This window comes from Astatotilapia calliptera, chromosome 5 (assembly GCF_964374335.1).
Source record: "Astatotilapia calliptera chromosome 5, fAstCal68.1, whole genome shotgun sequence".
Taxonomy (NCBI): Eukaryota; Metazoa; Chordata; class Actinopteri; order Cichliformes; family Cichlidae; genus Astatotilapia; species Astatotilapia calliptera.
The window spans coordinates 2271632-2343720 of record NC_137426.1 but is presented as its reverse complement, the minus strand read 5'-3'; the positions used below and the strand labels follow the sequence as shown (position 1 = coordinate 2343720).

General features: G+C 43.9%; 2 protein-coding genes and 1 long non-coding RNA gene across 5 annotated transcripts; all 3 read right to left on the bottom strand.

The window, feature by feature from the left end:
- Window positions 1-11973: 11973 nt before the first annotated feature.
- uqcc1 (ubiquinol-cytochrome c reductase complex assembly factor 1) lies at window positions 11974-29286 on the bottom strand. Its single transcript, XM_026166549.2, has 9 exons — window positions 28878-29286; window positions 26629-26733; window positions 25795-25902; window positions 24267-24339; window positions 22975-23032; window positions 22334-22442; window positions 13970-14047; window positions 13603-13716; window positions 11974-12744 (listed from the first exon to the last, which is right to left on the bottom strand). The coding sequence occupies exons 1-9, from the start codon at window positions 28956-28958 to the stop codon at window positions 12610-12612; spliced, it is 861 nt and encodes a 286-aa protein (XP_026022334.1). The 5' UTR covers window positions 28959-29286; the 3' UTR covers window positions 11974-12609.
- A 13096-nt stretch (window positions 29287-42382) lies between these two features.
- LOC145428780 (uncharacterized) lies at window positions 42383-44297 on the bottom strand. Its single transcript, XR_013909100.1, has 3 exons — window positions 44069-44297; window positions 42764-43014; window positions 42383-42604 (listed from the first exon to the last, which is right to left on the bottom strand). It is a non-coding gene; the product is annotated as an uncharacterized LOC145428780 (long non-coding RNA).
- An 11263-nt stretch (window positions 44298-55560) lies between these two features.
- Window positions 55561-62159, bottom strand: LOC113008241 (uncharacterized). 3 transcript variants are annotated; one of them, XM_026145528.2, is made up of 7 exons: window positions 61941-62159; window positions 60830-60948; window positions 60559-60747; window positions 59808-59960; window positions 57141-57299; window positions 56601-56696; window positions 55561-56522 (listed from the first exon to the last, which is right to left on the bottom strand). In XM_026145528.2, exons 4-7 carry the CDS (start codon window positions 59928-59930, stop codon window positions 56202-56204), a joined length of 699 nt encoding a protein of 232 aa, XP_026001313.1. In that variant the 5' UTR covers window positions 59931-59960; window positions 60559-60747; window positions 60830-60948; window positions 61941-62159; the 3' UTR covers window positions 55561-56201. The 3 variants fall into 3 exon arrangements, with proteins under 3 accessions (XP_026001313.1, XP_080157651.1, XP_080157652.1); XM_080301525.1 differs by having other exon boundaries at window positions 60830-62159; XM_080301526.1 differs by lacking the exons at window positions 60559-60747; window positions 60830-60948; window positions 61941-62159 and having other exon boundaries at window positions 59808-60464.
- Between the last annotated feature and the right edge of the window lie 9930 nt (window positions 62160-72089).

Below are 72089 nucleotides of genomic sequence, written 5' to 3'. Positions count from 1 at the left end.
TTAACGCCACAACACGGCAAATCTTCGTTAACGAGCTATCGCAGATCGCCCCGTGCATGGGGCTGGACGGCGTCAACACGTTAATGAGCTAACTGCGTTAACGCACTAGTTCCCACCCATGTAATTGAGCATTGCGTGGCACATCCAACATACTGTTTTACTTTAGTCCATGACGCGCTTACCTTCAGGGTCATACGTCACATGAACACCAAAATAGTTCCAAACGCCAGATCTGAATAAGGTGGGGGAGGTTCAATTTGCCATGTTGCAACGAGCTTAGCTTCTGTCTTGCTAGCTTGCGCTGTGCTCAGTGGATCTGCGCTCGACAGTGCAGCCTAGGCGGATAAGTCGAACGCAGATCCACTGAGCGCTCAACACAGACAGCATCGTCAGAAGAAAAGTTGATAAAATAAATTAAAAATTTTGTATTGTTCGATACATATGCGTACCGAACCGAAAGCACTGTATCGAACGGTTCAATATCGATACGAGTATCGTTGCACCCCTAACAACATTGTGATTGGTCACTTGCAATGTTGATCCTGGAACAACATTTAGTATGATGATCTGGGAACAACACCAACACGACAATATCAGATCGTGTTGGGTAGATAACAGACGTCTCCGAAAACATCAGAGCACTTTTGCAAATATGTGATGTCTTGATAAACCGAGCAGATATTTGAAGTTTACACAGCTACATTCTTGCCTGAAAATATCTTAAAAGTTTATTTTGTGACCCAGAAAGAGTAATAAGAGTAATATTCAAATTAAGTAGCTGCTTCCTAGGAATTCCACGCTATGAATTCTGGGATAGATTGGGCCACGAAGGACACACCCGACCCATCCTTCAAATTTGGGGAAATGAAGGACGCATTTGTCAGCTGCGTTTGGAGTAGCTTTTGAATTGGCTGTGACGTAATCGGTCTACAAATGCGGCCTTTGAAGGATGCAGCTGAGGTTTTAGGACACAGGTATAGACTCCCCTGTTAAAATGCATTAAAAGTTTAATGTAGGAGGATGAATTTTTTGATCCACATGGATACTGAAGTTAGGGGTGTGGCCACTTTCACCAACAGGTGTCTGTACACAGGAAGCAGGAAGTGATGTCAGCTGGGCTTCCCTCCAGGACTTCAGCTCATTAAACTCACCCTCTCTGCTGTGTTGGCACCGTTTGGAGCACGTTTAATGGAATCTTTACTAAAATGATGAGACTCTAGCATTTTATTTCATCAACAGGCTGTTAGCTGAAATGCTAATGTCGAGGCTTCAGTATGTCCCTCTTTATACCTGTGTATGTTTTAGTGGGACAAAGCTGCAAAAGTTTTTCAGGCTGCCTGCTGTATTTTCCATGTGAACCTGGGAAGACGAGGAACCCGAGAACACAGGAAGTACATCAGCACGTGAGCTCTTTCCCCAACATGTCAGCTCCGTCTATAATTACTAACTCTCGTTTCTGTGTGATCTTCGAGGGAATGTTCCCGGCAGAGCACCGTCAGTGTTTTACAGTGAGCGTCTCCTGCTCGAGCGCTGACAGACTTTCACAGTGTTCGTCCGCCCACAGCTCCGACACTCTGACAGAACAGCATTGATGAAAGCTCGCTGGCAGCGAAAGGTCCCAGCTCGTGCCGCAGAGTGTGAGACTCGAGCTTTGTCAAAAGACAATTTGTTCCTTGTAACAAAAGAAAAAGGCCAAAATTAAAGGTTGAAATTAAAATAAACTTCACAACAGATCCACTGTTGGGACTTCAAGTCTCAGAAGGATGGTGTGAGTAAAAGCCACAGTGACACAAGTGTCTGAAACCGAACTCATGAATAGTGCATGTTACAGTATTTCATGTAGTTATTATTCAGCTTCATAAACAAAGAAACCCAGAAACACACAATAAAAAGGAATGACAGCGACGCGACTGAAACAAAGCTGCTTTGTACACGACGCCACAAATCAAATCAAACATTTATTTTCCCAAACATTAACACCACTTTCTCTCTTACATATTATTTTACAGTTTACATTTCAAGAAAACGATATTCTTGAAATGTTTTTGTGTACTTTAGTCAGAGTCAGAGTAGTGGACAGCTCATCACCACAGTGTTGGAGACAAGTCACTGAAACCATCACCTGACTGTAAACAAGTGCTCGCTGACATGGCTGAAAAACACATCAAAATCTGCAGTTCCTCTAACGCCCAGCAGAGGCTTCAGCAGTGAGTCAGTCGCCATAGACTCCCGTTTTAAACTTGTGAAACTTTACAGCACAGAGAAACACGTTTACAGCCTGATACAAAGACTGTTTGTTTCCATACATGTGTGCATGTTAACCTCTTTATTGTAACATGTCTAGATTTTAATGTAAACAGTGTTAAAGGTGGACGTTGCAACTGTGACGTCACTCGCTGGTTGGGACGTTCTGAAATCTCGAGCTGAGCGTTCAGCGTCGATGTCTTGATGTTTTGAAACGAGCTGTTGAAGAGAAAGGAGTGGATTTAACTGTGAAAGTGGATTTTCATGAGCCAGCGAACAAACCGTGGATACAACGCCTTTCTGACCAGATGAGTCACTGAGCCTATAAACTCATCAGGAAGGTGGTCAGGGCAGACAGCTGCTTTTCCAGCTACAGATACCGCCCCCTGTGGCCATTTAAAAGATTGCAGGTGCAAGGACATAGAGAGTTTTATTGTCAATGTGCAGTTTCTTGCACAGTGAAATTGGGTAGCTGGACCAGAAAGGTGGAAAAGTAAAGAGGGGAAAATATATATATGTATACATATATGTGTGAGTGAACTATATACATGTTGTATGCATAGGAAACATTGAAACAGAAACATTGTGGGGCTGTATACAAGTTATATAATAAAGAAAATAAGGGTGGAGGGGCTATGGTCATTTAGGGTGGGGATGGTGATTCCAATGAGACCAAAATATTGCACAATGTACTTGGTGCTACCTTTACTTTCAGAAGCTGTGTCTAATTTTTTTTTCATTTTATTTATTTGAATTATGGAATATTTTACCAACTTTTGGGATAAATATATTTTATATCTTGTTTTATTTGGACTTAATAAAGTTTAAACTTAGGGGTGTGGCCTCTTTGATTGATAGGTGTGTGGTGACACAGGTGGCTGTAGCTGCTAGCTGCCTTCTAGGCTTCAACTCAGCTAACTGTCCCTGAACTGTGTTTGTGCTGTTGGAGCATTTTTAATGACGTCATGTGACCAATAATATGGCTGCTGTGAGGTTACTGTACCAACAGACCGTCCAACAGACCCGAACTCCAGTTTGATGAACTGAAGGATTTTAATTGGGTGATACTGAGCACTGATCAGAAGGTATCTCTGTCTCTGTAAGGCTCCCATACAGTATCGCTAACCAAGCTAGCTAACATTATTTCGTGGCTCGAAGAAAGTTGCATGGTGAAACGAAAAAACCAACCAGACTTCAAAATGAGGACTCCAGAGCAGGAGCATATATCCATCTTTCACATGGACAAAGCATCCTCTTTCAAAGCCACTGCCTTAGCTGGGAAATTTTAAAGAGCGCGCTCTGCAGTAAACCTGAATGAGTTCTTTCTTCTGCTTTGCTTCAGCTCTCTTTCACAAAAGTCAGCCTGCTTGTTCTGACAGACAGACGGACAGACACGTGATGAGGCTGATAATAAACCTCCAAAGAAGAGACAGAGCCGGAGAGGAAGAAGTGACCTTTACATCTCAGCAGAAAGAAGAAGAAAGAGCCAGCTGATGATCCTCGTATGAGTCAGCAAACGCACTTGTGAGGTATAATCTCCGTGAACGACGGCGGGACAGAAAAGAAAGGGAAGACAGAACCGGATAAACAAGCTGAGCTCTTCATGAATACCTGTGTGTTAAAAATGTCCAGGCAGTGTTAATGTGATCACAGTAATGAAGCACTTATTAAGCTGTAAGCAAACACCCCCGTCTGACAGCTGCCACGCCAAATAAAAGATGGCGCCACGAAAGACGTGATTATGTCACTTAGCAGACGGCTGGATGAGCGCAGCCTGCAGCCCTCACCTAAATATCCAGGTGCTGATCAGAGAGATTTAGAAATGCTTCATCCGTTTTCTGCAGCTGGTGTTTGATGAATAATTAATGTTTGTGTCCAAATGCTTGAAAATAACCCCCAAATGTTCTGAGCACTAGACGGAGAGACCTGAAAGCTTTGGTGCGTTATTGAAGACTGAATATTATATTTTAAATTAAATCAACATGAACTGATCTCCACTCAGATCGCCCAGAAGATCAGAACACAGACTTCATCTGTTCATCTGTTTGGCTGCAAAACTCCTGAGTTCTTCTTTCGGTTTGTACAAGGTCAGATGGCAGCTGCGTAAATATTTAACTAAAAGCTTCAAAAACCGGACTTCACTAAGCAGCGATGACATCACGTTAGCTACTTGTGTGAACAGATCCCAGTGAGACCTGAATCACCCAGAGAACCCAGGAAACCACTGAAGGACCACTAAAGACCACAGAACCAACCGCTTACCATCCACCATGTCGCCGGCAGCTCTCGCGCAGTTTAACTGTTGAGAGACTTTTATTGTTGATGTTCCAAATGACCAAAAATGTTATTTGAACAAAGGGGTGGACAATAACTGAACCCTCGGGCCTGGAGATCAGTTAGTGACCGATTAAATGTGAATTCCCGAACAGATTGGTTGCTGAAGGTTATTTGCTGTTTCCAGGTGAAACTGCTCGTGCTAAAAGCCCTCCTGCACTTTGGTTGGTAGCAGGTAGTCACAGTTGTCCGTAGCGTGTATGGAAGACGCCGACTTGTCTGCAAACACTCGCCAACTACTCGCTGAGCGGATGGGAAACGGTGCTATGCAAACACAGTGTTCACCTTCAAAGTAAAAGTTGTGTCTCTTGAAATGTGTTGGTTTCAGAATGAGGCCAGCTTTGACTTTGAAGGCAAATGTATTTTATTAAAATGTGGTCTCCTGCCATTGGTCCATTGTCAGACTGACGACTGGAATTGTATAAAACAGTCGCTGGTGGGAAGCTCTGCTGACGGGTGGTTTTCAGAAACATGACGATAAAAATAAACAAAAAGTGAAGCTTGCAGCAGGATGAAGGCACGTCACCCTGCAGACTAAATCAGGTTTAAGATACAGTAATGTGCTGTAGGTGTGATGGAGCTAGCAGGTGAGCACAAGAGAAGGTGATGCCCTGCAGGTAGGGTAGGTTAAGGCGGTGTTCTGCTGTGCACCAGCCGACCTACTTAGAAACGATAACTAACCTTTGATACACGACAAAAACATAAAAACTTCTCGGGCAGGTTCTGAATCGCTCTCTGGCCTGTTTGCTCTGTAATTATGTGGAAACGATGTAATAAGTTGGGTCAGGAATGAAAATGTTCATCAGCATGTGGCTAAAAGGGAGCAGATGTTGTAACTCTGCATGACTACAGCAGTGCAGGAATGCAAACGATTCACAACTTGTCTGAGCATCTTACGGTTTTTAGGATTTGTTTTCTCATGATAATGAAGACGGTCACTGAATTTTAGGCCGTGCAAGGTTTCCTTTCCAAACCTTTATTAAACCTGAAAGTGAAACTCTTCAGGTAAAGGATCTTTTCGCAGCTTAGCTGAGAGAACCAACCTGTTTTGAAGACGAGTGTTTATGATCTGCGGTACTTTTGCTTCGGTTCTCTAAACGTCAGAATGTTCCCACATCGGCACGCGATCTGAGGACCAACGGTTCATTTTGTTTCCCATCCTGCGACTCCTTCATGCATGCGCTGTTTGAACAAAGGGTGACGCGGAGCAGAAGCAATCCTTCGATTTCCAAAAGGCTGCGTCGCTCAGCCTGATGAAAAACGTGTTCCAGCTGCAAAAAGTGAGAAGTCTCACAAAGCGCCGGACTTGCTAACAGAAATGAAAAACGCTGGGACATCTTTTCCAAATCCGAACTCCAAAGTTTTTACTCTGTCCATTCATGTTCCATAGCTTTGAGTTGCTACATAAAAATCCATTACTTGAATTATTTGGTGTACATCGTTGTGGAGCTAAAATTATGTGTCCATTTTGCTCATCGTGCACTTTTCTGAAATAACTCACAGACTCACTGTCTGCACGGTTTTACCTGATGCAGTTGGTGAGCTCTCAGCTTCTGCGTGACACAGATGTGGGTAAGCGATTCTGTGACCCAGGATCCCAGTAATCAGACCAGTTCACGACCCAGTTCAGGTCGTCAGGTCCGGCTGGAATAAACACTTTTAGGTCTCCAAGCAAACTGGGCGACTTTTCTACTTCATACGACTCAAGTGCAGCAGAGGAAGAACAAAGTGTTGACTTGATCACAGTTTGTGATATTTAAAAGTAAGAACTGTTGACCGTCCCAGTGACAAACTGACAAAACCAGAGCCGTGGTTTCCGTTTTCACAAAGACAAGAACGTTTAAAAGAGGTTTAGGCTCAACGTTCAGCCGTGGATTCAGAGAGCAGCGTGGGTTACTCCCCGTCAATGAACCAGCTTTAGAACTCTTTATCTTTATTAGGAGCTGCAGGAGTCTGATCTTTCAGATCTTTCCAGAGGGGGAGCTGTGTCCATGTCCTCAGCACACTTTCAGAGATCAGGGTTTCCCCTCGTCTGTATATTCATGGCCGTATTCATGTAAAGAGCTCCTGTTGGTCAGTGCTCATATCACATTTCCAAAGTTTCAACTCAGGAGGTTCTGCAGCTAATCATTTTTTTCTACTCTTGGTCACAGTACAAAGTCACCGAGGGGAAATTTCCCCTATGCTGTCATGGAAACTCCGCCCTCCTGCTGTTAGTGAAGAGCAGCCAATCAGGAGAGGAGCTGGCTAAGATCCAGTATCATACAGAGCTTCTCTAATTATAACATGGAGCACAACAGTAATCCTCCTGTCTAGTCAGCTAGCACAAAGGTTACGTTAGAAACGTCATTTCTAGAGGACAGACTTTTATCTCAGCATTAAATTTTCTTCAGTGTTTTTGGAGGATTAACCTCGCTGTCCATTCATAAAGAACCAAAAAGGTCCCAGTTCTCCCAGCTTGTGTCTCAGCACAGATCAGGTTTAATCCCACCAGGACAAACACAGGAGCTCCTGCAGATCCACAGGCTCATGCGTCTCATAATGAAAATACAAATGAGCGCTCATTGAACGGAGGTGACACGAACATCTGAATGACAGCGTAGGTGGTGAAACTGAGTTTGTAGCTTCAGTTATTTGAATATTAATAATCAGGCAGAGCCCTCAGGTATTTCCACAGTGAGACACCCTGCATCAGCACGCAGGAAATTATCATCTTACATAATACACATGTGTGCAGAAACACCTTCCAGGCAGCTGCATACGTGATCAGGAAACAGCAACATGATGTCTTTGCTCCTGCTCTGTCGTCAAGTTTATTGAAAATGCAGAACACTAACAGCACACCCCGACCTGCAAAAGGACCACAGGCATAAAAACAGCACAAAGAGATGTTGAACTGCACAAAAAAAGATAGCAAGGGCTCACAAAGACATGCAGGAGTCCTCGAAAGAAAACTAAAAGGATCAGAAAGATGAAGAATTATCAGAAAATGATCAAAAAGACGCAAAAGTGCAACAAGCAGATCAAATCGGCCACGGGGAGGAATACAAGCAGTTCATTCTTGACTGAAATGACTCGTCCTCTTTCCTAAAGAGGACCACAAAGAAAAATAACACAAATAAAAAAGCAAAAAATAAAAAATAAACACTGCAAAACTTCCAAAACAACCCAAACAGGCATAAAACCACCAGGAGGAAATATGAAGCTGTCAGAGCGAGAATCAACACGTGAGCCACAAAACATGACAAAATGACCACAAAGAGGATAAAAACAACAAAGAGACAAATAAAACCGTTAAAGAGGAAAAACCCGCTTAGGGACCGTGTGGGGTCGGAGGTCGTGTGCAGGAAAGACAGGGCCGAGGCCTCGTTGCCTCTCAGACCATCAGACCTGTGTGTGTTTGCTGTTCTCGTCTCTTTCTGGTCACTTCAGTGTGAAAGTTTCACAGGTTGGACGATGAAAACGAGGCGAGGGGATAAAAGAGCGTGAAAGAGCCGAGACGTCAGCTCGTGTGTTACTCAAAGTGAAAACAAAGACGCTTCTCTGTGATGTCTCGCCTTCTGAGGAGATGACTAAGTGACCGCTTCCTGTTTGCTGTGCCTCGTGGAGCTTTTAACGTCCCGATGAAGGTCAGAGGCGTCGCGTGCAGGCTGTAAAATCACCGAGGTGGAGACCAGCAGAGAGGGAGGATGACGTGAACGCGGCGAAAGCCAAACGTTTTCTTTTTTTGGGTCATTTTCACGTGCTGAGCTCCACACGGACTCCATCAGGCACAAAGGACACAGTGTTACACAGTCTGCACAAACTCCAGTTTACAGAGTCTCCGAGGACAACGGTCCTCGCTCTCAGCGCTGCGGGGAAAGATGAACAAAGGAATAAAAGCCTTTTGTCATCCATGAATATTTCCCAGCAACACGTGTGACAACTGATGAGACCTTTTAAACACTTATTTGTTTGTCAGGGTCCGTGTGCAAAAAATACCAATAATGAAACACACTTCTTACACACTGTGTAAGCCATGCTGGCTGAGAGGCACCAGCACAGTCCAGACTCCAGTTAGTGAAAGTGAAGCTGAGCAGTGTTGGCACACCTGTAATCAAAGCAGCCACGCCCCTAACATCAAGCCTCATTAAAATCCAAATGCCTGCACGGGACGAGCGGTTTCAGAGAATCCAAACAGGTGAGTTATAAAAACATTCTCCCCCTGAGCAGCTGTTATGAAGCAGGATGAAGTTGCATATTTTAACATGGCAATCTTTGATGACTGACTCGCTGCTGGAGCCTCCGGCGGACATTAGAGGAACTGCAGGTTTGGGTACTTTTCACTCAGATTCCTTCCTGGTCTCACATCTGGACCTGAACACTGGAGCAGATCTCCTCCTTTGCAGGACTTTTGAAGGAATCGTGAGAGTTTGACCATCCAGGCCGAGTCTGCATGTGTTTTGTGGACTCTTATGATGGAGAGTGGTTTGTGGTCAAGTGTGGCCAGGATGAGAGCAACACCTCCAAGCCTGAGTCCTGGTTTCTCTGCTGGAAAATGGTGCAAGGATCTAAGTTTAGAGAGTTCAAGTTTCTTGGGATCTTCACATCTTATTCCCAGGTGACGAGGCGGTGGAGTGTGAGGTGCACCGGCAGGTTGCTGCGGTGTCAGCAGTAAATACTCCCCTGCTGATTCAGCTGCATTGGCTCCCTGTCAAGTTCAGGGTCCAATTTAAGAGCATAATCATGACTTATAGGGCCCTGCACGGTGTAGCTCCAACTTACTTAAGTGATCTTCTTCTTTCTTATCACCCCAGCAGGTCCCTGAGGTCTTGTAACCAGGGCTTGCTTGTTGTCCAGCATACAAGGTTAAAAACAAAAGGTGACAGAGCGTTTGTATCAGCGGCTCCCAGACTCTGGAACTCGCTCCCTTTGAGTTTGAGATCTGTGGACTCAGTCATGTCTTTTAAAAAGCAGTTAAAAACCTGTTTAAACTCACGTTTGGTTGATTTTGTTTTGTTTTAGATCTTAATGTCTGTTTTCTGCCTCTGTAAAGCACTTTGTGATTTTATCTTGAAAGGTGCTATATAAATAAAATTTTACTTACTTACTTACTTAATTCAGGAGGACTTTTGATTTATGCTCCACCCTCACCTCCGCTCATGGGATATGGGTGATGATCGAAAGAGTAAGGTCCCAAACACAAATGAGTTTCCTCTGTAGAGTGGTTGGGATCAGCCTTGGAGACAGGCTGAGGCGCTCGGGCATCTGGAGGGAGCTTGGAATATAGTTACTGCTCTTCTGTGTCTACAGAAACCAACTGAGGGATCTGTGAGGATCTCTCCTGGGAGGTTTTACGCCACGGGGTCGACCCAGAACCAACTGGAGAGATTTGGTATCTCTGGCCTGGGAACGCCTCGGGACCCTCCAGGAGTAACAGGGAGAGGGTCTGCCTAACCTGCTGACACTGTGATGAGATCACAGGATGTTCTCTGCACTGAGATCATTTACTGGGTATAACGGTTTCATCGATCGCTGTATGTAAACGACTTTACTTCTTTATAAAGTTTCAAATGTTTTACGCTTCTTAGTGTTTTGGCCCAACATAAATAAATAAAGAATAAATAAATAAACATAAATGTGCTTCCAGGTCCAGCTGTGTTATTGTCTGTTTGATGTGCATGGAGAACACTCAGTCGCTGCAGTGACGGAACAAAGACGGGAATGTGATTCAGGGTCAGCCGTTGGCTTCTGCACGATAAAACGTGGAGTGTGGCGCCCTCTGCAGGATGAATGAGAATCTGTGCAGAGAAAACTGGTTTTATATTAATGCAACAATTCAGAAACAAACTCTCAGACCCTGAAAACAGCGTCAGCGTTCATTTGAGCAGGTTTACGTCGATTTGACCCTTTCAACGCTGGCCGTTCAACACTATTACCCAAAGTGCAGTGATTCCAGGGTTTAAAGAAAAAAGACTCACATTTCAGCCAATTAGTTTGAAGAGAGCTTTGACACTGTAAACCTGTGCAGTGGTGGAAAAGCAGCAACGTCACTGAGGATATAAACAGTCATTTGTTTTGTTGCTCTCGTGGGCATCTCCTCTTAATTTTTAATGATCATCTCTGTCCTCACAGTATAATTCAATTCAATTTTATTTATATAGCGCAAAATCACAACAACAGTCATCTCAAGGCGCTTTATATTGTGCATTAGATCCTACCATAATACATACAGAGAAAATCCCAACAATCATATGACCCCCTATGGGCAGCACTTTGGCGACAGTGGGAAGGAAAAACTCCCTTTGAACAGGAAGAAACCTCCAGCAGAACCAGACTCAGGGAGGGGCGGGGCCATCTGCTGTGATTGGTTGGGAGAGAGAAGGAAGACAGGATAAAGACATGCTGTGGAAGAGAGCCAAGGCACAACCATCCCCAACTACAGGCATCACTGGGTACAGCCCGTCAGTAGGTATGTGGAAGTTGGCCAATGACAGGTTGTGTTTTGGGTGAAGGCATCCTTAAAGGAGCCAAACATATTGAAACCTTGACCAGAACAAGACACCACTCATCCAGCATCCCACAGTCCAACTCAGCAGCGCACACAATCCTTTTACTCTGATGGATTTGGTATTTCCTGTGCGGCAGCGCCTCGTGATTTCTCTTGAGCTGAGCTCTGACGGTGAAGGTCAATCTTCTGTTTTTTTCTCTCTTCCTTATAAACACGTTCAAGTTTCAAAAGACAGACATCAGGAAAGAAAGAACACAAAGTATGAAGGGCACTCTCACTCTGTACAAGCACAGACACGCCCACGTGTGCCTTAGATTAGCTCATGATGTTATGCAGACCTGAACATGCGCAGGACGACAATCTGACATCATCATTGAGCTCGAGCCTCGACCAGAGGGCGCTTATTGGTCCGTCACAGCTGAGTGACGTCTGTGTGAAGGAAGGAGACAAAACTTTTTAACATTTTTACTGGATTATTTCTGACCTCCAACCATTTAACTATGAGTATTGATTATGATTATTAATCTCTGGCTCTCTTCCACAGCACATGTCGTGCCAGATGGCCCCGCCCCTCCCCAAACCTGGTTCTGCTGGATCTTTCTTCCTGTTAAGTTTTTCCTTCCCACTGTTGCCAAAAATCTTGGTCATAGGGGGTCATTTTATTGAGGCAGCTGTTATTGTAATCCATATAAATGATGCCATACAAATAAAAGAAAATTCAAGTTTTTTTTATATTTATAAGGTCAAAGATCTTTTTTCACCCTCCTTTAATTAAAATTCTTCTTCCTCTGCTGCAGCCATTTGTTACCACGTTCACCTGGTATTAGCAGTAGATAAATAAACCACAAGTCAAGTTTGCATTTAACCTGAGAAAACTGAGCACAGAAAAGGAGTCAGGAGCAGACGCCGTTCAGAGAAAACTTTATTTATTCACTTTTTAAAAACAAGAATGACGTCGTGTCTTTGAGGGTTCAGCTTCCTGTTGCGGTGTGAGAGCATTATGGACACCTCACTGACAATCTACAAGGATCGTTTTAACCTCACAGAGCAAAACTTTATTTAAACACAGTGAAGGAGCAGTAACAGAAGTCTCAGACGACACCTCTGCAGGAGAAGAGCAAGCTCGAAGGTACAAAATACTTTATAAATACAGCGTGGCGGTACTTATAAAACTGAGAAAATATAAATATGTGTGTTTTCACAGACAGGAAGCAGCAGACACTCTCAAACCCAACAGGACAAAGATGGAGGACGACGGCTGTACGTGCGACGCGGCCCACAATCCTCATCCCTGACCGTCTAATCTACATATATACACCGACCCTCCAGAATCAGACCTCTGGTGGACACATCATTGGGAGAATAAGTGCTCTGAACACAAGAGGAAAAAAGAAGAAGAAAAAAAAAAAGCTACAACAACAGACCTGATGTCAAATTAAAATCTCATAACAGAGGAGAGGAGGAGTTATGAGGAAAAGAAGGGGAGGAGAAAACATAACCCAGGAAAGGATGAAAGGAAACTGAAGTGCAACAAGTGTCTGTCACAGTCCGGCATCGTTGTACGTGGGTTTGACCACCTTCAGGATGCTCTGTGCGTTCTCCTCCACCAGGGGGCGCCACTTCACCTCTCCTGTGAGCAGCAGGTCGTCCCCGTCCAGCGCGTCGATGTACTGCATCTGCACACAGCAGCACGTCCACATTTACCCTCACAGCTGATGGATCAACATCGACTGTTTTCCTTTCTGCAAACGTTACTGCGTCATAAACTCTGTGAATAAATCTCACGGATTTCTAAGGAAACACATCAGGTACAATTTCCAGGTTCCATCAACATTTTGAACTACTCGCACGTCCATCAATCCTCTGCTGCTTCCCTGGAGTTGAGTCTTAGGGCTGCAGCCTAAGCAGAGAGGCCCAGACCTCCCTCACCCTTCCCCCCCTCCTCCAGTTCATCCGGGGAACACCGAGCTGTTCCCAGACCAGCTGAGAGAGTCTCATTTCTACCCCGGGAGCCTCCAGGTAGGACATCTTCACCCAGGAAGAGACATCCCGAGTCCTTCCTGAATGATGAGACTCCTCACCCGCTGTATAACGCTGAGCCTCACCACCTTTCCAAGAAAACTCAGTTTAACCGCTTATTACCGCGAACTCGTGTTTTGGGTCATTACCCAGAGCTCACGCCCATCGCTCAGGGTAATGACGTAGATGGACGGTAAATAATCAGCTTTGCTTCTTTAGCGCTGCTGAAGAACTATCCTAATAAGCCCCGAGCTCTCAGTGCAGACATGGAAAACCAACTAATTCTGTCGGACCGCGAGCAGCTCACTGTGGGAGAGCTCTCTGCATGGAGACGTGCACATAAACCAGTGTTAAACCCAATTTGCTCATCAGCAGAAGACTCTGGATTCCTGTGGTTAAGAAAACAGATGGAGTCAAGCCCGGAGAACGTGGGCCCGAAGCATGTGCCGAGGTCTTATCAGGACATCACAATTCAAACGCAACAAAGTGCACGTGTTAGAAAGACTAAAGCTCACCTGTTTGCGGACGTACTCCACCATGAGCTCGAGCTGTCCGGGGTCTTCACACTGACGGTTGAACAGGTTTCTCCACAGAGCCGCCGCCAGCACACAGTCATCGGACAGGATTCCCTGCAGGTACCAACACACGTGTTCACATGCATGAAGTTTCTTCTAACCTGATATCTGCAGTTGTTGTTTGCTGACATGTCCCAGCTGTGTGATCCAATCAGGATCCAGACTTTGGACCGGAGTTAAAATTGAGTGAGTCTGCAGTGCATCTAAGATGAACTCTCAAAGGTCATTCGAAACAGATTTCCAGTCGCCTTTGAGCAGAGTTTGAATGTCGGCCGTAAAACAGCAAGTTTAAAATTCTTTGTCTTACCTCGTCGTATCCAAATATCGCTGCATAGAAGGTTTCGGTCATCGCTTTCATCGCTTCCTTTCTGTGGATGGCATCAATCTGCATCATTAAACAGAGGAAGACAAATCAGAGTGAAGCACAGCAGAGATCGAGAATACAAGATTTGTACATTCGTGCCAGGCAGAAACGTCTGGGCTGGAAAAGTGAAGCCAAGGCTGAAGTGCAGAAACCTGCAGTTCCTCTAACGTCCAGCAGAGGCTCCAGCAGGGAGTCAGTGCCATGGACTCCCATGTTAAAACTTTACAGCAGAAATAAACATGTTTAGAGTCTGACACACAAACTGTTTGGTCTCTGTGGAGAATTCTTCCTTCATAGCTGCAGAGGGGGTTAAATTGCAATAAAGCTTAAAAGTTTGAATATTAGGGGGCGTGGCCTCTTTTTGACTGACAGGTGGATGGCGACACAGGCGGCTGTAGCTGCTAGCTGTCTGCTCTGTTTGTGCTGTCAGAGCCTTTTGGTGCATTTTTAATGACATTTTCTGACCAATAATATGGCTGCTGTCAGGTTAACTCTATGGGGACGCTGAATGTCCAGTCCCAGGTTTGTCCAAACACTTCCAATAATTTTGGAGATGTCAATATTGAAATAAAAAAAAAAAAAAGAAGTTAAATAAAGTACAGGTTCATCATTTGATTGATCAAAGAAGTTTTGATTACCAAGTAAAAACTGCAAAACATTCTGATTCCCAATTCTTTTTCTATTCATATACACATGATACTTTTCACCATTTTTAATAGAAAAATAAATAAATAAATTTTAAAAATCCACACATTGACCAGTAAAATCAAAAAACGCTCCCTGTGCTGTTCATTTGTTCTACTGGACGACTGAAGCTCTCGGGCCGCAGGTGAATCACATGGATCATACTGTAGGGTCTGTGCGAAGGTTTGCACCAACACTGTCGTGCACACAGCAAAAATGGAAGGTTTTCTGACATTTACAGTGGGGCAAAAAAGTATTTAGTCAGCCACCGATTGTGCAAGTTCCCCACCTAAAATGATGACAGAGGTCAGTAATTTGCACCAGAGGTACACTTCAACTGTGAGAGACAGAATGTGAAAAAAAAATCCATGAATTCACATGGTAGGATTTGTAAAGAATTTATTCGTAAATCAGGGTGGAAAATAAGTATTTGGTCGCCTCAAACAAGGAAAATCTCTGGCTCTCACAGACCTGTAACGTCTTCTGTAAGAAGCTTTTCTGTCCCCCACTCGTTACCTGTATGAATGGCACCTGTTTGAACTCATCATCTGTATAAAAGACACCTGTCCACAGCCTCAAACAGTCAGACTCCAAACTCCGCCATGGCCAAGACCAAAGAGCTTTCGAAGGACACCAGGAAAAGTATTGTAGACCTGCACCAGACTGGGAAGAGTGAATCTACAATAGGCAAGCAGCTTGGTGTGAAAAAATCAACTGTGGGAGCAATCATCAGAAAATGGAAGACATACAAGACCACTGATAATCTCCCTCCATCTGGGGCTCCACGCAAGATCTCATCCCGTGGGGTCAAAATGATCATGAGAACGGTGAGCAAAGATCCCAGAACCACACGGGGGGACCTGGTGAATGACCTGCAGAGAGCTGGGACCAAAGTAACAAAGGTCACCATCAGTAACACACTACAACGGCAGGGAATCAAATCCCGCAGTGCCAGACGTGTTCCGCTGCTGAAGCCAGTGCATGTCCAGGCCCGTCTGAAGTTTGCCAGAGAGCACATGGATGATACAGCAGAGGATTGGGAGAATGTCATGTGGTCAGATGAAACCAAAGTAGAACTTTTTGGTATAAACTCAACTCGTCGTGTTTGGAGGAAGAAGAATACTGAGTTGCATCCCAAGAACACCATACCTACTGTGAAGCATGGGGGTGGAAACATCATGCTATGGGGCTGTTTTTCTGCCAAGGGGACAGGACGACTGATCCGTGTTAAGGACAGAATGAATGGGGCCATGTATCGTGAGATTTTGAGCCAAAACCTCCTTCCATCAGTGAGAACTTTGAAGATGAAACGAGGCTGGGTCTTCCAACATGACAATGATCCAAAACACACCGCCCGGGCAACAAAGGAGTGGCTCCGTAAGAAGCATTTGAAAGTCCTGGAGTGGCCTAGCCAGTCTCCAGACATCAACCCCATAGAAAATCTGTGGCGGGAGTTGAAAGTCCGTGTTGCTCGGCGACAGCCCCAAAACATCACTGCTCTCGAGAAGATCTGCATGGAGGAATGGGCCAAAATACCAGCTACTGTGTGTGCAAACCTGGTAAAGACCTATAGTAAACGTTTGACCTCTGTAACATAACCTTTGTTGGCAATAACAAAGTATTGAGTTGTATTTTTGTTATTGACCAAATACTTATTTTCCACCCTGATTTACCAATAAATTCTTTACAAATCCTACCATGTGGATTCATGGATTTTTTTTTTCACATTCTGTCTCTCACAGTTGAAGTGTACCTCTGGTGCAAATTACTGACCTCTGTCATCATTTTAGGTGGGGGAACTTGCACAATCGGTGGCTGACTAAATACTTTTTTGCCCCACTGTAAATGTGAGAAAACCTTCCTGCTGCCGCACAGCTGGGTTTGTCGCCACTGAATCCAAAGGTGAACATTTCCCAATGCTGCACAGGCTGGAGTGTAGAGAGTGCGGGCGCTGAGGAGGCGCAGCAGTGATTATGAACGTGGAGAAAATGAGCGATGTTTTTCCTGCGCTCTGCCTCAGCCACTATGAAACCTTAGAGCAGCTCCAATCACTGCTGCTGGCTGTGTAAATATAAGCTGCTCATGTAGAGCTTGATTAGGAAATTTGCGTTTTAGGGAATCAAGAAAAAAAAAAGAAGAAAAAAAGATGATTATCCAAGGAAAAAAAAGACTTCACGATGTTCACGGCTGCATGTTTATCTAACTCGCTTCTTGCTTTCGTCTGTTCCTTTAAAGATATTCAATTTATTCATATTTATGACTCTACAGTCCGATAAACACTCTTGATCTGATACACGTACAGCTTTGGCCATCAAACAGTGCTGCAGCCGCATCGCTAGTGAACGGTGCTAACGTCATGCAGCTGTACTGGCTGTGAGGCTGGGAAACCTGCAGTCAGTCAACAGCAGGAGCTCAAACGCAACGTCCGGACTAAAAGAACGTTCGGGAATATCATCAGATGGATTATTCAGCAAGCATCAAACAAATAATAAGACTTAATAAGAATGAAAATAAGTCAAATTTTTCTGCTAACTAATGCTTCAGATGGAAAAATGTATTTTGCTGTTGCATAAATGTGCAAACGAAGCTTTTGGACTGTTCGGATATCACTGAGGGTAACGTCACAGTCAGCTGTGCACAGTGAGGCTTCCTCAGTATCTCTGACTGCTGTACTGAGGTTACTGCTGTTATCTGCTGTTTGTAACAGGCTCAGGTCGTGATAATGATTGAAATGTGACATCATGAACGGACGGTTCACTAAAAACTTTAACTTGCTAAATAAAAATGGTAAATGGCCTGTATTTATATAGCGCTTTACTAGTCCCTAAGGACCCCAAAGCGCTTTACACATCCAGCCATCCACCCATTTACACACACATTCACACACTGGTGATGGCAGCTACATCGTAGCCACAGCCACCCTGGCTGCCAGACACTGGCGCCACCGGGCCCTCTGACCACCACCAGTAGGCAACGGGTGAAGTGTCTCGCCCAAGGACACAACGACCGAGACTGTCGGGGCTCGAATTGGCAACCTTCCGATTACAAGACGAACTCCCAACTCTTGAGCCACGATCGCCCCACAAAACAGAGGAAACGTCCCCGAGCGCTTCCACAGATCTGCTGGCGAGCACTGAAACAAATCTTTGATTATCAAAACATCAGCAGATCGTTTTTCTGCCAGTAAACGTCTCGTTTCACCTTTCAGTCTGACTACAGGAGAGAAACCAGCTGAAAACAGCTGCTCTGCGTGTACAGCTGGGACATAAAGAAGCTGCAAACTTCCATGACTTAAGTTAATGACTTCAGCGTAAGGTTAAAGGTCACAAAACAAGTGAGCTCTGAACAAGAGAAATGTGAGGTCAGACTCGACCTCTGAACATCTTTACTATTGAACTTTAAAAGAAACCGGACTTTGTTGTAACTCTGTGCTGACACGCTTGACATACAGAACACGCAGGTTTACGTACACATGCTGACAAAAGGTCACGTATGCAGCTGTGAAAACACCTGCTGCGTACGAGACCGATGCATGCGTGCCCACGCTGCAGGAGTGACCTCACAAGCCAGACTGTAATTTCTCATCTCTGACCTCTTTCTGTCACACGAAGCAAAAGGAGCAAAACTAAAGAGCTCCTTAATATGAAGAGCGCTGAAAGCTGCTGCTTGGCTGCCGCTGAGCTCGCTTTACAGCCAAATCCAAGAGGCTGTGATGGGGTGTGGATTCACACCTTCACTACGAGTCAACTAAATCTCCAAAGACCAGTCCCTCCTGCTCCCACCTGAACGGCAACCCTCTGATTTTATGAGTGTTTACACCACACGCTTAAAGATGAAAACTTTTCTGCTCCAACAAAGAAAGCTGCATCAGGCAGAAAATGTTTTCCTGCACTGGATGAAGCTCTGGCCCTTCTGCAGTTCTGTTTCTATTTGAAGGCACGAACCCAAAAGACTGTGACGCTCTCGCCTCTCCAGCGTTTTATCAGCTCTGTTCCTGTGCTGCACGTCTTTCAGCTCAGTGTTTAAAATACTGGCAGCAGCCTCCTGGTAGATACAGTAAAGATCTCAATCTCAAAATCCCACACCGCCTTGTACTCAAGTTATCGCATTCACAACCTTTTTCGTCAGGGCGTTAGCCATCAGCTAAAACTCTGTAACTGCAGCCCACGAGCTGACGGGGTCTTGGACTCCAAATATTTCACTGCCTCGGTGAAGAATCGGGACCAGCTGAGGGTTCAGTGTGGACATGGATCAGGTGTGGAAACCTGGAGCTGTGCATGGATCGTCTCGGACGTTCTATTGGACGAAGTTTGGTCGGCTTTTGACGTCGCATTCCTCCCACAGTGTCTCTGCTACTGAGAATCCTCAGCATGAACTTTGACTGAGAACAGCGTCGATCATCTAATTCAGCCAAAAACTCATAAATCCTCTTTTTCAGGTCTGACGTAGCGTTTGTGCGTATTGTGGTACGATGACGTTTTATGAAGGATGCTGAGACTGTGGACCGTTTTAACTCTCAGCAGCACCAAACTGTTTGATTTTGGAGAATTTTAAAGCACCTAAAAATATCAGGCTTAACAGTAAGTGGAGGGGTACAAACGTGCAATTCATAAACGAGGCTCAGAGGCAGGCGTGTCTCACTTTGGGACTACGACGTGAGGAAAGAACCGAGGATGCTCTGAGGAGTGAGAGCAGACTGCTCGAGCTGTGCTTTTACGCGTTTTGACCCTGTTTAATATCCTGCCGCCCTACATTTACATTCTTTGTCACAACTCTTTAATTCTTAAACGCAAACACCCGTAATTAAAGTGGGTTTTTCCCCTCTGTTAGCTTTGAGACTCGAATCCAGAATAATCTGCATTATAGAAGGACAAAGTGTTTCTGAAAGCTTCGTGTGCTCAGAGCCCAGATTTATGTCAATGAGCGACACTTCCTGGAGCTGCTCCACTGACAGAAAATAGAGGAACGACTCTGTGGACACGGCGGCCGCAGCCAGGCTCGCTCTCCGGGGATTTGTTGGCACAATTACGCTGATGTAAAACTTTAAAATCAACAAAACCTGCATCCTTTGTAGCATGCAACGGCACGGATAAAACTGAACGCACTGTTGCATCAGCTCGAAGGGGAAATGTGGCTGAAATAATGAATATTTATGTAACAGAATGACATTTAGCTTGGAGACGTGTTTGTGTAGATTTGTGGCGATTTAATGTCACAGAAGCACTTCTGAGGAACCTGAGCTGCTGTGGAAAATACTGCTGCTGTCAAGTCTGTATTAATGCAGTAAAATAATCAGTCATCAGCGTGTGCTCGTTCTCAGCTCTTCAGTTCCAAACGTCTGCCCTGCTGAAGTTTTCATGTTTCATTCTGGAGCTAAAGCGATTAAGTTAATTACATTTAATAAAGAAAAACAATCAGAAAGCCAGTTCTCAAACTTTGCCCAGCGCCAGTTTCTAAATGATGAACATTTCCAGCTTTTGCTTTCTAAAACAGTAACTTAATACCTACGACTTTTGGACAGTTCGCTCCTGCGGCTCCCTGACCCGTGGCAGGAGGTGTAGGGGTCTGGTGCTGTGTGGATTGGGCCACGGTAAGGGGCGGACACCCCTGCGGGCCAATCCCTGGTTGCCAAAAGTGGCTCTTGGAACAGCACCCCTCTGGTGGGGAACAGCCTGAGAGTTCCCAGCTAGGGTTCAGACTCGGGCTTGCCTCAACAGTGTAGCATCTCGAACCCAGGGCTGGCCTCTGTTCCACTGTGGAGCTGGCCTCAGTGAAAGGTGGTGAGCAGGGGTGGGTCTACTTTTATCCCCCGAACTTGGCACCTGAACAGAAGGTTGCTTACCTGCGTCTGCAGGTTGAAATAAGTTGAGACTATGTGCCCAAAGACAGCTCAGAGTACCTTTAATACCTGGATGGGTGGAGTGCTCGAGGGTGCAGTGAAAGCTGGAGTGGCGTGACAGAAGGAAGGACTAACCGACCTGCAGTCGTTTGTCCATGATGAACACTTTAGCTTCACGCTGCTCCTTTAACTGGGAAGATGATCTATGAATGGTCCAGATGCACCGATGCAGTATTTGGATCACACATCCAGCAGCAGCAGCTTGTCAGTGTGTTTGCTCCATTCAGTCCATATTTAATAGATTTATTTATATGAGGTTATTTGACAAAGTCAGCTAATCAGTGCTACACAGTCGAGCCTCGTCCTCCCCGTGAGGACAACAGTTACTGCAGCTTACAGGATCTGCAGATAAATGCAGCTGGGATAAGCTGGACTGAGCATTCCCAGTGAGCTGGGGTTGTATCGGTGGTCCGGGGCATTTCCAGGAAAGCAAAGGAAACAAAAGAAATGCTGACTTTGAATCTTTGTGGTTTACTTTGTGGGCGGAAAACTTCCAAGTTTGCAAATCCCAAAATTACAGAAACCTTTTAATTTACCTCAGAGCGTGCGGTAGATCTGTGTGTGCTCTGATCATGTGACTTTTCTTTCAGAAAACAGGGTTTCCTGCATTTCTTTGCAGCTTTCAACAGAAAAAAGTCAAAAATATTTTAATTTAGTTTGAGTAAATAATCCCAATTATTCAAAGTTCACATTTTGAGCAGGAGACGACTGTTGTGCGTTTGTCTATTCTGTTACTTTGTTTTCTCATCTTTTCACTTTCATGCTTAAGTTGAAAACAGTCTGTAATCACCACATTTCCATGAACAGCTGGTTACTGACATTATGAAGCAGATGCAGCAGCTCAGTGGAGCTGACTCAAATCAGGGTTAGACTGCACAGCAACACGAGTCCTGTTCGTGGCGAAGGCAGTTCGTACGTGCTGATCGACATTCACAGCTGTGAAACACTGACCGTGTGCTGCAGGAGACTGAACCACTGCCAAAGCATTCCTGCTGGAACCTGAAGATCCAGATTCTGTTCCAGCAGGAGAGCTGGCCGATTCTGACAGCAGCGCAACCTCTGCTGCGGCCGTAACCACAAACCTATCAGCCAATCAGCCGAGTTGATGCAAAAGCTTCAACACGGGATTTTTGTCGCTGAGGGAGAATTAGAGTGAAAGCTTCTGTTACACACTAAAACTCTGGCAGGAATTAAACAGCTGGGAAAATATCTGAATTTGCAAACTCAGCTTCAGTAAATAACCTGAATGAATGAGTAACAGAAAACCTTTGTTACATGATCATTTTAGTTTTAAACCAAGAATAAATCAGGATTTCAGGCATCAAACATACAAAGTTCCAACAGGCTGAGATCTTTCTCCCAGCAGTGACGCTGAAAAGTGGAAATACAGTCGCATGATATTTACAGCCTGTGTATTATGCACGCTGTGCACCAGCCTGCATGTGTGTGTGTGTGTGTGTGTGTGTGCGCACTTCACGATATGACAGAGGGTCTGGTTGCAGCTGTTGCTGTGGTTACCGTGGCTGCTTTGTTGGTATTGCTTCTGTTGCTTTCGTTTAGTTGCAGAAGTTATGCAGACGTTGCTGCACACGTAGAGGTCGGTTGTCTCTACATGTGTTGGTGTCTTTGTGGAGACTTTAATACTCTCAGCTGAGACTGTTTCACCTGCTTTCATGCCTCTGAATTTAATTTTTTTTCCCTTCAAGATCAGAAACATAACGTACCCCCATGATTTTGCTCCTCTGCTCCACATCCTCCCACATGGAGTGCACGATGTAACGGCACATGTACTTCCCCTCTCTGCCCTCCTGACGCATCCGCACCAAACACATCCTGAGAGCACAAGAACACAACAAGGAGACTGAAACGAGCGCACAGCCTTAAATCGCTGTGACGAGTGAAGCCGTGTGCTCATCGTATGGAGAGCGTCACTGTCCCAGCCACAGCAGGAGCAACAGCGACATCATTACATCATTAAAAACTATCAGACGCTTCCATTTAGACCACATAAACACATCAATAATAATAATAATACAATTATATATTATATGCATTCTCTCACTGTGAACTGGATTCTTTGCATGCTACAGAGGACGTTTAATGTTACACAACATGTGAAGGAAGATAACTGTCAAAGCAAAAATACATCACATGACACACGACTGGGCTAATAAATGCACGGAAGAGCAGCAACCGCACAGACAGCGCGGTCGACACGGACCACGGCTCCCTTTGCTGCTTACGCCAATCAGCACACAGATTCCTCAGAGCAGCAAACAAACCATCTGATTGGCTGATTGGATAAATCCAGCTGTACAGGTGTACCTAATAATAATAGCTGAGAGGATGCGTTTGTGCGACTCACCATACGTGCAGCTGTGCAACCAGGAACCAGGAGTTGAGAGTGTCAGGGAGGGTGCACTCTGAAACACACACATTAGGATTCATTAGGATTCTCTGCACGCCGCACCTGCGTCAGACTCTGCAACTACATCAGCATACAGTAGGGCTGTTTGACGTCACCACGTATATCGGACGACGATATGAAAACGTCTATCGTTTCATTTTACACACCATCATTGTTTCGAGGTGTCGCAAAAACTGTTTGCGGGAACATTGTTCATGGTTTTGATGGTCACTGTAGCAGCTGTATTCATTGGTTAATGTTCTCTCTCTTATATAAACACACTGCGGACAGACAAGTGACTGTTTTTACACGTTGTCGTTAGCAACAACAAAAGTAAACCCAGCATGTGGCTCTGCCGTCCGCTTGTTTATTTCCCACATAAATCTTTCACAATAAAGCTGAAGATCTTTTTGAGATTTTCCAAAATAAATGACGACAAACAGAAGGACCAATCAAAACGAGGGGCTGACACTGTAGCGTGGACATGGTTTGGTTATGAGAAGTCTCACACCAACACCTCAGACTCAAACACGACAAACCTCTGCTGCCACCGACGCACGAGTCACGTGACAGAGTGTGGAGAGAGTTTACTGATGAGGAGCAACGAAGAGCTGCCAGGTGCTCCAAATAAACCTCAGACTCAAACGTTAGCACGGGCTTTTCCCCGCAGCACGTCGTGGGATAAATACTCACAAAGAAAAATGGCGGCCGTTACAACTTATGTCTACAAATGTATCGTTTCACGCATCGCGATTCACAGAATTTACAGAAAATGTAACATTTTTGTGATAAATATGGCTGTCGGGACGACAAATGAGATTTTGGTCATATCGCACAGCACTAACATAAGATGTGCTTTTCTTTTTAAAACACTCATATCTGAGAGTTTAAGGGGAATAAGCGGCAGAGCTGAAGGTTTGAACGTCTCCAAAACACAAAGCGACACATTTACCGTCCACGCCTGAGCGGGAAGGTGACGATACCACAGAACGGAGGACAAATCCACAGCTCAGAGTTGAATCCTTCACAGCTGGGAGTCATATCAGCGTTCGTTTTAAGCTTCGTGAGATTTATATCTGAGCTCTTCGGTTTGTTCTGCGTTTGTGTTTTTATGTTACTGAGAAAAGTTGTTCTTCAGGTTTTTTTGGGATAAATATCAGCAAACACAAGCCCGTCACCAATAAGCATGTCCGAGGCAAAGTGGGAACAACATGAACGGCGGCCCAGGGAGCCGAGCGTGGTAAACTCACTGTCGAAGAACTCGTCGTAGTTGATTCTCTCCACGCAGCACGTGTACATCCGCAGAGCAGCAATCTTGATTTTCTGTGGAAACAAAAACATCACGTCTGACGTCGTCACTCTGCAACCACAACATCGCACTCACAGCTACGAGTTGCTCTCACCAAACATGAAAGGGGAGTCATGAGGCGAAGTATTTCAATCAGCTGATTCTCGTGATGTCACTGACATTCAGAAATGGAGGAGGGGCTTAGTGATGGCGTTTGAGGGCAGCTGAACATGGTGTAAGTGAAGGAAAACACCAACTTCAGAGCTCTGCTGCGTTGTGGCAAACATCACTCATAGGAAAGGCCTCGGCAGGCGACCCTCCTGCGATGGCGCAGAGACAACACGCTGGCTTCCTGTTGAAGCTGTCAGGGGGCCACGCTGCCCGAGTAACAGCCAATCAGCCTTTACACCCCAGCGGCCACAGTGCAGACACTCATTCCAGCTTTTCTTTACTCCTCCGCGTCCTGCTGGCTGTTGGGGCGAAGCGACTGGACTGTGTGGGAGTAATTACACTTCCTGCCTAGTGTAAATGCACCACTACACTTCCATTACCAACATTTGTCAATGGAAACCGGGGGGGGGGGGGGGGGGGGGTACAAAATGACATCAAACAGGCAAACTTATCCAAATGAGTTTGCCTGGTTCAGCAACTTTCAGCTGGAAGGGCGACTCGCCCGATGAGCTTCATTTAACAACAGCGAGCATTTCTGTGGGATTGTTCTGGGATTTAAGGCTGATCTGTGCGTCTCTGACGGCGGTTTTATCTGTAGAGTAAACACGCGCAGGAGCAGGACACGAGTTCGGAGGTGTGCCAGCGAGCCAAACGCTGCCGGTCCGGCGGGCGGCCCAGCTCTCTGCTCGCCTGACATTCCTCGGCACGCACGCAACCTTCCCGCCTTTAGCCAAAACCTCCCACATCACTGAAGCCTGCCACAGCTCCAACTGTTTATTCCTTTAGTGACCTGCGCATTCCTGGAAAACATACCGACTACAAGAGTGTGACGCCATGAATGAAAGCTACACACGCGTGCACACACACACCTCTGGTGAATATCACTCCCACTGCAGTGACGTTATTTGTATTTTTGGCCTTCTGCATCTTCCATAACAAATGTTTTATTACTCTGTTGTGTCCAAGTGCAGTTTGGTTTTATTCAACCACAGAGAGCAGGAGGGGAAACGCTGCCCTGACAGTACAGGTAGAAACGTCTGACCCGACACACCGGTTAGTTTTTGTTACCTGTCGACCAATCAGGGTGGCACACATTCATCAGAAGGTGCGTTTAAAGGACGTAAGCGTGTTGCTTTTGAATGAAAGGTTGTTTGAGTGCAGAACGGACACGTCAGCAGGTAACAGGCGGCCTGGGAGGCACATTAAACACATTTAACATGACACTAAGTGCTCGTGTTGATTTCACACATCAAATGAAGCCAAATCACCATCACCTGCTCGTTTTCAGCCCACGTCTCACCCGTCTCTTCTGCACTCACCCATTTATTGTATTTGAGCGGTCCCGTGAAGCCCATCGCCTCGATGAGCTTTGTGAAGGCGCCGACCTCCTCGTCCGTGTGCTGATGCGTCTCCTTCACGTTACGGAGCTGAAGGACAAAAAGAAAAAGCGGAGCGGTGAAAAAAACGACAGCGAAAACAGAAACTGCTCCTTCAGCAGGTGGGATGTCAAACGTGTGCTGCGTGACCCTGGTTTAATCAGCACGTGACGACGCACCTGTGCGCCGCGACCTTTACCGCTCACTAAATTAATACGCTGACCTACTCCGAGCTGCACGCCGTCTTCGTGCTTTGACAGTTTTATTACAGCCACCACGACCCCGCTAACCTTCATCAGGACGCGCAGATGTGCCGAAGTTTTCTCCCAGTTTTCAAGCTTCATTAAAAACAACAAAACCAGTTGAAGCCTCGAACACACGGAGCAGGCAGGAAGTGCTTTAAAGGCACGAATACGACACGACTGAACTCAGAATTCATTAAATTCATCCTGAAATCCAAGCAGGTGTGAAAAACTACAGGCTGAATAATCAACCCTTTAAAAGAGGAATTACAGTTTATTTGTTTTCATTTAAGCAGAAAATGAGGAGGTCCCGAGTGCAGAACAACTGGCTTCACAAAATGCCTCCGAGATGACGGAGATGGAATCGACCGAGTGAAAAGAAAAGTGTTATTTATCAGCAAAGAGTATATATGTTTGGCATATCGGTGGCCCCCCCCACTGGGACAAAAGAGCTGCTGCACAGCTGTTTTGAAGCAGTCCATCTGTGGGTTAAACAATGAGGGTTATTTGTTCATGTGCTTGCGTGAGATGTTACCTGTGTGGCGACATGCAGCGTCCGGCACGGCGTTACTAATGGAGAGGAGACGCCCGCCTGCTGACAGGCGGCCAGCGCTCTGAAACAGGCTTCCTGATCCAACCCCTGCAAGGAGAGAGAAGTTAAGTCAGGCTGAACACAAACGATCGACTGTTTTATTTGTTGACTTGTTTTTAAAGACGGCTCAAACACCTGCTCGTCTCCCACTAACAGCAGTGATCTTCACGTCACAGCTCAGTGTTGTTCTCAGGTTTAGCCAGTTTTCGTGACCCTTTAGCATTTTTTGTTTGAACTGCATGAAACATCCTTCATTAACCCTCTGACTGCTGGACAGGCTTTCTCTGAGTCAACATTTATAAACTGTTAAGTCTCTGCACCACCCAACGTCACTGAGTAGAAAGACCTGCAACAATAATCTGATTAACTGATCTGATTAAGTTCATTCAGATTTGTAAAAACATGATGTAAATTTAAAACCTTTCAAAATGGACTAAAGCTCAAAGAGAATGAAGAGACCGCTGCTATGAGCTGATGGCCTAAACTCCCATATACTGTCTCAAAGAGACACTGAGGGAACAACAACAAATATTAAACCTCAACATCTGCATCAGCACAACTGCTGGCAAAGCTTTAGTTCAATTCTCAAAAAACATTTAGTACCTAAAGAACCTTTAGGTCATTATCTGGTTGTTGCTTTAAATGGTGGTTATTGAAACAGCTGCTGCACTGCACATGTGCAAAGAGCACAGCTTAAAGCCTCTGTCACAGACTGAATCAGCCAGGCCTGTGGCAGAAGACAAACACCTCGAGATTTCAAAGCGGTGCCAAAATAAAACTTCACCACACTCAGAAAGAAATGCACACAAGACTGAGAAAGTGGGCCACCTCCTCTGAGCCCAGAGTTCATTTAAGATGATCAGACATGAGGGGGGGTCACCTTTCCTGTGAGCTGAATAATCAATAACCTAAACGTGACCCTGCACAGCTCAAAAACCAGCTCCTGTGACGGACCGATGGACTGTTTGTCTGTGAAGGCACCATTTATGCTAAACAGTATTACAGACTTCAGAATAATATTTTCTGCGCTCCAGTCTTTTTCCAGGTAAAGCACCGCTTACTTCAGCAAGACGAAGCCCAAACATCCTGCATGTATTAAAAGAGCCCGCGTGCATTGGACACCCTGGACCCTCAGACTGATATTAAAATGTCCAACTTTACAGCAGGAAAAAAAACATGTTTACAGCTGGATACAAAAATCCTTTCCCTAATCCAATTTCATACTCGAGTTAGGCGACTTTATCCCAGCTGTGGATGTGTGCTGCTTCAACTTTAAATGTTGCTGCTCGTGCTAGTCGGCACTAAAAGTAGTCCGTTACCCTCACTTTATTATAGTGCGGCGGCACCTTGGTGCACAGGCCTGACACACAACAGCACCTCTCCGAAGTGTAACCGAGTCCACTGTGCTCAGCTGATTATTTTCTGACACTTGGATCAGCTGACTAGGTGACAAGTCCCTGAACTGAACTTCTGGACCATGTTTGTGTCCTTTTTATGCAGTTATCGGATAAATAATACGGCGGCTGTGCCACATTATTTGTCATATTTGTCTCTGGTCCAGTTTTTGACAGTAAACCATTGGACGGTCTATACTGGTCTATTTGTTGCACCTCAACCTTCGTTCACTTCTACCTCCTGTAAACATCATCATCATCATCATCATCATCATCATCATGCCAACAGGATAACACAGAGGTTTTAACAACACAAACAGCTGACACGTCCATCATTTAAATACAGTCTATGGTTCAGTGACCCATTAAAACATTTGGACCAAAGCGAAGCTCGAACACGTGACTGATGACTCTGGTCTTCTACAGAGTAATTTCATTATCTCGGGTGACAAACACGTTATTATTCACATATGACAGAAGCCTCGGATTGAACGTGTGATGTAGAGTTTCTGTGCTCGGTGTAAAGAAAGCCTTTAAACTGGGAGCGCACTTTAGAGCTGTTACTGCGAGTCTTTGGTCGAGTTCGCCTCCATTAATCTGAGCCCTGAGATTAATCCTGCTAATGGAGCTCGCAGGCTGTCCGTGTGAGTCTGTGTGAAACTCAAACACACACGGAGACAGATGAGCGCTCACTCGGTCACCTGTCGCTGTGTGTTCACCCAGCTGTCACCTCGAACATCAGCCTCAACTTCTTCACCTGTTAGCCGGCTAAGCTAACGCCAGCGGGGCGTTTCTTACCTTGCCCCCGGCGGAGGCGGCCCTGCAGGCGGACACATGAGCGAAGCTTCTGGCGGCGAACTGCAGCGGCCGCCGATACATGGCTGCACGAAGACCCGCTGTTAGAGCCGAGAAGCGGGCTGCAGAGTCACGGAGGCTCCCTGCACGGAAACCTTCTGGTTTGGTAACAGCAGCAATGTCAACGGAATCTGTCCGGCACTGAATAGTGTCCGGGTAGAAATATACAAAGCGAAGAAAAGGTCCGCTTTTAACCCGCTCCGATTAAAGTTGAATCTTCCATTGCTGGAAGAGGAACTTGGAGCCTTCACTGAAGTTAAGCAGGAATACTGCACTGCAAAAATACCATTCAAAAGAAAGTACACTTAAAGCGCTATGCTCAAGCATCCCCACCCCCCAATCTTAATAAGGTAACAAAAAACAATCAAATGCGCGCGCGCGCGCGCGCACACACGCACACACACACACACACACACACACATATATGTATTACAAAGTCACAAAAAGTAAAAACAGATGGCCCCGCCCCTCCCTGAGCCTGGTTCTGCTGGAGGTTTCTTCCTGTTAAAAGGGAGTTTTTCCTTCCCACTGTCGCCAAAGTGCTGCTCATAAACAAACATTTTAATTATAATTCCACAAAGAGTAAAGTAACTGTACACTGGGGGATAACAAGCTTTGTAAGAATTAAATCTACTGACAATGACAAATGTGACGTTGACCTTGAGTGCATTTCCAGTGAAGACCTATTATCATTGTGTGTAAGCTTTGACCAATCCTCCAAAAGGTCTGTGCATGGATGGACTAACAAATGTCTCACAATAGCATGAGCTTATAAGTCCTTTGGCTGTGCTAAAATAAATTGGACACATAATTTTAAATGTTTGCTTTCCATCCCACAGAAAATAGGATTTTCCTTCCAGGAATACTGCAATGATGCAACATTTCCCACCAAAGTCACATTCAAGGATGGTACAGCAGGCTGACATAAACCATAATTATTCTTTAAATCTGTAAAAAGTCTTTGACAAGGAAACCCGATTACCTCTCCGTCAAACTTGCTTTGTAGTTAGAGCCAATAAACAGAGTGGAAACATCAGTGGGACACATTAAGACTTTAAAAACAGTCTCATGTTCTTTGTGGACACAACAGCTGAGGTAATGTTTGAGTTGCCCCTCCATCACTTTCAGTTTTTCCCGTGTCTCAGCTGGAAGTGTTTGTGTGTGCGGGGGTTTCTGTCGTGTTGCAGTTAGAAGGTCACAATCATTAACGGTAACCTTCAGCAGAGAGTTGCACTGTCGACACCTCAGCCTGAACGTGAGAGAGGACAAATATTGTTCAAGGCCAGAGAATGAAGTGGTCCTTCAGAAGAAAGACAAACAGGAGTCCAGAAAAGACAAAGAGAAACAGAAGGAAAAGGGTGTGAAAAGGGAAAAGTGGAAGGTCGAGTGCATTTTCACGGAGGAAATGAAATCAGCGGCGTCAGATCGATGCTGAACACAAACTCTTACAAAAATACTGCAGCGCTGAGTTATGAGACACAAACGAGCTGGAGAGGCCAGGTCTGGTTTCTGCTTCCTCTGCAGTCAGTCTGAAGTTTTACTCCCTACGCTGACCTCACCTGACAACACACGCGCACACACACGCACGCACACACGCACACACACGCACACACACACGCACACACACACACACACACACACGCGGACACACACACACACACGCACGCACACACGCACACACACGCACGCACGCACACACACACACACACACACACGCACGCACACACACACACACACACACACACGCACGCACACACGCACGCACGCACACGCACACACACACACGCACACACGCACACACGCACGCACACACGCACACACACACGCACACACGCACACACACGCGCACGCACACACACACGCACGCACACACGCACACACGCACGCACACACGCACACACACACGCACACACGCACACACACACACACACACGCACACACACACACACACACACACACACACACACACACACAAATTCCAAAAAAGTTGTTTAAAATGTAAATAAAGTAGAATCCAGTCATTTATAAATCTCACACTTTACACAATAGCACATAGAAAAGATTAGAAAATGTTCAAATTTTAGAAAGATATGAGCTCATTTTGAACTTCATGGCAGCTGTTTGTCTCTAAATGTTGGGACAGGGACGTGTTTCCCACTGTGCAGTTTCCCTTCTTCTTTTAACTACAGTCTGTAAACATCTGGACTTCCAGAAGAAGAATTCCCAGAATTCCCATTCTGGTCTGATGGAGGAGTCGAGCTGCTCGGCAGTCCTGGCGCTTCTTTTCCTGTCTTTGGTTCCACGAAGCTCCACATGTTCTCAGCCGGTGAAAGATCTGGACTGCAGGCACCCGGACTCTTCTACTGTGAAGCTAAACTGCCGGATGCCGTCTGTGGTTTAGCATCATCCGGCTAAAATATGGAAGCCTTCTCTGAAAAAGGTCTGGTTCGGACATATGCTGTTTAAAATCCTCTGTATTGATGGGACCCCTCCCACCTGAACTGGATTAGCGGGAGATGAGAGATGAGATGGATGCTATGTCTTAATGAACTGACGGAAAACTTTTATAAACTGGAAACAAATGAAAAAAAAAAAAAGCATAATTGTTTATTAATCTGAGGGAAGACAACCAGATTAATAACTGTAGGGAAAGGTTACAAAAGCCTTCGGGGGTGGATTAATAATCTGGCCTCATTTAGCTGCAAACAGGTTTATTAATGAGTGTTTTAACTCCTGATGTTTTATGGTTTCACAAGTAAAAATAGAAGATTGTCTAATATTATAATGAACCGTAGATTCAGGTTTAGTTTGGGTTTAGGTGACGTTAGGCTTAGGTCAGAGACTGAGGGTGTAAATGCTTCAGATGCTTAGACTTTAGGAAATGCCAGCACACATGCTGGTTTTACACGAGAACTAAATGAGCATCCGCTCTTTAAACTGGTGCGGTCCAACCCTGCGATGGCCTGTAGAGACGCAGCAGGTATCCTGTGGATGAGATAATATATTCCACTTGTGCATTCACTTTTTAGAGGTGGGCACAGTCCAAACACACTTTTTTGTTTTTTGTGTGATTGTCTGTGTCTGCAGTTGTGCGTTTTTGTATTAATAAAGAGTGATAAATGACAGGCGGAGAGGAAGTGTTGGATTCCTGCTCGGCTCCTGTTTCTGTGAGAAACCTCGCTAAAGAAAGCAGACATAAATAATGGCTGCCACGCCGCCATCCTGCCTGCGATACACTGCGTCTGTGTTCATGTATTACTCATGTTGTGGGGACAGAAGTCTGTTTACACAGTCGCGTTAAAGGGAACGACTTCCTTTGGAGGACCTGAAGCATATCGCTGTTACGTCCACTGAAAAACTGAATAGGCTTAGTTTAAGCTAAGATTTAGATTAGTTTTAGGAACATAACTCCTGAGCTTTAGCACAATATTCCAGTTTCAGGAGACAGACCCTCTCTTTTTTGAAAGACTTTTCCTTTTTGATAATTTTATACTTAGTCCTGGATCAGGTGATCTAACTCAACCTTTGGTTATGTTGTTATTGGCCAGCGAAACTATTACAGAGAGACACGGCGCTCAGAGAGTCCCGAAGTCAAATCTGTGGGTGAGTTCTGTAAGACCAAAGATGGTCGTTTACTTCCAGATGATAAAAGAATAGATGGCCTCCTCTGGGTTGCTCCCCCAAGTCACCGAGTTCAGGCATGTTGTATAATGTTTTCAGGCGATGGGAAGGTGGAGCTAGAGGTGTATCAGGCCATCATGGTGGAGATTGGAGAAGGATCTTAGCTGGATGGTGATGCTTTGGATTTACTATCAAATCTAAATCTACGCCAATCCCCACCTGTGGTCATGAGCTCATGGTAGTAACTGAAAGAATGAGGTTGTGGATGCAAGCAGCCAAAATGAATTCCTCCGTAGGGTCGCTGGGTTCAGCCTTGGAGGTAGGATAACACGCCAGACATCTGGAAGAAGCTTGGAGTGGAGTTGCTTCTCCTTCACTTTGAGAAGAGCCAGCCATCTGATTAAAATGCTGCCTGGCACTTTGCCTTGGAGGTGCTCTGTCCCAAATGAGAGAAGAGAGATTATGTATCTTGTCTAACAGCAGTACCTCCTGAATCTCCAAGAGCGAGAAGATGGACGGATGGACGGATGAAACACTCTATAACACCAAAGTTTGGATAAAGTTAGAAAATATTTCAAGTACTTTTGTCTGATCAGATTTGATTGTACACATGCATTTATGTGGCCAGAAGCAGTTCAGGATGGTTGCAGAGTGGTGAAGCTTGTTTCTGGAAGGACTTTGTATTTTGTACTCAGGACTGAAAACATCTTCACTCCTCTCTTTTCATGCTCCATGTATTTATGTGCCACTTTTTTCTCCTCTCAGAAAATGTCTGGCTCTCCCTGAGCCTGGTTCTGCTGGAGGTCTCTTCATGTTTTTTTCCTCTCACTGGTTTCCAAGTGCTTCCTCCCAGGGTCACAGGTCATCATCTGACTGTTGAGGTTCTCTCTCATTGTAATTTATTTTTATTTTATTTTCCAATAGAAAACATTTTGAGATGATCTCAAACTCAGTCTGGTCCTCACTAAAAGGCCTAACCTAGCACACACACGCCAGGTATTCATATCTTGCTTTCCCTGCCCCCAACCCTTACCATGAAAAATGAATGCCTAACTCTAACCCTCAGCCCAACCATAACCATAACCTAATAACCTAGATAATAATAATAATAATAATAATAATAATAATAATAATAATAATAATAAGGATAATAAGGATAAAACGTTGAGCAAATAAATTAAATAAATTAAAGCAGCAGGATGGAAAAGCTTATGTGCGATAGGCTAATGTGAACAGGTGAGTTTTGATTCTGGACTTAAAAGAGGGAGGGAAGTGATGTCTCTTATCTCAGGAGGAAGGAGTTCCAAAGATGGGGGCAGAGCAGCAGAAAGCCCTGCGGCCCACGGTGGCTAGCCGGAGAGAAGGGATGGAAAGAGAAAGAGAAGAGGAGGATGTGAGACACCGAGAAGGGATGGTGATCTGGACCAGGTCAGAGAGGTATGAAGGAGAGAGATGATGAATAGCCTTCAATGTATACAAAAGTATCTTGAAATTGATGCGATATTTAACTGGAAGCCAATGAAGCTGCTGCAGAGCAGGGCTGATGTGGTGCATAGAAGGGGTCCTGGTGATGACACGAGCTGCAGAGTTCTGGACACGCTGAAGCTGATGGATAGATTTTTGACTAAGACCAAAAAGAAGAGAGTTGCAGTAACTGATCCAGGAAGTGACCAGGCTATGAACAGGAATGGCCGCGGCATGAGGGGAGAGAAAAGGACGATTAATGAATACACACACACACACACACACACACACAGATCCTACCTCTCCTCAGAGACACACACACACACACACACACACACACACACACACACACACACACACACACACTCACAGGTCCTGCCTCTCCTCAGAGACACACACACACACACACACACACACACACACACAGGTCCTGCCTCTCCTCAGAGACACACACACACACACACACACACACACACACACACACACACACACACACACACACACACACAGGTCCTGCCTCTCCTCAGAGACACACACACACACACACACACACACACACACACACACACACACACACACACACACACACACACAGGTCCTGCCTCTCCTCAGAGACACACACACACACACACACACACACACACACACACACACACACACACACACACACACACACACACACACACACAGGTCCTGCCTCTCCTCAGAGACACGTAGTAAAGTGTGTCTCTGTGCCATCAGCTGCTCCCACTGCAGGACAAAGAGTCATGAGTGTCTCACCGGAGTGCGAGCACCTTGTTCCCACATGGCCTCGGTCTGAAAGAGTCAAAAAGGCCCATTAAGAGCCTTTTTATCACTAAAATACAGGAGCCATTAAATGGACCTGCAACAGATGATTGCAGCTCTAGATTAGATTCAGAGGCAATTAACTTCTTAATAAAAACGGCTGAATTAAGCACACGCTGCTGTACAGTAATGGGATCTGGAAAAGTATGAAAGTACACTCAGAAAAAGTTTATAAATGTAGTCAGATGGGGGTCCTCCACGGGGGTCTGTGCACTGAACCTTTAAGCTTCTCTCACTTCTTTAACCAACCTGGTGATTTTCTTCCTGTCTCCACCAATCCGAGAGGGATACACACCAACACACTGTGCACTGATTATACCTCCTGGCTGAAGCTAACCTCAGGTAGATGCTGAAACCCTGGTAAAACTCGCTTGACTGGTTAGGCAGCTGTTTATGTGTTACCTTTGATTTAATCCTGGTTATGATTTGGTTTTATAAAGTGGATAAACAGTCACACTGCTTAGCATGTGCAGGGAGAAAAAGCATGAAAAATGAGGTGTTTGCTTCAATTGGTTTAACTTTCTGGTTTGTTGTCTACAGTTTGGTTCTTAACTGCAGAAAGTAGCAAAAACGATTAAACGCTTGAACGACTGCTCGGGAGGTGTGATCCCAAAGTACAGATGAAAAGTGTAAAATACAAACCCGAACCCTTGATTTAACTCTACTTACATCATCTACTGGTGCACCTCTGAGCTGTGTTTGCTGTAGCTGCTGTTTTTAGGTCTCTCAGATCTCACAGTCAGCTGTTATCTGTGCGTCTGCGCTGGCTGCTGGATCTCCAGCATGTCTAACATGTACCACAGCTCAGGCTTGAACACACTCCTTCTGATGCCTCAGGATGTCACGGTGGGACTCTGAGGACTTCACAACCTGATGAATGTTGGAAATAACGGCCAGTATCCTCCCAGTCTCACTCCTCACCTGTCCGGCTGTCTGCAGAATGAGGCCTCTTCAAATCAGCACTGCTCCAGATGTATCCATCCACCAGATGTATTTTTAAACTGTTGAGTCTGTATAGTATCATTGAGAGTGAGAGCCCTCAGTCATCTTAAACACTCAAGCCCCGCCCATCCACTGCTCAAACCTTCTGTTTTTAGGTGGCAGCCAATAAGAACAGAGCTGGCTTACAGAGAGAATAACTAAAAGCTTGCTGAAGACAGAGAACGGAGTGAATAGTTTGTTTTTGTTTTCAACCACGAGTCATGCAAAACCTATGCAGTTGAAAAATATGGAGCTGGAAATCAGCATTTATTGTTCCTGCTCACCAAAATTTTCTTGGGCCACTATTTGGATTTTAATTTGTTCAAACCGTAATGAGCATTTGTTCAGATTAGCTGAGCTAATCTTTCCATGTTCCATCTGGGCTGCAAGTAGCTCTGGTTGGAAATTGGTGCTGCACGTAATAGTTGTGAGTAATATGATTGACCGGTGGCACTGCACACAAACTCCCATAGCTGACTGTAGGTGCCAAACCTGGTGCAACAGGATTAAAATGCAACTTGTCAGAATTCAAAAATACCACGCTGAAGGACTTTCCAGAAGTCTGCATTACTCACCTTCAATTGCCTCAGGAAAGGAATCCAGCTTAAACACTCTGGAGCAGCCAAAAGGAGCTTCGTCTTCATCTCTGCAGTATGTAAGAACATCTTAGTATAATACTGTGGTAAATAATTTTATTTAAAACCGTGCTAAGAGTATAAAATGAAAACAAAAAAAATTAGAAAAAATAACCTAGAAATAGCCTACAGGCTTACTGTAAATGCAAAAACCTGCAGTTCCTCTGATGTCCAGCAGAGGCTCCAGCCATGAGTCGGCCCCCCACAAACACACATGTTAAAATGTGCAGCAGAAATGTATGGAAGCCCGTTTCTGCCAATAATAAAAAAAAGGTATCCATAACTCGAAATTTCAACTTATTAACTCAAAATTTTGAGGAAAGTAAGTCAACATTTTGAGTTACTTTTCAATAAAGGTGTGGCCTCTTTGACTGACAGGTGGATGGTGACACAGGTGACTGTAGCAGCTAGCTGTGTGCTAGGCTTCAACTCAGCTAACTGGAGTCCCTGAACAGATTTTAATGAAATAATCCGACTTGTTGCGCCGTAGTGCTTGTTTAATAAGTCTGTGCTGTATAATGCATCTGTAGAGTTTACGAATGCACATTCCTGCCTTAAACTGATGCTTTAGCGCTCCACCATCTTCAAATATATGTACTTCATCACGGTGACTTCAAAATATGAAGTTCAGACACCAACAACTGTCCCATGTAACTTATACTGAGGACTGCATTAAGCACAGAGCGGCATTTATTTGCATGCACCCTGGTCTGTGCTGAGTTGTGCACTGAATGCAGGGAGCTGCGGCCTGTCACAGTGGACTGTGCATAAGCAGCCAACGATTGGCGGATGTACTGGAGATGAAACGCGTCCAAGGCTGCTGGCCTGCGAAGGCTAAACGAGGCAACAAGGGGGAGTCCAAACGAGAGGAGAGGAACAGGGTGTGTGAGTGTGGTGGCGGAGCGGCTCTCCTGCTAAGACGGCCTGATTTCCTGAGCGTTTATATGGTGGGGCTAAAACAACAACAGGAATGACACGTTATGACCAATTCCACCTCGCTCTCTCTTTCTGTTTCTCTTTAACGCTCCCCATCCTCCTCCCGCCTTCAGCCCCTGGCTCTTCCTTCCTCCACCCCCCTGGCTAATGTTACCGCTAACACCTCCTGACGCAGGACAGGGTACCAGCCTGCTGTACAAACTGATGATCTAAGCGCCACAGCTGCTCCAGCTGTGCGTTGAAGGCCAACTCTGCATGTGTGTGCGTGGGCACGAGCACGGCACGGCGTGTCGCGCGTCTGTGTGCGCACACGTTGTCTTTGCGAGTGTTCGCGAAACACGATACGCTTGCTGCTGCTGAGTGAGGCGGTGACGTTCAGCGTGCAGCACCGAAGCAGAAACTTTAGATGTCATGTTTACATTTGAACAACTAAAAACACAACTTTCCATGTGAGACACAAAATTAAATATGTGATCACAGAAAGAATTAATATTACATGTCATGAAAGAAAGTAAGATAACACACTTCTATTTTATCGATATAGCACCAATCGTAACGTAAGTTCCACTGAGTGAGGTCAAGACCTTTAAAATATGGAGAAAAATCCAGGCAGAGCACTCCAACAAACACGATCACCAGAGAATTAGGTGGCTGAAGATGCAGAAAATGCACAAATATGTTTTTATGCTTGGTTCCAATTGGCTGATTTACACTTTGATCCAGCCACAAACGTTTGGCTCATTAGGCTGTGGGTCAGACCTGAATGCACTCAGTAAGCTGTAACTTTTAAATGTGCAGCCATCACAGTGCAAATAAATGGCAGCCGTGGAAGCACACTGAGTGGAAATAAATGATATTATTATCATCTTTATGTATGTTTGTCACCCAATGGCCACTTATGTGAGTGCTCCAGAGCCTGAAGCAGAAAGATAAAAAAATGGACGCTGCATCCTCAAGACTAAAAAGGCTTGTTATCAGCTCTCAGTTTAAAGCCTGCCTCTCTGATTGTATGGGGGGGGGGGGGGGGGGGGGGGGGGGGGCTATTTCAGCAGGACAGTGTCAAATAAATGAAAGTAAGTAATTAAAAAAATGGGGAAATACAAATTAGTGTCTGAAAATGTGTCAGCTGTCATCCTAATCTTTTTGCAGAGTATGTTTAAATGGAAACACTTCTATAATGAGTTTAAACAAAGACCAACAAAGTACCAAAGGTTTAATTTGGGTCAGATTTAACAGAGGAACAAATCTAATTCACAGCCGTGGGCCTGTGTTAGGCTGTCCCCTCTCTATCTTTGGTAATTCCACACCGGTGGAAACCCAAACAAAACACGCATTAAGAGGCTCTAATGCCTGTGTCTCAGTCTCACGGTCCATGTCGCCCGCAAAATGACGTGAAGAAATATTGTTTAAAATTTTTATTCAAAAAATTATTTAATATGAAGGCAATATGAGCAGTGTTACAGGCATCGCCCTATACCCGTTATGTGCAAAAAAAGGAGAGTTGAAAAGTAGGAGCTGTCACGGAGCAGAAACGGGAGCTGGAAGCATGTAAATATAATAATAACCACTGCAGCCAAACAGAGAGCCTGACGAGCCCAGCTGTAAGTAAGCTGTTAAGACTCGACTGTACACTGTGTTCGTGTTTTCCTCTGAAACAATAAGTTCTGTTGCAGCAGCCTTTCAACGCCTCTCTCTGTCTCTCACTAGCAAAGTTGACCCAGACAACAAAGTAAAGCTAGTTTTCAGCTACGAGCCCGACACGAACCCGACGTATCAGCCAGAGGTCCCTTTACTACGGTTCGGAGCCGCGAACCTGTTTTATATACGAGGTCGCTGCAAAAAGTGCAGCCTTACCTAATGTCCACCTACTGTTACTCATTTATATTAAGATTTAAACATCTGGTTGGTGTTGGTGTGGAGAGTAACCTTCAGTAATAGTAATGAATCACACAGCAATAGGACATTCATGTAGTTGTAAAAAGCATGATAATATATTAAGTAATCCAAAGTATTCAGAATACGTTACAAAATACATTTTGGGGCATGTAATCTGTAATCTGTAGTAGAATACAAAAGTAACCTCCCCAACACTGAGTATATATAATATAAAAGTGTACATTTACAACATGATGGCTGCTGTAAAGCCTGTGCCGTCAGATTCTCACCTGTATGAGGCTGATCACATGCCAGTGATGCCCAGCTGAGGATTTTGTTCATAGAAACGACACCGTCCAGCATGTGTTGCCTCCTGTGTGATCTACCCAGGTAACTCCCTCAACTAAACCAGAGGGAATACTTCCAGAAGTGGGAAAGTGTCTGAAGTGGACAACTTTATTATACCGTGTAAGACAAGACGAGCCTGAATCTTCCTCCACCGTCCAAAGTTCATGTCTAAAAATACAGCTTTAGGGCTTTGAAACAGATGATAGAGATAAATCACGAGATCAAAGAGGAGCGTTGAACTTCTGTGCAGACGTCTGCAGGTGTGTCCGCTTCATTCAGAGCAGCTGGTGGTGACCACAGTTTTTAACGATTAGCACACGTATCAAGAACATAAACACATGAGAAAACATCAAACTAATGAGAAGAACTTCATTGTCTTTTTGTTTGTCTTTGTTTCGTTTGGCTCACGTCCTATTGGCCAAGATGGAGGGGTGGGGCTTATAACTTGTACTGCATCCAGCCACCAGGAGGCGATCCACAGACTTGACTTCTTGGCGGCTGTCACCTCGTTCCTCTCGCAGTCTGTGGTCAGACCCTTCGTGCCCTCTGCTTGACACTTTTTGTCATAAAACTTATAAAACCTGTTTCATATAATCACAACAGACCAGAGGTGAACTACGACCTGCAGGCTTGGCGGTCAGCCATCCAGTCCAAATCAGGGATATAATCAGCTCTTTATATCATGTATTTCATAACTCCTTTAACCCCAGCTGCAGCCGCTCTGATATTTTATCCTCTGCGAGCACTTACTTAGGAAAACATCATCCAGAGGAAACAGTAGAAGGGTTGGAGCAGCAGACAGGTAAAGACGGTAATGTGCCGACAGTCAGGTTTGGAAACGCTTCCATGTGTATAATGAGAGAGAGAGAGAGAGATGTGGCCTTGAGGTGAAGGAATAATCCAGAGGAGTGAAAAGGCAATGAAGTTAAGTTCTAGGTTTCATTAAAGTGTTTCCTGGCAAAGCAGAGCGTGTGTGTCAAACCTCCCTAAAACATCAGACTACAGTATTTCTACTGTATTCCTGTGTGTGTGTTTCAGCTCACACGCACACACACAGGAAGGAGAACTGTTTGAAAGTTTGCATGTATGTGCTGCTAACAGCTGTGAAAAAATACTGCAGGCCTAAGCAAAAGTACCAGCATGACTGCGTAGCATGTAAAAATACTGTGTCCGCCTTTAAGCAAAGGGACACATTTTCTCACTAAAAGTTAGAAGCTCTGTTCATTTCCAGACCCATATTTTTTATTCTTGGCCTCTAATAAAGTCACTTTCTTTGGATTGGCCAACTTCAGTGAGCCTGCTGAGGGGCAGCACCCAGCAGTACAAGTGTGCGGTAGTATGAAGCTAAACTGGACTCAGAAGCATCTCACACATTCATTCATTCAGAAGATTTCCAATATTCCTCCATGAGGTTCCTGGATGTTCCTGGGCCCATAGAGTAAAGATGGACTCGATTTTCATCAAAGGCAGAAAGGTCAAACAGAATCAAGAATCAAGTCTGCAGGTATTTATCTGAGTCACGGGAAAGAATCTGACACTAGCAATGGGAATCAAACAGTTGTGTTCCTCGTTCATGCTCGTCTGTAACTTTGCCTTTTTTGTTCCCAGTTTCTTCAGATCCATCTCCTCTTGTCCCACTCTGCAACGCTGGTTCTGTTTGGTGCAACTAAATCAATCAGTCTACAAACCAAAGGTTTCCTAATCACCTCCGTCTGTGGCCGGCCCTCCTGCCCATCGTGGCTCTCTTGGATCTCTCCTCCCTCTGGATCTCTTGGACTATCTCCTCTCACATGTCCTTCCTCTGGACACTCATGGCCACCCCCTCCTGTGCTGACCTGTTTTCACCTACAAATAAGCGCACCCCGCTCTGCAATGCTTACTCGCCTTTAGCCAATCTCTTGTTTTCCTGCCCAGTAACGCCTCTCTCCTCAGAAACACAACAGTTTAGGCCAAAATAAATTTTCATGTTTTCAAAACTTTATTCACAACACGTTAGCTTTCACATGTCAAACAGGTCAGCCGTGCAGGAATGAGGAGAATTAGCATCAGATTGTAGAGCCCATTGAACATTTTTTCATTTCCGAATTCTAAAAAGGAACTTTTCAGAAGTTTGTCTTGGCCTTGGCTTTATTTGATGCCTTTCGTGTACGGGACACAATGCCAGCTGTTGATTAGAGTGGAATAACCAGAATGGTAAAAGCAGAGCGGGGACCTGGACTTCCTGCTGGATTGAGGTGAAAGTCATGAACAAAACGTAGCTTGTCATCACCCGAGATCGCCTCTGGTCTCGCATAAAACAAAGAACGTCTTCTGGGCCTGAGGTAGTGAAAGGCCTGGCTTCTGATCTCGTGATGTTGCACTCATTCATTACCACTTACATCATGAGAGTCGTGACATTTTTCCAGCTCCTGCAAACATCATCAGCAGAAAGGATCGAGTGCTACTTTCTGCACGGCAATAAATTCAGAAGCCTTGCCAAGTGACGATCTTTGGGTAGATGTTTTTCTTCTATTCTCAGCTCTCCAGAAAACTGCTGCTAAACAGACACAAGAGTGAAAGATTATAGTTGTAAATCAGCATTTCCTTCACTGAAGTAATCTGCAATCAGATAGAAAGTGAAGAGTCTGAGTTATCCACAATAGAGACTTTCATAGAGTTCTACAACAACATGCCCCAAACCAGTCAAAAAAGCACCAATGTGACGGTAAAAACAGAAAAGAACAGAAACAGGATATGGGAAACTTTCTTGGCGTGCCGTTAAAGTTTGGGGCCTTTCTCTTCAGCTAACACTGTGGCCTACTCTGCTGTACTTCTGCAGAGCTGTGATTTTGACCATGGATGAGCCTGAAATGCTTTGGCTCCTTGTTTCACTTTGTTCCAGCGCTTTGCTTTCTTTTGTTCAGCTTTTTCAGAACTTCTGGTGTAGCCCGAGGATCTTGAGCCCAAAACTTCTTTCCATATTCACTGTTTACAAATACATAAAAAGCTCATTAAAAACTAACCTGGCGTTATAGAATGAATACATGTGCCCAAACTGCATTTTGGGAAATCTGTTTCTTTGTTTGCTTTCCGCTGTCTGTTCCCCGTTCTGCTTACAACCATGAAAGCCTCAGTCATACTAACCTTTCTTTTTGAGTCACGGGGGTTCAGCCCAACCATCACGCTTTAAAGAGTATCATCCAGGAGACCGAGACGGCCCCTCGCTCTATTTCATTTATATAAATGGGTAATAGACAAACAAAGAAAACAGAGAAAACCCTAACAATCATATGAACCCCTTTGAACAAGCGCTTTGGCAACAGTGGGAAGGAAGAAATCTCCATGCTCAGGGCAGCCATCCTGTGATTGGTTGGGGGCGAGGAGAGGAAGACATGCTGTGGAAGAGAGCCAGAGATTAATAACAACTAATGATTAAATGCAGAGAGGTGTATAAACACATAGTGAGTGAAAAAAGCGAGTGAAGAAGAAGCACTCAGTGCATCATGGGAATCCCCAGCAGCTTCGATCTACAGCAGTGTGACTAAGGGAGGACTCAGGATCACCTGATCCAGCCTAACTATTTAAGAAATAAACCTGAGGCTGCCATCCCACACACACCAACTGTATGATCTCTTAGTATTTACATATAAACACAGAGCAAAGATGACAACCAGCACATGAACTGAAACCAGCTGACCGAGTGCAGGAGGATGAGCGGGATCGAACTGAACTGCTGGGAGAACTCCGGTTCTCTATAACAACCAGTTCTTGATTCCCATCCCTACCTGATAATGACATAAGACAGCTGGGTCATGGTTAATTACTGCCATTATGTGATGACATCAAACAATAATACTCATTATTTAATGTTGAAACGTCTCTGATAATTCCCATGATCCTCAGCTGTACAAATGTTGGCATGGTTACATCCCAAAGGAATATGGCGAACATCAGCATGTTAGCTTCATCACATGCAGATGTTAGTATTCAGCCCAAAGCTGCTCTGTAATGGAACACAGCTTCACAGCGCTACCAGCACGAGCCACAGTGACAGTCAGAGCTCAGTGATACGCTGTGGTGTCCCCGAAAACTGTGTGGGGACAGTTTATGACGTGTCTGTGACTGAAGACGTTGCGGTTGTGGGTGTTTGACCCAGTATTTTGAGTTTGTGGAGTCTTGAATCTTGTTTTCTTGTCACTCGCGGTGCAGATTTATTTTAGGTTGTTTAATTCCTTTTGCATCTGTCTCTCTGTCCCTCGTTCTCTGTGCTCGTCTTCCTCGTCTCTGTGCCCTCACTGTGTTCCCTCTGTCCAGTCAGTCTCGTCTCAGTGTTTGCTTCCCTGTCCTGTGTGTCTGGTCCATCTGCTTCCTGTTTTATTTTGGTAGTCTTTGTCTTGTGTTCTGTTTTGCTTCCTCTGTCCTGTTAATCAGTTCCAGCCGTGTACCCACCTGTTGCCCATTCTCTCGTTATCCTGTGTGGATTAAGTCCTGAGTCTCCCTCTGCTCATTCTCCTATTGTCACCGTTTGCTGTGTCCGTGCTTATTTCCAGTTGTCAGTTACATAGTTATAAGTCCGAGTTTCCAGTTCGTCTTTTGTTTGTTTCTTTGAATTTTCCAGTGTTCTGCCACACAGCGTCACGTGACAGAAGATAAAACTGAAACAAACTGAACATTTGACAAACTGATCAATAGGTGCACGTGATCATTAGAAAGGATTAAAGGCACAGAGCGTGCACTGTGTGAATGTGTTGGTCACTATGCTGAGGCTTGTAGTAAGAAGTGTTTTGAGTGCACAGTTAAGCAAATGTTGAAAAATGCTATAAAAGTATGATTCACCATTTTCATACGAACAACGCGTCTCTAAGGCTGCGTCCACACGTACACGGGTATTTTTGAAAACGGAGATTTTCCGTTTTCGTTTTAAAAAATAATCCCGTCCACACGTAAAGGCAGAAATAAAGGAAAACGCTGCTAAGAACATGCCAAAGCAGCAGGTGGCGCTAGATTCCTAACCGTGCAGAAATTTGGCCAATCAGAAGTCTAGAAGCCTCGGTTGGAAATAGTAAACAAAGCTGGGGCATAGAAGCAGAACAGAGTCGTATGTGTGGAGGGACAGTAACTGTGTGTGTATATGTAAGCATTTAAACACTGCAGAGAGTACAATTAACAGTATTGTGGAAATTCGTTTCACCGAAACAATAACGTGGCGCACAGTGTGACGTCAAAAAAGGCGCACACCTTTGACGCTGCGTTTTCTCCGTTTTCTCCGTTTTCCTCGTCCACACGTAAATGCAAAAACGGAGTTTTCAAAAATATCCACCCTGGCAGGCGTTTTTAAAAGTGAACGCTGTTTACGTGTGGATGAAAGGTGCAAACACATAGAAAAATCTGCGTTTGCAAAAATACCCGGGTACGTATGGACGTAGCCTAAATAAGAAGAAAAACACTATGAGGCTAAAAGACCTTTGAGTGATTACAGGATGTCTTCATTGTTAACTTTCTGATAATAATTTTCCCGATTTTTGTTTTGTTTTTCTCATTTTTGAAAACGTCATTTTGCTTTAGAAGGAGGTGGGACGCAGACATGTGGGTAAAAAAGGATCACAGAGAACTCCAGTTTCAACTGGACTACAGTGATTTCATGTGAAGCGCTCACACTTTGCCTTTCATTCACACACTCGCACACCGATTGCTGCCAGCTGTGCAGTACCAGCCAAGCCATGGGGAGCATTTGGACTCCAGCTTCTTGCTGAAGAATAAATGTGGATAGAAACATCATACTCCCCTACAGCATCCTGCTACATGGACACACTATGAGACAAGAGGCTTCTGGGTTACTTCTGTTTGCAGCTGCCTTTCTCTATTATTTCTGTCATTCTGCATCTATTTGTCTTCATTTTATGTCAGTTTTTCAAACACTTGATCTTTCTGGTTGTTTCATATCTTTGTATTTATTTAGTATAATTTTTGTTCATTTAACATCTTTTTCAATGCCATATATTTGACCTTATTTGTAGTTTTTCTTTTATATCTTTTCGCAGCTGTTTAGCTTTTGCCTCTGCAGACTTGTTGCCTCGACCAGCTACTTTTCTAGTTGGCATCCTTATCAAACTCCCTACTGAGGAAATAAATAAGAAAATAATAATTACAAAATCTTGCCAAATCTCAGCACTCTTACAGAAAAAATAACTATCGGCTCAAAAGAAAACCAAGCAGTAAAACCGAGGGAGCAGTTAAACAAAAGCAGCATTGCAAAGTATTGTTACATCACCCAAAGAATCTGAGTGAAGCATTTTCAAGTTTACAGACACATATAAAGCCAGAACAGTTGCAGATATGGAGCGGTGTTCTTGTGGGTTTTCAATGCATCTTGGGTGTGCCACAGCATTCAGAGCAGAAATCTATTTTATTTTTTATTCAATAAATACAAAAGATCACCCAGAGCTTTACAACTTCCACAAATTCCTGGAAACTAAACAGAAACAGCAGGTCAGGGAATAAATCACGGCTGCTCTGCACATGTCTGGCAGCTTAATATCAGTGCTGGATCAAGTCTGTAGATTAACTTTAAATAGAAATATCATGTAAATAATTGTATTAAACATTACAGGTAAAAACTCTGCACATATAATATGTTTCAAACATTTGCAATATCAAGTAAAAAATACATTTTGGGGATGAAATGTTTAAGGCCACTCTGAGAATCGAGTGCAGTGCAACAAGCTTTAATGTCACATTTTACTCAAGCTCTCCTTCAACACAGTCTCATGGCAGTTTGTTGAATAGTTGTGACCTTAAACCCGTGGATTCAAGATGCTGGACACAAATGTAACTTTTTGTAGTTCTTTAAAATCCCAGGATTATTTCCTGTCCTTTCATTTTGTGTTCATGCACATTAAATTAATATTCCCCATCTTTAAAGTTACAGTGTGTAAAATCTCATCACTACATGTCAGTAGATTGCAGATTTTAGCCAAGTGAGTGATGCTTTCTTAGCCCTCGCGATTCAAGTGCACAATTCTAGCTACAGCGGCCACTGTAAATCAAACAACTCCAACCACCATTCATCTGTAGTGAGTGTTGACTGTCAATCTACACCTCAGTCTCTACCTCACCTGGTATTCACGTCTCTTTACTCTGTTAGCTGCCATTAGCTAGTTAGCTGCTGTTAGCTAGTGTTAGCTGCAGTTAGCTACTATTAGCCGCTGTTAGCTACTGTTAGTTGCCGTATGCTAGCATTAGCTAGTGTTAGCTGCAGTTAGCTACTATTAGCCGCTGTTAGCTACTGTTAGTTGCGGTGTGTTAGCATTAACTGCTGTTAGCTAGTGTTAGCTGCTGTTAGCCATGTTTAAGTCATACTTTCTTTAAAAAAAATTTTGAGGAGAGACATTAAAAACTGTTGGGTTGGATTTATATTGGTGGTTTGGGTTAATGTAAAAGAAATGTCATGTCTTTGAAAACTTTTTTTTGTCATTGCTATGGTGATGCCTTCCCACTTTCACTGGATAAAATAAACTTTAAAAAGTGATCTTTTGTGCCCACAAACAGGAAAAGCTCGAGTGCTTTTACGTTTTATGCTTTTTTTCTTAGTTAGAATTGGGTTTTCCCCAATCCGTCCTCAATCCCTTCAGTGACATGTTAGTCCGCTTTGCCTCAGTGAGACAGAACTTAAACAGAACTGTTTTAAAAAGTTTATGTAAAAATCAAGTTATTTTGGGAAGCACCTGTGATGTCAAGCTTTCTGCACCAATACAGGCTTTCTGTGAGGGAGTTCGGGGGGGGGGGGGGCAAAGTTAGCATGACCACAGAGATGCAACAGACACATTATGACAAATAAAGCAGTCTGATGCTTTAAGTGCAGTACTTCTGTTCTAAGGAGGACAGCGGGAGGTGGGATGGAGGAGGGGTGATAAGCATAGGTTAATTAGTCCAGTCAGCACAGTGTTAGTGTTGGCAACACACACACACACACACACACACACACACACACACACACACACACACACACACACACACAGCAGTGGTGAGCTCACCTCTGTAAAGTTTGTGCTAACATGTAATCACCCGCTGAATGGCCACAGTATGTTTTATAGACTCAGAAAGCTCAGCAGTCACACACACGTAAATATCCATGTAATCAAATAACACACACACACACACACACACACACACACACACACGTGTACACATTCACACCATAGAGCCACGCACTTACAAACACTCTGTCAAATCAAATCAAATCAAATCACTTTTATTGTCACATCACATGTGCAGGTACATTGGTACAGCACATGTGAGTGAAATTCTTGTGTGCGAGCCCCACAAGCAACAGAGTTGTGCAAAATACAACAATGTAAACAAGCAAAATACAAGAATGGCTACATCTGAAACTAATAAATATATGTACAATATATAATAGTATATGCATTTCTGGATGTGTATACTAAATATTTTTCTACGTGTGTGTGTGTGTGTGTGTGTGTGTGTGTGTACACACATATTTTACAAATTAAATAGAGTAAACAATAAATAAAATATCTAAAAATATACAGAGTTGAATATGTGCAAAACAGTGGCATTACTGTACAGTATGGAGTGCATAATGTTGAAGTTCCAGTAGTGAAGCTGAGGTGTCTATGACGTGTTCAGCAGTCTGATGGCCTGGTGGAAGAAGCTGTCTCTCAGTCTGCTGGTACGGGACCGGATGCTGCAGAACCTCCTTCCTGATGGAAGCAGTCTGAACAGTTTATGGCTGGGGTGACTGGAGTCCTTGATGATCCTCCCCGCTTTCCTCAGGCACCGCTTCCTGTAGATGTCTTGGAGGGAGGGAAGCTCACCTCCAATTATCCGTTCAGAGCACCGCACTACTCGCTGGAGAGCTTTGCAGTTGTAGGCGGTGCTGTTGCCATACCAGGTGGTGATGCATCCAGTGAGGATGCTCTCAATGGCACAGTGATAGAAGGTCCTGAGGATGCGGGGGCTCATGCCGAATCTTTTCAGTCTCCTGAGAAAGAAGAGGCGCTGCTGCGCCTTCTTCACTGTTTTGTTTGTGTGTACTGACCACGTAAGATCCTCAGCCAGATGTACTCCAAGGAACCGGAAGCTGCTCACTCTCTCCACAGCAGCGCCGCTGATGGTGATGGGGGTGTGTACTTCTCTGCACCTCCGGAAGTCCACTATCAACTCCTTTGTCTTTGCGACGTTGAGGGTGAGATGGTTGTCTTGACACCAGTGGGTCAGGGCGCTGACCTCCTCCCTGTAAGCCGTCTGATCACCATTGGTGATAAGACCCACCACTGTAGTGTCGTCCGCAAACTTCACAATGATGTTGGAGTTGTTAGTGGCTGTGCAGTCGTAGGTGTAGAGTGAGTACAGGAGAGGGCTCAGTACACACCCCTGTGGAGCACCAGTGTTCAGTGTGATGGGGGATGAGGTGATGCTGCCCAGTCTGACCACCTGGCGTCTGTCAGACAGGAAGCTAAGGATCCAGCTGCAGAGGGAGCTGCTCAGTGCTAGATCCTGCAGTTTCCTGTCCAGCTTCGAGGGAACGATGGTATTGAATGCTGAGCTGTAATCTACAAACAGCATCCTCACATACGTGTCTCTCTTCTCCAGGTGTGACAGGGCAGTGTGTAGTGTCAGGGCTATGGCATCATCAGTGGACCTGTTGTGGCGGTATGCGAACTGTAGAGGGTCCAGTGAGTCGGGTAGTGCAGAGCAGATGAAGTCCCTGACCAGCTTCTCGAAGCATTTGCTTACGATGGGGGTCAGGGCTACAGGTCGCCAGTCGTTCAATGAGGAGATGGTGGAGGATTTGGGTACAGGGACGATGGTGGCCATTTAGAAGCAGGCTGGGACTACAGACAGAGAGAGGGAAAGGTTCAAGATGTGCGTGAACACTCCAGCCAGCTGAGCCGCGCATGAACTGAGGACGCGGCCGGGAATCCCGTCCGGACCAGTAGCTTTGCGTGCGTTCACCTTCCTGAAGCACTTCCGCACATCCTCCTCAGACACAGTGTGCGCACTGACGTCATCCGCGGTGCGCACACTGTCTGGTCTCATGGTGTTCGCTGTGTCGAATCTAGCGTAGAATACGTTTAGATCCTCACACAGAGAGGCCGTGGTCTGCGGTGTGCTGGTTTTCCCTCTAAAGTCTGTGATCGTGTTTAGTCCCTGCCACATACTCCGAGGGTTGTCAAACTGTTGCTCCACCCTGTCCCTGTACTCACGTTTGGCTGCTTTGATCGTCTTCCGGAGTTGGTAATGTGCGTGTTTGTAGTCCGATGTGTTCGCGGAGGCAAAGGCGGTGCTCCGTGCCGCCAGTGCCGCGCGAACATCTCCGTTAATCCAGGGTTTTTGATTTGGGAAGGATTTAACTGTTCTGGATGGGACGACATCTTCCACGCATTTCCTGATAAATCCACAGACTGAGTCTGTGTATTCATCAATGTCTCTGGCAGCCACGTGAAACATTTCCCAGTCCGCGTGATCAAAACAGTCCCGCAGCGGAGACTCCGATTGGTCCGTCCAACAGTGCACCGCCCTCCGGGTTGGAGCTTCCTGTTTCAGCTTCTGCCTGTAGGCGGGCAGGAGCAGGATGGAGCGGTGATCTGATTGGCCGAATGGGGCACGGGGGAGGGCTTTGTACGCATCCCGGAAAGAGGTGTAACAGTGGTCGAGTAGCCGGTTTCCACGCGTGTTAAAATGGATGTGTTGGTGGAGTTTTGGTGAGACTTTCTTCAGGTTTCCCTTATTAAAGTCCCCGGTCGTGATAAACGCTGCCTCTGGGTGTGCGGTTTCCTCGCTGCTGATCGCGCTGTACAGTTCCCTGAGTGCACGGTCAGTGTCGGCTTGTGGGGGAATGTAAACAGCCGTAATAATCACTGCTGTAAATTCCCTCGGTAGCCAGAATGGCCGGCACTTAATCATCAGGTACTCCAGGTCCGGTGAGCAGAAGGATTTGACCGGGTGCACGTTCGCATAATCACACCAGCTGTTGTTGATCATGAAACACACACCACCGCCTCTGCTTTTCCCAGTAAGATCCTGTGACCTGTCCGCGCGATGCACGGAGAACCCCGGCAGTTGTATTGCGGAGTCCGGTACCTTGTCCGATAGCCAGGTTTCTGTGAGGCAGATCACGCAGCAGTCCCGCATCTCTCGCTGGAATGAGATCCGTGCCGGAAGCTCGCACAGCTTGTTCTCCAGAGACTGCACATTAGCCAGTAATAAACTGGGTAACGGTGGTCTGTAAGTGCGCCGTCTCAGTCGAACCAGAACGCCAGATCTTCTCCCTCTGCGTCGGCGTTTGTGGCCTCCAGGGCCAGAGAACAAAGGTGTCTCAGGTGAGATGAATGGGGGGTCTGCAAACGGAGCGTCCGTGTTGCAAAACTTGAACTCCGGAAAGTTATAAGAAAGACCGTCTTTTATGTCCAGTAAGGTTTGTCGGTCGTACACAAGGAGACAAGTGCTGCTCGTGAAAAAATGAAGGAAAAGTAAAATTAAACACAGAAAAAAGCTGTTGCTTGGGGGAGCTCGCGACGAGGCTGCCATACTCGGCGCCATCTTGATCTAGGTCTGTGTAACTGATTGAATGTTTATTCTTCAAACATGACCTTTTTTCTACGTGTTATTTTCATCTTTTAAGTAATAGCCATTATTCTATTGTTACCATGACAATATTTAAAAGGCTGTAATACTATTAAGAACATATTTTGTATTTTTAAATTATTAATTATAATTTATTATTGACACATAAAGACTAAAAATATTCAAACTGTAGTTTTTCTTTAAATATAATTTTTTTTCTTTGTTTCCTCTCATAAAGGCTGTTTTTGTAAATTAAATGATTCATTGCTGATATAAATTGTCTTTTTTATGATGCATTTTTAAAAAATCTTTTCACTCATTTTTTCCCTAAACATCATACTATATCTTCTGTATATGATTTACCTCTTTGATCTGAAAGTTAATTCTCTAAATATTAGATCTTTTTACATAGTTCATGAGCACAGCATAAAGCATTCACATATACAGGACTCATATATTATCAGAATTCTCTTCAATTTGATAAAATCTCACAGCTTGAACTGGTCACATATTTTTTTGGTAATGTGATATAATTCCCAAACATCACCTCACAGGTAAAGATATTTCCTGACCCTCTGCAGGTACGATCGTCAATCTGCGTCAGAGAACTTTTCCTCTCTTGATATTTACAGCTGCTCGGTGAGGACACACAGCCGAGCTCTGAAGGTCTGAACCCTTTCATACCACGTGCTATCAGCCTCTATGGCCCAACACATCTAACACAGACGGCTCTGCCATATATTATTATTATTATTATTATTATTATTATTATTATTATTATTATTATTATTATTTCACCTGCAGTAACAGGAGAATTACCCAGTTATAAGATAAACAAATTCGTCCTCGTTTCTCGTGTTATCAGCCGCACTTGGAGCTTCACATAATGCCGTTTGTGTTGCTGCTATGCAGAAGCAGTATGGGGTTGGTATGTTGGCCCAGCAGCAGATACATCATGACTCACCAAAGCCCTCTGAGGCGGTGAAGCAGCGACGGTGCCAGTACACGTTTATGTCAGGAGGCTGTGGTTTGCGTCTCGTTTGGCCTGTTGTGTTTTGCCTTCGGGTTCGTCTTTTTTCCACTCCGTTTAATTGTTTTCACTCACTGTTTTTCACTTTCTCTTACTTGTTAATTTTAAGTACTAAAAGCTACTTGGTGGGATTTGGAAAAGATTGTAATTTGGTTTAAAATACAACCCTTCGCACCAGTAACACCTCCGTTTATTGCATAACTGCATGCACCGCACCACCAGCTAAGAACCGAGAAACGGCAGTAACATCGTTTTACACCCTGGAAAACAGAAGAGCCTCCATCAGCGCGTTATTGTTTTTACTCCCCGTTTGGTTACGCTACACTCTGCTTTGTGTTCATGCTGATGACGTGAACTGGGAGTGCAGCGGTTTATTCGCGTCCTTCCTGCTCAGACACATTCTTCTTCTTTGTTTGTTATTCAGCTGTCTCACTCAAACAGTCTTTATCTCTCACTAAGCAAAGTGTCACAAATCATCTTTGTGCTCTTCGATTGTTAACTCTTCTGACACACACACACACACACACACACACACACACACACACACACACACACACACACACACACACACACACAAAGACAATGGTGTTGTTTTAGTTTTTATTGTTTCGTTGGGAGTGGTGTGGGCAGAGTGCATGTAGGGGGTAGTGGCTGTGCTGAGTGGCTCGTTGTTTGGTTGGCATTTTATTGCTGCAGTCTGGTTTTCATTGACGGTCCCATCAGACTCTTTACACCTCAGCGGCTCTCCAGCTTCGTGTCGGTGCTCATGCAGGTCCAGCTGCTGGCGGTTTACTGAGGATTAACACTGGCACAGAAAAGCAGCCTGTGCAGCCACGGAGAGCTGGACACGCTGCTGAGTGCTCCTGACCAAGAGAGTGCCGGATTTTAGGTGGTAATCTTCTGCTGTAAAGTTTGCGCTCGGTGATAACTGACCGATGATATTCAGTCAAAATTCAGTGTGGGCCCGCTCTGATTAAATCTGTTTTTGGCTTCAATTTAGCAGCTTTAGAGCTGATAACAAAGAATGATGAGAAGTGTTTGTTGGTTAAAAAGATAAACTCATCTAAAACACAAAATCTAAACTAAAAACATAACTAACTCAACTAAAAAGGTTTTAGATTACAGCTTAGATTTCATTTTCGTGGAAGCAGTAAAAGCTGCAGTTCCTCTAATGTCCAGCAGAGGCTCCAACACGTTTACAGCCTGATCCAAAAGCTGTTTTGGTCTTAGAGAATTTCCCCTTTCATTTCAATAACTCATGCTGGAGAGGCTTAGAGGCAGTTTTACTATCAGGACAACTGTGGGAGAGTCAGTGTGAGAGTCAGTGTGAAAACAGGACCTCAGTGTGTGAAGGGGCGGGGACACCTGTGTGTTATGGGTTAAAGTCAGGGTGTGGCTGCTTTGATTGGCAGGTGTCCTGCTGTCTGTTAGGTATTTTGTTAGGCCCTTGAATCAGACTCTGATCGCGTGAAGAGGCAGAAGAAGACAATGACAGTTTACCAGTGAATTCTCCAAGACACTGGAAAACACAGTACCAATGTAAAACCAGTTCAAAGTCCAGAACACGTCTAAAACCTTGTTTGAACCCAAACATAAACCCGACGTCTCAGTTGTGTACGTGCATGTAGAGCGAGCTGTTCTTCTTTAAGACTGATTGTTTGGTGCCTCACTCCGAGCAAAGACGGGGTGAAAATAAAAGTAAACATCAAGTGAAAGTGAACTTGGTTACTTGGAAAACCAGGAAACACTTTATTTTCATTTCAGGAATGCTGGGCAGTTTTAGTGTGTAAGAAACCAAAAACTGATCTGGTTGTTTAGATGGAGGAGCTGCTGGAAATAAGCCCTGTGAAGTTTCAGGGCAACCACCGCTGTGCCACAACTGAACACGTCAAACTTTGCAGAAAACATCAAATAGTTTTGACTTCTTTCTTTTAATAAAGGGTTAAAACCCTAAAATCTACATGTGCAATAATAACCCCTTAATGTCAAGTATATCGTATTTTATCGGTGTGGTTTTTATGAGTTATTGAGACTTCCACAAATGAAATCTCATAAATGCAAATTCATTTTGTAAAATGTTTCAGAAGGTTCAATAAACAATGAATTTTATGGCAGTTATTTCATGGCTCAGGCTCTAAAAGGATAATATTCCTCTCTAGATGGAAGATGGAGTGCAAACATACACGCTTTACTAACTGGGTCTGTATATACAGATTTGAGCCTTATAAAATGTGCATGTTATACTTCTCTCAGGGTTCATGAAGTGACGTGAGGAGGGGTGCTCCCGTTTCTGCCGGTGTACCAAACCCAGACCTGCTGACTACTATTACTGTCTCACTTATTCTAAGATCTTCTGAGTGCTCAAAAGATTCACCATCACGTATAAACGGATCAATTTCTCATCAAAGTCACAAAGCAGACGAGTCAGAGCGCAACACCTGAAAATCTAAATGACGATGAAGTTGAAGAGACAGGAGGAGAACTCAAATCAAAGAACCAGGAAATATTATGCATTAAATATCGGTTCAGTCTTCCACTGAAGATCTAATGACTTCCATTTACAGTAACATGCCATCAAACCAGCAAAGTCACTTCCAAGCTTCATTGAAGTGGTTTTTAATTGAGTGTCCTGGACGGCTGTAACGATTGCTGTAAGAAAACAGGAAGCCTCTTCGTCGCCTCTTCGTCGCCTCTTACAGGCTCTGCAGCAGGAATTGAGACGTCAAACAGATGGCGGTGGGATCTGCTCGGCTCTGTGGGCACCTCAGACTTAATGCTCACTGCCTCAAGCTGTGACAAACTGGCAGCTGAGCGAGCCTCCACACTGTAAAAAAAAAACGTTGCTAAAACTTAAAAACTCAAGGCAACCGACTGCATTTACGTTTTTAGGTTCTGATGGATAACTTATAATTTCAAGTTTAGGTGATAAGTTGCTTTAGCTAATGTTTTTGTGTTGACAAAATTAATAATTGTCCTTTTTCTCAACTCATATTTTATTGTTTTTGCAACGTATTTCCTAAAGTTTACACAAGGTATTAGTTTTAGTTTCGGCAACGTATTTCCTAAAGTTTACACAAGGTATTAGTTTTAGTTTCGGCAACGTATTTCCTAAAGTTTACACAAGGTATTAGTTTTAGTTTTGGCAACGTATTTCCTAAAGTTTACACAACATATTTTTTTTGTTTTGCCAATCAATTTCCTAAAGTTTAGAAAAAGTATCTTTCATAGTTTTCATGAGGTGCTCCCTGTTGTACCAATGAATGTTTACACAGTTGATTTTCAAATAACTTTGTGTTCAAACACAACTGCACCACTGACAATGTTGACTTTTGAGATCAGCCATTTTTAACATACTGACAACATTCAGCCACAAATAAAGTCCTTCCAAAAACACAAAAAAAGTCAAATTTTTGTAACAAATGTTACTCATCCAATTTTAAAGGTGGTGTTGTCAGACAGAATATCAAACCTATCTTGATAGATAGTCACTAACAAACAGATTCAAAACATCAGATGGCAGGATGTGAACAACTTCCTGGTTTCCATACAGCTAACAACTTTCAAACAAATTTTTCCACCACTTGTCTTTTAATAGTAATGGTATCAACACTCCAATTTCCTGTGAAGTTCAGTATCGCGCCACATTTGTTATAAAACTAATACAAATGTACCTAAAACCAGATTATAAAATTTTTTAAAACAGCTCAAGTTAGAATAAAACCTTTCAACATTTTATAATAACATGTTATACATGAAATCTGCAATCAGCCATGCAAGCTACATTAAGTAAAGTTAGAACAGAAGACATTGATTCAGAACTTTCTGCACCTTACCGTTTTCTTAAAGACAGAAATTAACTTTTTTCAGAGCAACTTGCCACGAAACCCAAAAACAGTAAATCAAAACAAATTGCCATTCTGTTTTACACAAGTTGCATTTGAGTTGAACATGTTGTCAAATAGGTTAGACTTTGGTTAAGAGCTTGGTTTTGAAGCTTCTTATCCTCTGGGAACAGGTAGATGTCAACTCCATAAAAATGTGTTGCACAGCTTCAAATGTGTACTTGAGTTCTTTGGGAAACTCCATGTTGAGCCCATAAAGTAGGCCAAACAAGTAGGCAAAGGCAGTGGGAAGGTCTGGCAGATCATCAAGAATAATGTCCTCTTCCAAAACAATGGCAGTGTTGACCACTGTGGACTGCGAGTTGGGTCCCACGTAGTCCTCCAGAACAGTGAGGATGCCCACCGTAACACCTCGGGTTGCCCTCTCAACTGGATCTGTATCCTATGCAAAATAAAAAACAACAGTACATATAAGTCTCTGAAAACCAAAACTGAAGATTGAGTAGATTTGCATACTCACCAGACATGTTAAGAAGAGTTTGGTCTCGTCGTCGCGAACAAATATCGGTAACCCTTCCAAACTGATGGTTCGTCGATGCTGGACTATGTTTGAGACCTAAAACAAGGAAATCAAATAAGACTCAGTCTCATTTATAAACCTACCATTTTGTTTTTAAAACACATTAAGTGTTGTTGCTCAAAATACAGCCTTAAGAAATAAGATGTTGAAATGAGTTATTACAGATAATTGGTCATGTTTTTGTCAGTTTTTTTAATTTATTTATTTTTTAAGTAATTTTGATGTGCAACAAATGTAGCACACTTATTACAACATTTATAACAAAAAGTGCCATGAGTGGGATGAGAGTTGAACTGTCTGTCATTACCTGCAATCTGCCAAACAGCGCTGTTTGTTAGCTTGTAATCCCATTCAGGACACACTTTTTGAAAACTAACAATTTTTACATCAATTTAGTAAATATTTAATAAAGTATCTTTCGTTACAGTGGGAACTTCAGGTTCCTCATAAACCAGACACAAATACATTTTTATATATTACCTGTTCATCAAACTTCTGCAACAGGGAATCCATGTCATTGCGGAAAGCAGCTTTTCTAATTCGATACAGCTTAATCAGCCGAAGTGAGTAAGTGTCGAGGGCAGTCATGAAGGTCCCCATGAGATCCTTGGTGGTAATGCGTGAGAATTCCGCACAAATCTACAAAGCAACAAAAAAATATATAGAAGAAAACTTTTAAAGGTACATTATATAAAAATCACATTGTTTTCAAATTTGGTTAAAAGAGCTTAATTTCAAAACATTTAGTTAGTCTCGGTTGATCTATTGGTCAGGCCTTGATTGGATTTTTTTTTTTCTTTTAGTGGTAGTGGTGGTACAAATTATAACTGACGTATTAAAAAAAAACAAAAAACAAGAAAAATCTGATCGGCAGATTTTACAGTAAGTCTATAGAATACCTAATCAAATGTTGATAAGACAAAATAATGGTTTCAATTGTTACAGGATGTATTGCAGAAAAGAAATAAATCAATAAATTGTATTTTAAATTCATTGAAAAAATTCCATTAATTTTATAGTTATGTAGAAATGAAGTAAGAATAACATCCTGTGGTCAAATTTGTATACTTTCATAACACGTAAGTGACTTTCTCAATCCTGTTCTGTGAGTTTCATGGCTGTTGCCCGCTAAGTAGGGCTGGGCGATATGACCCAAAATTCATATCTCGATATTTTTTAGCTGGCTGGCGATATAAGATATATATCTCGATATATTTTTTTAAAGCCATAAAGTAAGAACAAGAAGAGAGTTCTTAGTCAAAGCTGTGTCCCAGATGTCACACAGGCACTTTTATTAACATAGAGCAGATGTACATAAAATTTACTCAAAAATAAATTATGAGCATTTATTAAATAATAATGCTCCATAAATAAAAGAAAACAATGTTGTTTTTGTGCATAACAAAAAGCTCACAATTGTGCAGTCAAAATGTAAACTAAAAGACGCTGAGCACAATAACAAAGACAGATTTCACAGCTGCTCTGTTCCCAACTTGTACTGTGTGACTGACAGCCTGGAGTTTGAAATCCGCTTCGCAACCACGTCTCTTAACAGGTGCCATTTATGGTCCTTATACACAGTAGGGTAATATTACGTCGAAGCACAGTACGTATCACTCCGCGAGGCTCAGCCGTAATCCTCCGACAATCCATCAAGCGGTGCAGCTCCGTAGCTTACCAAAGTCGTACTAAAACATTTTTGACAGATTGCTGAGCGCCGTGTTCCGCATAAAATCGGTTCGCGGCCATCAAGCACAACCAGAATTCATACATAAGGCGCGCTGTCAACTTTTGAGAAAATGAAAGGATTTTAGTCCGTGCAGCACCTCTGGGCTGCATGGCGTTAGCGTGGTTAGCTCGTTAGCGTGGTTAGCTAGCTAACACATTGACGCCGTCCAGCCCCACGCACGGGGCGATGCGCAGTAACTCGTTAACGGAGATTTGCCGTGTCCATCTTGTCGCTTCCTGCAGGTGAAGCGATGGGGGACGAGGAGTTGTGTTCAGTGAAGGAGAGGTGAGGCCGAGTAACGTTGCGTAGAGACGGAAGTGGACGAAAGAGAGGCAAACTTGCGGCTCCACAAGTATAATTATAACGTAACATAGACTATATCGATATAAAGGATATTGTCAGATCTTATATCTCGTATAAAAATATATCGATATTTTTTAAAAACTCGATATATCGCCCAGCTCTACCGCTAAGGGTCAGCACCAAAAGATTCTAGATGCCCAGTGAAGACAAGTCATTGCGGCGACCGTGGTTCAGGGGGTTGGGAAGCTCATCTGTAACCGGAAGGATGCTGGTTCTATCCCCAGCTCTCTCTGTCCTGGTCGTTGTGTCCTTGGGCAAGACCCTTTACCCCACCGCTTACTGGTGTTGGCCAGAGGGGCCAGTGGCGCGATATGGCAGCGTCACTTCTGTCAGTCTACCCCAGGGCAGCTGTGGCTACAACTGTGGTTTCCCTGCACCGATGTGTGAATGTGAGAGTGAGTGAGTGAGTAGTGGAATTATAAAGCGCTTTGGATGCCCAGAGAAGAGCGAAATAAAAGCAATCCGTTATTATACACAGCAAGTTGACAAGTAAATAGATTTCACTTCAATAGAGTTCATATTTTTAGAGCCAAGTATTTTTTTATATTTTATTGTTCTGCATTGTTAGCTCAACGGTAGCCTTCAACCTTTTCTACAAGATATTGGAGTGATACAAACAGATGCTTCTCAAGGGCACAAGAAATGGAGCTCACGTTCATTTACTCACCCAGACAAGTTTCGAGGCATTTGGAGTTGTTCAGAAGGAATTGTAAAGGTCCTATATCATGTAAAATCAACTTTTTGGAGCTTTTAAACACATTTTAATGTTATTTCCTTAGATTAAAATCCCTCCAGAGTGGTTTTTGGCTTAATTCAGGCATTTCTTAGTTGTCTCAGTGAATCCTTTCCCCATAACCGTGGCTCAGCTCTCTCTTGCAAAACGACTGACTCGTAACATTGGGATTAAAATTTCTTTCTAACAACTCCAAATGCCTTGAAATTTTTCTGGGTGAATAAATGAACGTTTTCAATTTTAGAAATAAGACCACACTGGGGAAAAAGGGAAGAAGAAAAAAACGGAAGTTTTCCTTTAAATATTTAAGAGATTATCTTACCTGTTCTTTCAAGAAGAGAGCTGGCCATCTGAGCTGCATTTCCTTGACCAAGGGCTGCATCTCCACAACTTCTTTCCTCCTGAGAGAGAATGTGATGTCCATCTTTTGGGTGATGAGTGCCATGTTCTTATCCCTCTTCTTCACCTTTTGGTTCTGTTGAGATAATTAATGGGTTGGTTTTGAAAAGTGCATCATTTATATTTTTAATTACATCATCATCTGCCTCAATGTTCTGTTAAGCAAGCACCTGTTTGATTCTTTGAAATGAATGAACCTGAGAAAATTTTAAAATGTCACTAATTTCCTCAATAATTCTCTGCAAAGCACTTTTAGAAACATGTAACAATGTTTGCATGCATAGAAAAAGTCTAGCTATTTTATGTTCAAGACATTGGTAATCTACAAACTCATTGTCCTCTTTATCACTTGATGCTACACCTGAACCACTTGGTAATGTCTCTGGCTCCTGAGAGGTATTTAAGGATTTATCAGGGGAGCTACTTTCACTAGGACATGCATTTGCATGAGAAATCAGTCTAATACAGTTTTTTATATCTTTTGAGTTTTTGTGCTTTCTGCTTGTGTGTGACGTAAAGGTTGTTAAATTGTTGGTAGCATAGTCACATTTTTGGAAAGGACAGGATACAGTCTGATTTTTTTTAAGTGCCTTAAAATATGTGAAATAAATGTATGCTGTGAGCAGTTTTCCTTAAATTCACAAAAATCACAAAAAAATGTTGAGATCTCCTGCCTTTTCTTAGCCCTGTTGTGTGATCTGCTGAGGTGAGACTTCAATGCCCCTCGTGACCTGAACGAACAGACGCAGTCACTGTAAACACAGGGCAAATGAAATCCTCTTCTATGTCGTAGCTGGTGATGTCTTAAGAGTACTTCTTGGCTTGAACAGACAAAAGAGCAGAACTGGCACTGCATACAAAAGCTATAATGAGAAGAGAGGAGAGGACAGTGTCAACAATTCAAAAGAAACCTGAATTAATCTCAAATTACCAAAGTTACATTACCTGATAATGTGTTTGGGGCGGGGGGCAGGCACTCCTGTTCTGATTCCTCTCCTTACCAACTCCTCATCAGTCCCTCATAAATCAGGACAAGCAGTGGTCTGGAGTTGGCTTTTAATTCTCTAAATAAATAAAAATAGCAATTAGTTTTAAAATAAAATACCAGCTTCCTGACATTACTTAAGAATTTTTTTGGCTCACTAAAGTGAGCTGATTCTGCCTTGTAAAATGCCATGTGAAACACAGTAAAACAAATAATTTACAAAACATACATTACATCAAATGTTTAATTTATTTAATTTATTATTAACAAATTGTATTCTACATGGAATGCACCAACAGTATACTGGGATGTATTATGTAAGCCAAGGATAATTTTGTGTGATTGGTTTTACAACTTAGAATGACAAACATTGGATTGAGAGTATGAGTGGGATAAAACTCCTGAAGCATCTGTTTAAATTATCAGTGCATTTATTAATGGTGCTCCATAAATAAACCAAAACAATGTTGTTTTGTGCATAACAAAAAGCTCACAATTGTGCAGTCAAAATGTAAAATAAAAGATGCTGAGCATAATAACAAAGACAGATTTTGCAGCTGCTCTGTTTCCAAGTTCTACTGCGCAACTGACAGCCTGGAGTTTGAAATTCTCTTTGTAACCGTGTCTCTTACAGGTGCCATTTATGGTCCTTACACACATAATATGGTAATATTACGTTGAAGCAGAGTACGTATCACTCTGCGAGGCTCCTCGGTAGCCGTAATGCTCCAACAATCCATCAAGCAGTGCAGCTTCATAGCTTACCAAAGTCGTACCAAAACATTTTTTGACATATTTTTTTAAGCTGTGTACCACATAAAATTGGTTCGAGGTCAGTAAGCACAACCAGAATTCATACATAAGGCAGACTGTCGATTTTTGAGATGAAAGGATTTTAGGCCGTGCGTCAACGCGTTAGCCCGGTTAGCTCACTAACGCCACCCAGCCCCACGCACGGGGTGATCCGCGGTAACTAGTTAACGGAGATTTGCCCCGTTAATGCAGTTATGGCATTAACTTTACGCTGACAGCACTAAAATAGTCATCTTCAAATGTTTTCTTTTTACCGACCAGCTCCTCTTTGATAGCTGCCGTGTCCATCTTGTCGTTGCCTGCAGGTGAAGCGATGGGGGAGGGGGAGTTGTGTTCAGTGAAGGAGAGAGGCGGAGTAACACAGCGTAGAGACAAAAGTGGACGAAAGAGAGGCAAACTTGCGGCTCCACGAGTATAATGATAATGTAGACTATATCGATATAAACTATATTGTCACATCTCATATTTCATTTAGTGGAGCTCACTGGCCATGAGGACTCCACCACCCCGTTCACACAGAAACTAAAGCACACATTTTATTGGCTAGATGTGATTCGAACAAATTAAACAACATGGCAGCAGGCGCCCCCGAACTTTATTTTATTTTATTTTATTTAAATAGCGGCGGGGGGTTGCTGCCGTTGGTCATGAGTGAGCCAGCCTATTTTGTTTCGTTCGGTGGTATGGCGGCCACAGACTGCACTTCATGAAATACGCATAAGGGGTGTGGCGGAGGCTTGTCAGATATGAGCGCGCCTCTTTAGTAGCGAAGTTTGTCGGATTTTCATTGGTTTGTGACATGGAATCTTAAATGATATAGTAAACACATACCCATAAGCCACAAGGCTTCTTAGCCAAGAAAGTAATGCTATGCTAAGTTTCGGAAAAATACGAAGAACTTCAGTTGTGATATTTCTAACAGACAAATTGAGACTGTTCAAACATATACTGTCTGATATAATAAAAGAAACATTACTTGCCTTTAGAAACTTGAGATGAACGATCTATCCAGCTCCTAGCCTCACGTTCTCATTAAGGCAGACGGGCAGGTGGCTTTCAGTCCTTGCAAAAGCGCAAAGTAGACCCCGTAGCATCCAAAAATATGAGATGCGCATGCGTACTCAGGCACAGAAAGGCGCCAACAGCTTCAACTCATGTAAAACTTGAATTCATTCATTTTGCCAGCAATAAATTTCATCTGAGACCAACTTTTGCTCCAAAACGTTAAATGATTAGTTGAAACCCTTAATGTATTTGAGTTTATGGGCCAACTGAACTTTTATTGTTGAATTGTGAAAGAAATGACTGTAAGCTCAACAACTGCAAGTTTGATTTTTTACAGTGCACAAACCCTGCTTGGCCCTGTAGTGGAAAATATGAACAGGCACCGGTCACAGTGTGTGAATAATCTGTGTTACAAGTGGGGTGTGTTTACTGCGTGTGTGTGTGTGTGTGTGTGTGTGTGTGTGTGTGTGTGTGTGTGTGTGTTGCTCGAGAGGGTTGCACTCATCATATACTGTCAGTCATCTGTGCGGTTCATATTTTCCACAGTTTGCAGTTGTCGTGCAAAATAACCTGTTAAAACACACAAGAACCCCGCCTCCCCCCCAAAACACACACATGCGTACACACTGAGCTGATTTACAGGTGCTGTTAAGTATGACTAATGGTGCCGTTTGTTTTGCTGTCATGTTATTTCCCCGCAGTGCTGTGGAAATAAACGGTACGTCACCCATTAGAGCTGATAATGACTTCATCCCTCATTGCTCGAGTGTCGAGAGGGCGACACACGAGAAGAGCGAGCGTTTGTTTGTGTGCAAGGATAATTAAGAAACAAGGACGTGACGGGGGAGGTGGGGGGGTCCTGCAGTTAAAACAACATGGATTTAAGGAGCAGTTTCACCCGTTTGTTCATGATGGAAACTGTTGAAGAAGATGAAGTTGCAAAAACAGTTTTTAACCTCTTCACATCCACCAGGTCCTCAGTGACCTGTTAGAGAGCTATATGCAGGGATACGTGTGAACCTGCAACTGCCAAGCAAACCTAACCTTACACATGTAGTCCAGTGACTTTATTGTCATTCCAACCATGTGCAGTGATGCAGCACACAGTGAAGTGAGACAACATTCCTCCAAGACCATCGGGCTTTTGCAAAAAAAACAAAGACGGTGCAATAGAAAAGTGCAACAATGGCAGCAGGTTGTGCAAAAGACTGAGCATTGTGCAGCTTGATGCATGAAAGTGTGTGTGTGTGAGATTGTGCAGATAAATGCTTTATATCATATAAAAAGAGAAATGCATGAGAGAGACTTGACTGAAAGGTACATGTTCGTTGAGACTCTGAGGAGCGATTGTGTGACTAAACTGCAGCCTGAGATGTTAAAGATGTTACTCGACTAAATTCATTAATTACATTACAGTTCTATTTATGTCGTTACCTGAAAGGTTGCAGCGGTTTTTCGGTTATCTGCAGAAATGAGGTTCCTCTGAAGTGTTTGTGGGCTCAGAGTAGATCTGTTACTCCTCCATAATAAAAGGAGCCAGGTGTGGCGTTGACTGATCAGGATACAAACCTCCTCCCAGAGGCTATTTTCCTTATGAAAATAACACAAATACTTGCTAACCCAAGAAGGAAGTTTGATATCTCGAACATCCCGTTGTGTGATTACAGGACACTTATAACCCTTTCCCACTGGTACCTGCTCGTCCCTACTCAGTTTTCAGGGTTCTCCAGTAGTTTATAGTACCTGGTACCAGCTACTTTGTTAGTGCAGGGTTCCAAACGAGTTGAGTTGATCCAAAAATGTGATGTCAGCAGAATGCATGCCACCGATTGGCCAGTGAATGGCGTTACTCGACAAGTCATGAGAGCGACCCTTTCACGAAAATTAAAATCCGCCATTTTTGAAATGACTGCACAGAAACCAACAGCATGAGTCTGACAGCAGCCACAGGCCGAGCAGCACCATCACCTCAGTGTCCTGCAATGTTGCGCCGTGTTCATGTTGTAGACAAATGATGTCACAGGACTTTTGACCCCGACGCACATCAGGCGGTACTCAGTTGAGTAGGTGCTGCGGGAAAAGAGGCCGTAGAGTCGATTTTGTGGGGCTTGATAATTATTCAGAATATTAAACATTTATATTTAGCTGAAGCAGATCGTAAAGTCCAAACTTATAGTGGTGCTATAAATCATGGGGATGAGGAATCGTGAAATTTCACGGGAATCCATCAAACGGTAGCTGAGATATTTCAGCCTGAACCCAAGCAGTGCTGTCCCGTTTTAATACACACACATACCTGCACACACACACCTGCACACACACTGCTCCACGCTGCCTCGGACTGTAGCCGTCAAACTGACTGATGGGTAACGTCCGAGCCAGCAGTTGTGTCACTTTGCAAACAGCTCGAGCGTCTTGGCAGAGCCGGATGATTCAGCCAACCTGACACATTAGAAATCCACACTGGCTCCATACAGTAGTATTCCAACTAATCCACTTTGGCAGAAGGTAGATGAGAGCAGGGTTCAAATCCCATGCAGCCAATAAATATTACACTTTTCTCTCGCTCGGTCGGCTTCATTTTATATAAATGACGCTGTACGCTATGCTGTCCATGCATACTTGTATTTCTAATGTGGGGAAGTAAAAATGTAGTTATGGATGGTTCCACATAAAATCACTGAAATCTGAAAAGTTCTCAGCTGATCAGAATCAGCTGACTTTGAATGATATTTAATGAAGCCACAAATCAGAAATTGAAGACTCACAGACTCTGTGTATTTCCGTATGGACCATAGACTGTATATAAAAGATGGACATGGCCACCGCGCCCCTTAGTTTTGTGAAGTTTTGCACCATGAAGCATTTTCAGCATCACTCTCTTTGTGTTTTGAAACTAGACGTGACGCGTGCTGAGCGAATCTGATAGGCTATCAAGCTGTCACATGGTGAGGCACCAACTCTGTGCGCCCTGAGCTGCCCCCTGTTGGCCATTAGAAAGAATACACGCTTAAGGGACTGCTGATGAAGCAACATCAGACTTGGATTTCGGGCTCGGGTTAGGATCAGGTTTAGGTTTGGGTAATACTGTGTGTGACCGGTTTCTCACAGAGATGGGAATACGTGGAAGTGTGTGTGTTCTCAGTGTGCAGAAGTTGAGGAAACAGTAGGTGGCAGGTATAATATGCAGCGAGCACAGAGGTTAGCCAGCTGTCGAGAGAAGGAGAGCGTGAGTGAGAGAAAAGAGAAACCTCATCCAGGTTATTGTGGAGAGCTTGTCAGGATTTATTAGGCTTGGTAAGCACTCGGAGCCCCCGGCCTGTCGTTAAACACACACAAAAACATCAGCCCCCCCCCCGCTCTGTATGACACACATGCACACGCTCTGTGCTGAAAGTGAGTGGAGTCATAAAGAGGGTGCAGATAACTTAAGCTGAGTGCTGGGACTCGATGACATCATGACAGTTACGGGGCAGCGCTGCCTTTTCCATGTTTTCCTTTGCCGGAGCGAAAGTTTACCCTCGCCGCAATGACGGAGGAGCGAGAGGGAGAATAAGGCGAGATCGGGTGATGAGGTGGAGGATGAAGACAAAGACAGAAAGAAAACACATCTATTAGAAGCATCAATCTAGCACAACTTTAAGCCCCATCAGACCTCACTCACGGAGACATCCTCACAGCGAGGACGCACAGGAACATTTTTTAACACCTTTAAAGATTTTAGGTTAAAGAGCTAAGATGGAACAAAAACTGGTGTATCTGCCTTTTAGAAACAGACTTTCCAGCAAAGGGAAGATCATTGACATGATCTCAAACATTCCCATTTCAGAACCAAGCAACAGACAAATATCATCACCTGCATCATATTTATTAAGTGCTAGCTGCTAAAGTCAAGTTGTGAATGGATCTAGTGAAGATGACCACAGTCAGGTCACTGGGGCTACATCCACACGTGCACAGGTATTTTTTAACTCATTCCCCCATAAAACGTGCACATTATTCGAAAAATCTATAAAACAAAACACAGACCCATATAACCACACAGAACAGATCCCGGGTTTTTCCAACGATAGCTGCGTAGGCAGAGGTCGACTTCACTAACCTCAGCTGCAAACTCTGTCTTTCTGTTCTACACGCAGGCTGAACTGTAACAGGAACCACTCAGTCTGGAAAAGATGGTGAACCATAGTAAGATTTCAAGGGGTAAAGAGTTAAATGAGGATTTTCTTGCATTGGTTTTGAAAAATATCAATATCCATTCAACAACACTGCAGTCTGGCATCATAACGGACAATAAAGGTGCACACGCTTGACACTACATGACAACGTCTGCTTTTTTTGTCCACATGTACAAAGATTTAAATGCACATTTAAAAGGTCAAAACCAGTGTTGGGGAGTAACGGAGTACATGTACTGGTGTTACATACTTAAAATACAAAATATGAGTAACTGTATTCCATTACAGTTACCGTTTAAAAAGGTGGTATTCAGAATACAGTTACTTTGTTGAAATAAATGGATTACACGGCGGTCTTTTCCTGTTTTATACGTTCGGCTGTGTCCTCTCTGTTTTTGGTAATTCCAGGCCGGTGGAAACCCAAACAAAACACACATTAAGAGGCTCTGATGTCTGTGTCTCAATCTCATGGCCCATGTCTCCTCTACTTGTGCCCCGAATAGTGATGTGAAGAAATATTTTCTAAAATTATTGTTCAAAAAATGATTTAATATGAAGGCAATAGGCAGAGTGTTACAGGCATCGCCCCCAAAGAATGTACGAGCTGTCACGGAGCAGAAACGGGAGCTGGAAGCATGTAAATATAATAATAACCACTGCAGCCAAACAGAGAGCCTGACGAGCCCAGCTGTAAGTAAGCTGTTAAGACTCGACTGTACGCTGCGTTTGTGTTTTCCTCTGAAACAATAAGTTCTGTTGCAGCAGTCTTTCAACACAAAGTATTCAGAATGCGTTACTCTCATTGAGTAACGTATTCTGTTACGTTACTCAATGAGAGTAACGTAACAGAATACGTTACAAAATACATTTTGGGGCATGTAATCTATAATCTGTAGTGGAATACATTTTAAAAGTAACCTGTGTTTGTTGCATGTGCAGACTGGGCCTGATTGACTCGTGTAACTGCTCGAAGTACTTCTTTCCAAAAGAAAGAAAACCCACGTCCAAATCTCTCCGATGGACACGTTACAGCTAATCTGCACATAAAACGGCCCAGACGACAGCGTGGTGATGTTAGGAGACTCACGGCTCTTCTTGTTCTTGGATCCACTCAGAGCTGCTCTGGTTTAACCATCATCAGCATCATCATCATGTGTGAGAAAATATTTGGTGGTTATGTGGGCCCCCGGGCACAGACCTGAGAAAGGCCCCCACGCTGAAGCAGACACAGCAGGACTATGAGCAGATGTCTCTTTGCACTCAGCTTCTGCCTGTGGTCAGTGGTGGAGCCCCTCTTCTAACCATGTAAAAAAGACCCTAAATAAATGAAAACAAGCGTCTGGAATAACAGCCTCGTAAAAAGGCCTAAAATGAGTCACAACAATACTGCGACCATTTCAGTCACAGTTGTACCAGGCGGCCTCTTCACTAACGGGGGACCTCACAGCAGTGACGCCAAACAAATGAAGCCGAGAAAAGTTTACCAATTCGGAAATCCAGGCTGAATCACGGAGACGTGATATGCTCACAGCGTTTTATTGAAGCTGGATACAAACGCCCACGGTTTATAACGAGCCTGCGTGAGCCTCTCAAGCTGTCAGCACTTGGCTCATATGAACCCGCTCTCCGCTCGGCTTCCCAAAAGCTCCTTACATCAACGGCGAGCTGCTGCCGTACGGCAGCTCAGCGGGGTCGCGGGGCGCTGGGGCATTTGGGAAACTGTGCAGCAGGCCAGCGCAGGATAAAAAGGCCATTCTCACAGCAGAGTGTTGACATAACAGGCTCGCTGATGAGGCGTCACTCGGACTGCATTTTTTTACATTTAATGAGTGACTTTTTGACCGTTTTTTGGTTTGGGGATTTTATTTTAGAGTGGAGTGCCGGGAGCCGGTCATGGCAGGGACACACTCAGTATCTCTCAGTGGTTGTGTTGTGTCTCTTTGTCATCCAGAGACATTCATAGTCTAAAATTTAAAGGTCAGCTCACGGGAGTAACCCCGAAAGGTCAACCTGTGGAGCTGAAAAATGAAGTGGAAAGTTCAAAAAGCGAGTTGATCCTCATAGATTCTCATGTAAAAATGAAACTTTACAGCCGGAACAAACCCGGGACTCTGCAGAGGTCTCTGCGGGTTAGAGACGCTGTGGCAGTTTGAACTCTTCAGATGAAACTCCTGTGAAATCAGAAGCTTCTCCTGATGAGGTGTCAAAGGTGTTGCAGTCCCCGCTCGGCTGCCTGGAGAGCTCGTTGTGTTTTTGCTGCACAGACAACAGAAAGACAAACACAAGTCAGCGGTCGGCGGCCGAAATCTGTTTTTGCCATTTGAAAATATCATGAGAAAAAAGCTCAGAAGCACAAATTGGAGAGGAAAAAAAAGGAAAGCCTTGCTAAATGAAACTGATATCTTTGTATATATTTACATGAACATATCCAAAGTGTTGCACATGACAGATGACATTTAGATGCTCCAAACCAAACACTTGAAGAGCTGCTCAGACGGGTCTGGTTTATGTTGAAGCTTGGTTTTCAGAACGAGTGGCACACTCGCCCAGGTCGGTTGCCTGATTTGACTCTGGTTTGTGCGTACGTGTGAATGTGGACCAGTTCAGCTGCGTTCATAGTGGGAAAGGCAACAGTATATGACTTTGATCTCAACAGCCTGCGTAGCCTACTTGGGCTAGTTTTGGCCATCAATCACTCCTCACCTGGACAGAGTTAATTATTTTTTAAGCTTCATGTTTTGGGCCAAAGATCAGACTTAAACAGCTGTCAGATAAATGAGGTGGAATGAATATTACAGAATGTACATGAGGTGCAGTTGCAGTCTGGCAGTGGGAGCTAGACTGCAACTGCACCTCATGTACATTCTGTAATATTCATTCCACCTCATTTCTGTATTTTATGTATATAAGTTTAGATTAGTTATTTATAGATGGTTTACACAGCTTTGTGTATGTATGTGTATGCATGTGTAATGTATATATAGACACGTGTGTGTGTGTGTGTGTGTGTGTGTGTGTGTGTGTGAGTGAGTGAGTGATTTACATTGCTGTTAAGTCCAGAATTGAATTCAAAATCCTGCTCCTCACATACAAGGTCTTAAATAATCAGGCCCCATCTTATCTTAATGACCTTGTAGTACCATATCACCCTATTAGAGCGCTCCGCTCTCGCTCTGCAGGCCTACTTGTTGTTCCTAGAGTATTTAAAAGTAGAATGGGAGGCAGAGCCTTCAGTTTTCAGGCCCCTCTTCTGTGGAACCAGCTTCCAGTTTGGATTCAGGAGACAGACACTATCTCTACTTTCAAGATTAGACTTCAAACTTTCCTTTTTGCTAAAGCATATAGTTAGGGCTGGACCAGGTGACCCTGAATCCTCCCTTAGTTATGCTGCAATAGACGTAGGCTGCCGGGGGATTCCCATGATGCATTGAGTTTTTCCTTTCCAGTCACCTTTCTCACTCACTATGTGTTAACAGACCTCTCTGCATTGAATCATATCTGTTATTAATCTCTGTCTCTCTTCCACAGCATGTCTTTTATCCTGTCTTCCTTCTCTCACCCCAACCGGTCGCAGCAGATGGCCCCGCCCCTCCCTGAGCCTGGTTCTGCTGGAGGTTTCTTCCTGTTAAAAGGGAGTTTTTCCTTCCCACTGTCACCAAAGTGCTGCTCACAGGGGGTCATATGATTGTTGGGTTTTTCTCTGTATCTATGAAGCGCCTTGAGACGACTTTTGTTGTAATTTGGCGCTATATAAATAAAATTGAATTGAATTGAATTGAATTGCTGTGCTTGAGAGCCTCCATCTTCCTTGTATGTGTCTGCACATATACTTGGCCAATAAAAACGATTCTGACTCTGATAAGGAATGGGATACACCAACTTTTTAAACATAGTTCACACTTTCTGCTTTAGTGACTGGGGAAAGATAATTCATGAAAATGCAGCATTTGGAGAATTTACTGTCTTGGATGGCCGTGTGTCTCACACCCTGTTCCCTGAATATGAATCTAGGCTGTTTGTGTAAATTGTGTAAAACAAACGGTCGGCGGCTGAAATCTGTTTTTGCCATCCAGTTTGCAGGCAGCAGTCTCAGCAGAGATGCTTAGATGTCCCACTCCGTGGATGGGGAGTGGGACATCTTGGAGACATAATCCAGCTGAGAGACATAATTTTGCAAGTGTGTTCTGGGTTTGCCCCGAGACCCCCGCCTGGTGAAACACACCTGACACATCACCCGGCAGTTTTCTAGAAGACATCCTGGTCAGATACATGGACCACTTCAAATGGCTCAGATATTAAACATCTATGAACAAATTGAGGCAAAACACAGAGGGACGATGGGATAAACACATGGATGCAACTGGGAAAAAAATGCAAAACAATAATATTACAGAAGTAAAAGAAAAACCTCAAACAGTAAAACAGCAAAGGACAGAAAGCAGAACTCAAATACTTCAATAATATTAAACAGCTCAAAAGTCAAAGCAAGACAAAACCCTGCATCTTGCATCGATATGCAAAGAAGCTGAAAGGATGGAGGAGAATTTCAGAGGAAGGTTTGCGTCATCTTGTGGATCCCGTGACATCGACTACCACCACCAGCTGGACCTCCTCCCTGCTGCCGCTGTGGCAGAGAGCGGTCGTATGAATCAACCCGAATCAAAAGCTGCTACGACTTCAATCCCACCTTGTTAAGACTCCGCTTCAGATTAGAGTCTGAGGCAAGTTTGAACTTTTTGCCCCAAACGTTAAAACACATAACTGTTGACCCAATGAGGCCATTCATTTAGTCATGGTTAAAATGTGCGGAAGTTTGCCACAGAAAGCCAAATTACTCATTTGTGTTTCACTGCCAAACACCATCAGTCGGATGAGAGGAAAACAGTGGAATGATCCTGAATCCCACAGGAAGAGTGTCAATCGATGGAAAACCTACTAATCACATATTATTCTCTTTGAGTTCCTGCAGATGCTTCTCAGATTAGTTTCTGTCAAAGTAACCAAACAGATTTGAAACCAAACTGCTCTTTGTTGACTTCAGCTTCCATCCAGATGAGCTGAAGTCATATTTAGACTTCATATTTCTGCTGTTTTCATTTCATTCATTTTAATCTGATTATTGAAATCCTTTTTGCATTACAAGGATGAAAAACAGCTTTTGTAACCCAGCTCTGACCTCTGACAGCATTAAACAGATTATAACTTGGTATATTTAGTGCTGCAC

Excerpts from the sequence above, each read along its gene's own strand:
- uqcc1 (XM_026166549.2), bottom strand. The coding sequence starts at position 28,958 with ATGTATCGGCGGCCGCTGCAGTTCGCCGCCAGAAGCTTCGCTCATGTG. Across the intron at positions 14,048-22,333 it reads AGAGGAGCAAAATCATGGGG|ATTGATGCCATCCACAGAAA; the intron begins GTACGTTATGTT and ends TTAATGATGCAG. Across the intron at positions 13,717-13,969 it reads CGATATTTGGATACGACGAG|GGAATCCTGTCCGATGACTG; the intron begins GTAAGACAAAGA and ends TGGTACCTGCAG.
- LOC113008241 (XM_080301525.1), bottom strand. The coding sequence starts at position 59,930 with ATGGCACTCATCACCCAAAAGATGGACATCACATTCTCTCTCAGGAGG. Across the intron at positions 57,300-59,807 it reads CTCTCTTCTTGAAAGAACAG|ATTTGTGCGGAATTCTCACG; the intron begins GTAAGATAATCT and ends GTTGCTTTGTAG. Across the intron at positions 56,523-56,600 it reads AACTCTTCTTAACATGTCTG|GATACAGATCCAGTTGAGAG; the intron begins GTGAGTATGCAA and ends TATTTTGCATAG.